The sequence below is a fragment of the Oreochromis niloticus genome, linkage group LG3 (genome assembly GCF_001858045.2).
Source record: "Oreochromis niloticus isolate F11D_XX linkage group LG3, O_niloticus_UMD_NMBU, whole genome shotgun sequence".
In the NCBI taxonomy this organism is placed as follows: domain Eukaryota; kingdom Metazoa; phylum Chordata; class Actinopteri; order Cichliformes; family Cichlidae; genus Oreochromis; species Oreochromis niloticus.
The window spans coordinates 73,618,784-73,690,872 of NC_031967.2; the positions used below are offsets into that span (position 1 = coordinate 73,618,784).

The 72,089-nt window shown below is 41.4% G+C and overlaps 3 protein-coding genes, 1 long non-coding RNA gene and 1 pseudogene across 4 annotated transcripts; 2 read left to right on the forward strand and 3 right to left on the reverse strand.

Moving 5' to 3' along the window:
• The first annotated feature begins 30,437 nt into the window (after positions 1-30,437).
• Positions 30,438-32,047, forward strand: LOC109199019 (general transcription factor II-I repeat domain-containing protein 2-like; annotated as a pseudogene).
• A 556-nt stretch (positions 32,048-32,603) lies between these two features.
• LOC109199020 (uncharacterized) lies at positions 32,604-33,521 on the reverse strand. Its single transcript, XR_002059525.2, has 2 exons — positions 33,237-33,521; positions 32,604-33,156 (listed from the first exon to the last, which is right to left on the reverse strand). It is a non-coding gene; the product is annotated as an uncharacterized LOC109199020 (long non-coding RNA).
• A 3,330-nt stretch (positions 33,522-36,851) lies between these two features.
• On the reverse strand, positions 36,852-47,309 carry LOC109199013 (CD209 antigen-like protein E). The gene is made up of 6 exons (XM_019354345.2): positions 47,191-47,309; positions 46,991-47,092; positions 46,490-46,687; positions 44,333-44,475; positions 38,602-38,708; positions 36,852-37,254 (listed from the first exon to the last, which is right to left on the reverse strand). The coding sequence occupies exons 1-6, from the start codon at positions 47,261-47,263 to the stop codon at positions 37,110-37,112; spliced, it is 768 nt and encodes a 255-aa protein (XP_019209890.1). The 5' UTR covers positions 47,264-47,309; the 3' UTR covers positions 36,852-37,109.
• An 8,939-nt stretch (positions 47,310-56,248) lies between these two features.
• LOC102082045 (CD209 antigen-like protein E) lies at positions 56,249-61,592 on the forward strand. Its single transcript, XM_013267408.3, has 6 exons — positions 56,249-56,337; positions 56,425-56,526; positions 56,689-56,844; positions 60,045-60,187; positions 60,431-60,534; positions 60,860-61,592. Exons 1-6 carry the CDS (start codon positions 56,268-56,270, stop codon positions 61,008-61,010), a joined length of 726 nt encoding a protein of 241 aa, XP_013122862.2. The 5' UTR covers positions 56,249-56,267; the 3' UTR covers positions 61,011-61,592.
• A 6,236-nt stretch (positions 61,593-67,828) lies between these two features.
• Positions 67,829-71,692, reverse strand: LOC112846542 (mucin-2-like). Its single transcript, XM_025906133.1, has 2 exons — positions 70,578-71,692; positions 67,829-68,691 (listed from the first exon to the last, which is right to left on the reverse strand). The coding sequence occupies exons 1-2, from the start codon at positions 70,863-70,865 to the stop codon at positions 68,320-68,322; spliced, it is 660 nt and encodes a 219-aa protein (XP_025761918.1). The 5' UTR covers positions 70,866-71,692; the 3' UTR covers positions 67,829-68,319.
• Positions 71,693-72,089: the final 397 nt, after the last annotated feature.

Below are 72,089 nucleotides of genomic sequence, written 5' to 3' on the forward strand. Positions count from 1 at the left end.
TTTCCCTGTTAATGCCCTATCTGGCTCCCTGGCAAAACTTTGCTAGATCCGCCCCTGCACAGTTACCAGCTGTCAGCTACATAAAAAAAGGATCCTGGTGTTATATGCTCTCAGAAACAGTTCATAACTTCCCTCCAACTCATTCATGTCATCTAAAAGGTAAACCTGTTTCTCCATCACCTGTTCAGCTCTGATGATTCAGTAAGGACATCTCCTGGTTTCATCTTCATGTTTCCCTCTCACCAGATATACAAACCAATATCATGACCAGCAGGTTTTACAGCTGTGGCTCCAGCAAACATCAGCTGATACTAGAAATTAATATTAAATAAATTCTAACAACAGCTGATCAAGCTTAAACGTGCTGCTGTTGTTTAGCGCGACATCCGGTGGTTTCCTCTGTGGGCGATAAACAAACAAGAGAGAAAAGCCGATCAGCTGATCATTGATCAGTCTCATGATTAAAGTAGCAACAGGAGAGAGAGGGGAGAGAATGAGAGAAGAAGAAACAGCTGTGCAGCGTAACGACAGAATAAATCCACCTTTGTGTCTTTTCCATCCTAGCTGAAGTCCGGGCCAAACTGCGTCCCTTCTCAGCTCAACACGAAACGCGTAATACAGGGAGTGCAGAATTATTAGGCAAGTTGTATTTTTGAGGAATAATTTTATTATTGAACAACAACCATGTTCTCAATGAACCCAAAAAACTCATTAATATCAAAGCTGAATGTTTTTGGAAGTAGTTTTTAGTTTGTTTTTAGTTTTAGCTATTTTAGGGGGATATCTGTGTGTGCAGGTGACTAATACTGTGCATAATTATTAGGCAACTTAACAAAAAAACAAATATATACCCATTTCAATTATTTATTTTTACCAGTGAAACCAATATAACATCTCCACAGTCACAAATATACATTTCTGACATTCAAAAACAAAACAAAAACAAATCAGCGCCCAATATAGCCACCTTTCTTTGCAAGGGCACTCAAAAGCCTGCCATCCATGGATTCTGTCAATGTTTTGATCTGTTCACCATCAACATTGCGTGCAGCAGCATCCACAGCCTCCCAGACACTGTTAAGAGAGGTGTACTGTTTTCCCTCCTTGTAAATCTTACATTTGATGATGGACCACAGGTTCTCAATGGGGTTCAGATCAGGTGAACAAGGAGGCCATGTCATTAGTTTTTCTTCTTTTATACCCTTTCTTGCCAGCCACGCTGTGGAGTACTTGGACGCGTGTGATGGAGCATTGTCCTGCATGAAAATCATGTTTTTCTTGAAGGATGCAGACTTCTTCCTGTACCACTGCTTGAAGAAGGTGTCTTCCAGAAACTGGCTACTGCCAGGGAGTTGGGAGACTGGGAGTTGAGCTTGACTCCATCCTCAACCCGAAAAGGCCCCACAAGCTCATCTTTGATGATACCAGCCCAAACCAGTACTCCACCTCCACCTTGCTGGCGTCTGAGTCGGACTGGAGCTCTCTGCCCTTTACCAATCCAGCCACGGGCCCATCCATCTGGCCCATCAAGACTCACTCTCATTTCATCAGTCCATAAAACCTTAGAAAAATCAGTCTTCAGATATTTCTTGGCCTAGTCTTGACGTTTCAGCTTGTGTGTCTTGTTCAGTGGTGGTCGTCTTTCAGCCTTTCTTACCTTGGTCATGTCTCTGAGTATTGCACACCTTGTGCTTTTGGGCACTCCAGTGATGTTGCAGCTCTGAAATATGGCCAAACTGGTGGCAAGTGGCATCTTGGCAGCTGCACGCTTGACTTTTCTCAGTTCATGGGCAGTTATTTTGCGCCTTGGTTTTTCCACACGCTTCTTGCGACCCTGTTGACTATTTTGAATGAAACGCTTGATTGTTCGATGATCACGCTTCAGAAGCTTTGCAATTTTAAGACTGCTGCATCCCTCTGCAAGATATCTCACTATTTTTGACTTTTCTGAGCCTGTCAAGTCCTTCTTTTGACCCATTTTGCCAAAGGAAAGGAAGTTGCCTAATAATTATGCACACCTGATATAGGGTGTTGATGTCATTAGACCACACCCCTTCTCATTACAGAGATGCACATCACCTAATATGCTTAATTGGTAGTAGGCTTTCGAGCCTATACAGCTTGGAGTAAGACAACATGCATGAAGAGGATGATGTGGACAAAATACTCATTTGCCTAATAATTCTGCACTCCCTGTATATGTTTATTTCACAAAATGATCCAGTAATTCATATCAGAGAATGACAGAAACGTGTGAACCTGCTTTATTTACAGTTAACTGGAAGGTGAAATAAGAAGGGCTTTGTTTTTATTCAAAGATCATTAGTTCATGGAAGGCAAGAACTAAATTTCTAAAGACTAAAGAAAAGACTTGTGATGCTTATCAGGCTCGAAAACGTTATATGTATTCAATCCAGTTCAGTTTAATTGAGTTATAGTTATATGACTAAATCAAAAACAACAGTTGCATCAAGGGACTTCATATTGTAAGGTACCCTTTTAACCCCCAACAATAAAACAAACTGCTATGAGCAAGGATGGGCAAGTATTTGGTGACAGTGAGAAGGAAGAACTCCCTTTTAGCAGGAGGAAACCTCTGGCAGAACCAGGCTCAGGGAGGGGCGGCCATCTGCTGACTGGTTGAAGATGAGGAGAGGAAGACAAGAAAAAGGACACACTGAAAGATATGAATAATAACTATTGATTAAATGCAAAAAGGAGTGAAGAAGAAACACTTCAGCAGCCTAGGCCAATTGTAGGGTAACTAAAGGAGGATTAAGGGTCACCCGATCCAGCTAAAATCCTTTATCGAAAAGGAAAGTTTTAAGTCTAATCTTGAAAGTAGAAAGGGTCTCCCAAATCTAATCTGGGAGCTGGTTCCAAAGAAGGCTTGGAAGCTGTAGGCTCTGCCTCCCATTCTACTTTTAAATACCCTGGACAAGTCTGCAGTCTGAGAGTGAAGTGCTGTATTGGAGTGAACCAATATGTTCTCTTTTTCTAGTCCCCTCTCTCTCTCTTGCACATACCTGAGGTAAGCTTGGCTAGTATGAGGGGTCTAGCTGTCAAGAGATGTATTCTAAAACACTTCTTCAGTTGAGAATCAGAGAGGAGAAACACAGTTTTACTTGTATACAAGGGCAGCACAGAGCAGGGCTCTGTGACACGCGCTCTGAGACTGCCCTGGTCTTTATTTATACATGAGTGGGTGTTTGTTCCTTACATTGGAATGTGGATGTTTACAGTGGCGGCCCTAGCCTGTTTGGCGCCCCGGGCGAACACGCCCTCTGGCCCCCCCCCCACACACACACACAGACACGCACATAAAACATATTAAGGATTGTACATTAACATAAAACTGTTGTCGGAACCATACTGAATTTCGCCAGAGAAACACACACACACATGAAGAGAGAGTATGCATTGTATGCAAACGGCTACCAAACAGCTATCATAATTTGTCATACAATGAGAACAGGACAAATCAACAATTGACACTGACTAATTAATATTAAAATCTGTAACATAATGTATTGTTTGGAGTTTAGTCTGTTACTGTTACTATTTTTACCATTTCTTCTTGGAGCAACTGTAACCCACATTATTTCCTTAGGGATTAATAAAGTATTCTGATTCTGATTGTTTCAGGATGACCTGCCATTATCCAATGACACATCTGCTTACCTGTATCTTTTGCTCATTTCTCCTTCTCTTCTTTTCTATTTTTTCTAAACTGAGCACCTGATGGTTTTGAACTTTTCTTGTCCATCTTCCATTGGTTTTAATTTTCCACTCCAGTATGAACACCCATCCCCCAACTCGAGGATCACCACAACATAACCTAACAGACCTACACCTTAGTTCACAGATTCACTTTGTCTAAGGTGTATTTCTGGGATTGATCCCTTTACCCCTAATCCTAAAATGTATATTTATTTTCTTACTCTTCTTATATTTATTGTTTGTTTTCTTGCTCTGCTGTAACTGGAGCCTCGTCGTCTCGTCTCTCTATATACTATACTGTATGAAGCGGAGATGACACTAAAGTTTACTTTGACTTCAGCAGCAAGCAGGCGCACCGAGGGCTCTCGCGCTCGCTTTTCGCGTATAGAATTTCGAAAAAAACATCGGTGCAAATTATAAGTCTGTATCATTATGTTTGGTGTTTTCGTGTTTGTTGTTTTGTTTTCATTTTGTTTTATTTTGCGAGTTGGTTATTAGATGCTGCGCCAGCCAGCCAGAGAATCCCCCGCCGCCCCGTCCTCTCCTCCCTGTGCCGCAAGCAGCAGGCGCACCTCGCAAATGAGGGCGCCCTTACTCCCAGCAAATAGACGATAGAAAACCGATCGGTGCCTACAACTTTCCCAATATGCGCTGGCTGATGTCGGGGCAACATGAGTACGAGCAATTTTTGTTTTGTTTTGTTTGTTTTTTTTGCCGATGCCCGTGATGCCGCCCCCCACCACGATGCCGCCCCAGGCAACCGCCCGTATCAAAAACCTCTACTGGATGTTTAGGTGTGTGTGTGTGTGTTTGTGTGTGTGACCCCATAAACGACTTCCCTAAACCTGCTGGTCTGGAAAATCCAACAGTTCATCTATATGTAAAAAAGGCACTTAGACTAAAACTGACATAGCTACGTTTATCCTACCGTAAAACAATAAAAGAAGGTACGACCTCTCCCATGCTCCAAGAATGTGGGGGGTGAATACCAGAATGCTCTGGAATCCACACAAACCTCCTAGGATGAGACATTCTTTCAATATACCATCAACTACATACTTCTAAACACAAATGATTACATGCAGCATTCTACCATAAGTAAACTTATATAATTAAAAGATTATACTGACTACCAAGTAATAATTTTATATTGACATTCCCTCCTGTTGTCAGTATAACTTTTAAGTAAGATATCAGTATGTAACATCTTGTTGTACATTTTCTGTCACATCGTCATTAATCACACAGTCTTCATGTTCCAACAGGTCAGAGTCTTCATCCTCATTCGTCACGGCTATGTATGCAGCAACAGTGGAAAATATTATGCGGTTATCCAATTTCTCATTAATCTCATTCAATGGTAAACTGCATCCTACAGATGAACAAATGAAATGTCAATGATCAAAGTAAACAAATGAACATTTTCAAGATCACTTCAGCTTGGTGGTGTTCCTCCGCAAGACATGTAAATCACAATCTCTCTGCAGAGTGGTTTAAGTTCTGCAGGGCGTCATAAATGTCTCTTCCAGTTGTTTCCATCACTGTCCATAGGACCAGAGTCCAAATGTATGTAGAATAGACATTCAAACATACCAGTTGAGTTTGTTGTTTTCTCAACACGGGTCTCAGCTATCTTGAAAGCTGCATGCCTCGTCAGCACTCGAGTTTTATGGCCTCTGCCCTGTGGGGGACATTTGACTCCTCCATTGTCCATCCTCTGCAGGAAAACCCTCTGTGGAAAGGGTGTTGGATCCAGTTATCTTACTGCTGTTATGGTCCCAGCAGTCTTCAGTGTGCCATCGTATGCACAGTACAGTGACACAGCATTAGGTGATGTTCATAGGAAACTGCTGTCATCACCACCATAGCTTCTGGTTCCTGTGCTTTTCACAGAATCATGATGCCATCCTTGGACTCCTGCGCTGTCGATGGAGCTTGGCACACTCCCCTCATCCTTCAGGTGCCCGTCTGTCGTCCACAATCTCCTCTGTTGGCCTCTGGAAAGCCCCCTTGGCACAGCTCTCATTCCAACGCAACTTCGTGGTCCTTGCTGTGGCTCCAAAGTCTGATCTCATGATGGGCCCCAAACAGCTCGACCTTTGACCTCAACCACTGCCTTGGCTGTCAGCTATGCCTGGAATGGGTTCGCTTCTCACTAGGCCTCTGAAGATTTCTCAGGAGATTCCTTTCAGCAATACTCTGACTGCTGCACCTGTATTTCCTTGCTAGGAGAAAAAACTTCTATTTGGAAAGCATGTAAACCATCATCAACCCACATTCTTTAGTTCAGTGAGCTTCATTTATGGACCATCAAAGCCTCATCTGATCATGGATGCACCACTTGCATAGGTTTAATACCTGTTGATGAACTGTTAATCACACAAATCACACAAAGATCATGAAAACATAGTTTAGAAAACATAGAAAACATAGTTTCATGTAACTCTGTAATTCTGGACCCCTCCTTTTGACGCATGGACACTCCCATGAGTCAACTCATCAAACCGAGATTCCTATCTGAAAGAAAAAGGTTAGCAAGATCATGTCCCAGGCAACATCAGGGCGTCTCCTCCTCTGTAGCAGCACCACCCCGGACCTACAACCCTGCAATAAAAGATGTTAGTGTGTTTTTCATATTAAGTTTGCTTAAAACCCGGCTCTGCAAGGAGCCTGCATACACACCATCACGGCCTGGAAAACAAGATCTAGAAGTATAATCAAACTTCACACTTGTAAACAATTGTATCATAAGAGTAATAAAGCATTCAGCATCAGCAGGACAAGTATCATGTGCAGGTTTTCTCAAATCAGTAGACTACAATTATTGCCATAATTTGCCTCAGACATGGATCATCCCATGTACTCAGTTAACATTAATGTAATGGGTGACTTCCCTTAAGCAAAGTCACTCCACTTAGCTATCAGTAGGAGCTCAGTAGTGGCCAGCTAATGAGCCCCATATTAAACTATCCCACAAACACTGCATCTCTTATTTGCTTTCTCATGTTACTTGTCCGTCTCTGCTGAATCCTGTACATGCACTCTTAGAAAAACAAACATTAGCAACACACATGGACAATCCTGGAGGTCAGGCAGAAGTTGACAGGTTCCAGAGGTGCTATAAAAAGACCATAAAGTTAGCCATCCATAGCTGCGGAAAGAAGTGACACTAGTTTCAACACAGGGAATGTCTCACATGTTATTCACATCGTCAAAGTAACCTTTAACATTTCCCCAACAACACAGTGTAACAGCATCACCGACTCATAACCTGTAAACACAGTTTTCTTCACACATGAACCCAGAAATCCTGTAGTAGAAAAACATCAACCAGCTATCCTGGTATAAATCACATGATCAAATCAAGTGAAGAACTGTAATGCTGTAGAAAAGAAAATGCAAATGTTAGCGCTGCGCAGGTGTATACACACTTTCTCACAGTGATCTCTGTGAGCAACACAAGGTAGTGAATAACACCCCTGATAGATGCACAGACACAGAAAGTGGCATTTAAAAGGTTAAATCGTCACGCAACCTCGGATGTTGCTGTCATCTTTCTGCTCCTGTAAAAAAGAAACACACATAGATTCATCTGCACCTTTGTCAGGTGGGGGTTAACTTCGCACAGTCGTGTTACATCAGTAAAGTCTTGTCAGCTTTTGTCAGCTTTTACCAGCCAGTCAGTTTTGTTTTCTTTCACTCCTTCATTCATGCATTCATTCATTCTTTCTTTGTTGATAGTGGAACCTATCGTCGCATTTAGTTTCCACACTCAGCAAAATGATATCATCCAAAAAGAAAAAGACGAATTTAAAAATCGGATTACCTCGCTGAATTTTGGGCAGGGACTCTCTTTTTAATTGTCCCAGATAAGTGACTTTCTCCTGAGCCCATTTTAATGGAGAAGCTCACTTGCAACAATTTTCTCGACGATGTGTCGTATAGCGCTTCTGTTCTAATCGTGCAGATCTGCTCAAACAGAGATTATTGAACAAAACTTTTAGTGCACTGTAAAAGTATCAAAATAAAAAGGCCTCGTTAAGTCATGACACACGCTCCTCATCTCAGGAGGGTAAATCATACCATTAGCATGATTTATCATACCATCATACTAATTGGCAGGCTCAACTTCACAACAAAAGAAAAATCATCAGCTAGATAAACTCCAAACCAACCATCAGCCGCACAACACACAACATAAGCCTAATGTCTTATTAGCTGTGAATTTAATCTGTACTTTTTACTCATTTAGGCCACAGATTGTATTTAGTTTTCCTTTTTCCCCGTCATCATAAAACGTGTGACATGTTGTCATGAATTTTGCAAGAGAAGTTTGTTCTTATATATTCAGAGTTGTGTATCTGGGTGCAGGATTCACTCGCACATCACAACAGGAAACTCATTGTTTTAGAGTCTCCACTCTAACAAACTCCAACACATCCCATTCACTCGTGCTAGAATTCAATCACCTTTCATTAATCTAAGAACGACCAACTAATTTGCATATCAGCTATTAACCCACTAAGATGACAGGACAACAGAAATGCATGTTCAAAATATTATCACAAAAATAGAATTTCCCTCATACAGTAAATTATTTGTGCTGCATCAGTCAGGCAGAAAGCACCTCCCAATTTACTATATTAACAACTAAATTTATTGTCTGATCACTGGTTGTTCAAACCAGAATCTTTTTTTTCACAAAAATTAAACGGTTGTCCTGCAACCTAGAGAGTTAACTGTCAGCATTGGATAAATTCAGCATTTGATAACAAGCATCTGCTAAATTTACACTATTTTAACACTGATGAGATATAACAAGCTGATCTTCATCGCATGTGTGTTTGTGTTATTAGGCAGGTTTAATCAATGTCTCTGGAGCTACATCTCCAGCAGGGCATGTTCTTAAAGCTGCCTTTCCTACACACTTCTCTGCTATTATTTGATCATTTTTTAACTAATGTGCTATGAGTCCACTGGTCTTTTCATCACACGAGGTGACTTGGACAAGATGATAAACAGACTCACATGCTCAAGATGCTTCCTAATCTTCATGGACTCTCTTTTGTTTGTGTTAGTAGGGTTAATGCATGTTCTGCTTGTGTGTGTGATTTTGTATATATTTCTTCTTGCAGTGTTTCAGATTCCTTCTCAATTTTCCACTTAAGCAGTCAGTTTTCTTTTCCCCAGGTTTGGTAACCCAAATTTTGATTTCCCACATTAAACAACAGCACTCTCTGTGTTCTTACCTCCTCTCACTCTGTTGTCCTCTCCCACTTCAACAGTCCAACAGCCGGCAGTTCTTCTTCAGCTTTGTCCTGTGTTCTTCACTGTCTGTTCTTGCCATTTTCTCCAAAGGTGGCAAATGTCAAACTCCAACAGTCTCCTCAAAAGTCCTTTTCACAAGCACAGTGAAGTTGCAGCTTGTTGGAAACACAGTGCCATTCATCCAATCAGTCAGGATGTTGGGTTTGCGTTTCTTCTCTGATGCTGTTTGTCCACACTGCTGCTGCTTGCTGGGACTCTTTGCTCAGGACTTTGCTGCTGTCTCTTTATCTGCCATGTTATTGCTCTTTGGAACTGCATTCCTTGTCTTCAGGGAGGAGTGAGAGCTCGCTTGTGAGGTTGAGGGACACATGGTGCTGTAAATAAGTTAGCCAGAAAGTTGGCCTGAATGTTTCCAATGATGTTAAACTATAACTTTCTTCCGACTGCTGCATGTGGAAAATTGATTCAGGCCTGCTTTTCATCTAAAAGTGACAAAACTAAGACATTTTCATTATTATCATCACTACTTAACCGTCACACAGAACTCTCTCTGTCTTTCGTGAACTCTTCTTCCTTAAAGGCAGAAAATAAGATTGTAGTTGTTTTTGGCTGATAAACACAAATCTTTTTTCCTATGATTATTTTTCATCTACAATGTAGATTTTGTCTCTTTTTTTTTTTTTGCATAGTGACCTGCAGAATCACCGTTCTCACAATTGGAGGCTTAAAAGTTACTTTTACACAGCGCACACACACACTGCGACGTCACACACATTCACACTCACTTTTTCATCTGCATAAATAAAACATATGGCTGATGATGGTGATCCATAATAAGTATGATCACAAGTTTATCTAGGTAGTTTTCAACCCAACAAAACAAATAAACAGAAACATGATGCTGATGCTATGAACACTTTACACACATGGGTCGAGATACAGGAAACTGCTCACAGAAACGATGCATACTCCAGTTATCATAGTTATCATAGTTCTGTTTCCCTCTCTTTGATGAGTTCTCAGCCAGCTCTCGATCTGATAATGTGTAGCTTGCTCATCAGCTCAGTAGAGACCGTAACGCAACCTCACACAGTGGTTGCGTGCTTTGCCCACAGTGGCAAAGACTTGCACTTTCACATTCAGCTTCTCAATCATGTAGTTTTAGCTGTTTTACACAGGGTTCAGCATATTAGTTTTCATAGGTGTGCTCTATATCTCAACAATGGCTCATATTAGGATGACAGTCTTTCAAACAGGTCAAGTGCCTCTATGCACGTCATTAGTTTAAATATTTACCTATTTTATTTCATCTCATATGTCATTGTACTGAATTTGAGCAACCCTAAACTTAATGCAGATTACTATCAACAACTGCTTAAGTTAATGGTCAGGAGCACAGGCTGTTGTTGATCAGGGCAGTTTCTCAGCTGGGTAACAGCTGAGGGATTGCATTTCCCAGTTTTTAGCTTTTCGTGGATTTCTCCACCTATTTGCACTTATTCTACCTGCTCCGGTTTGTTGTTTTTCTAACCATTCCTCATCAGGTGTTAATTTTACTTGTTTATTCCCCATTTTCAAAGATTTTGCTGGGCCTTCACCGGCACGCTTGACTTCAGAGTGGTTTACTGATACGGCCTTCAACTTCACCCTAAAGGTGAAGCGGTATCAGTTTTATGAGATTAAACTCAGCCGTTCTCCTTTGTCACCAGTACGTGAGCCTCAGCAAAGAAAAGAAAAATGGAAGTAGTTCAGCAGCGTATTGTGCTGTAAAATCAACTTACTTCCAGACACACACACATAGACATTTACACGCTAATTTGTCACGAAGTAATTTCAGCTACCTCTAAAACTGTCATGTTACGGCTGTGTGCAGACAGGAATAGGACCCAAGGTGCAGACTCCGGAGACAAAACGGTGAACTCAAAACAGATTTATTGCTGAACAAAGAAAATCTACAAAACCTAAACTGAAAAGAATCTAACAAAACACACACAGGGAGCCACAGGGAGATACACACAGCATGAGGGACGACGCGACACTGACTCAAAGAAACACAGGGTTTAAGTACACAGAGGGAGCAATCAGGGAATGGGCAACAGGAGGGAAACACAGCTGGGGCAAATCAGGACTAACGAGACAAGGAGCGCAAAACCAGATACACTAACATGAGACATGGACTTTCAAAGTAAAACAGGAAACATAACACAGACTCACAGGCAGGCATTATAACAAAGGGAACAAAGACGTGGGACCAGGGCAGACACAGACAGTGACTGGACGTGGGGATACAGCAAACAGGGGAGACAGCAACTCAGAATCACAGACAGAAAACCAGAACACTAAAACTCTAACAGAACCCACCCAGAGAACCTAAACTAAGAATAATCCAAAAACCCAAAAAGCAAAAACTAGAATATAATGAAATAACAAACTCAAAGAACCAAAACACAAACCACTGGGTCGATGACCCAGGGATCCTAACAGTACCCCCCCCTTAAGGGCAGGCGAAGCAGAAGCCAGAGCCGGACCAAGCGAAGCTGTAGCCGAAGCCGGACCAAGCGAAGCTGTAGCCGAAGCCGGACCAGGCGACGGAGAAGCAGAAGCCAGAGCTGGACCAGGCGACGGCGAAGCAGAAGCCAGAGCTGGACCAGGCGACGGCGAAGCAGAAGCCAGAGCTGGACCAAGCGAAGCTGTAGCCGAAGCCGGACCAGGCGACGGGGAAACAGAAGCCAGAGCTGGACCAGGCGACGGCGAAGCAGAAGCCAGAGCTGGACCAAGCGAAGCCGTAGCCGAAGCCAGACCAGGCGACGGCGAAGCAGAAGCCAGAGCTGGACCAAGCGAAGCCGTAGCCGAAGCTGGACCAGGCGAGGACGAAGCCGTAGCCGAAGCTGGACCAGGCAAGGACGAAGCTGCAGGCGACGGCGTGGGAGCCGCAGGTGGTGGCACTGCAGGCGACGGCGTGGGAGCCGCAGGTGGTGGCACTGCAGGCGACGGCGTGGGAGCCGCAGGTGGTGGCGACGAAGGCTGGATGGGCCCCTCGGACCCTCCAGCGGAGACGAACAAAGACTGGTGCGGTTCTCCAGAACCCCCAGCGGGAACAGAAGGCTGGACGGGCCCCTCGGACCCTCCAGCGGAGACGAACAAAGGCTGGTGCGGTTCTCCAGAACCCCCAGCGGGAACAGAAGGCTGGACGGGCCCCTCGGACCCTCCAACGGAGACAAACAAAGGCTGGTGCGGTTCTCCAGAACCCCCAGCGGGAACAGAAGGCTGGACAGGCCCCTCAGACCCTCCAGGCGAGGCAGGTGGTAAGTGAGCAGGCGACTGAGCTGAGAGGTGAGCTAATGTTCGAGCTATTGATAGAAGTTTAAGTTCTATTGACTGTTGTAACGATGGTAGTAATGGGGGGTTAGGTGGTGGATTAGCAGTAAACTGAGCAAGGTCCCCTGAGCCTCCAGAACCTGAAGAAAACCGCTGGACGGGCTCACCTGAGCCTCCAGCGAGGTCAGAAACAGGTGCAGGTACCTGCCGGATACCGGCCTCTCCCACCCGAGGAGAAGGTACGGGTGCCACGACAGGCACCGGAGCAGGGACCAGCTGGACCTCAGCCTCCCTCACCTGAAGCACTGAAACAGGTGCAGGGGAATGCTGGGCCCGAGCCACCCTGGGAGCAGGAACACAACTGGGCGAAGGAACAGGGTCAGAAAACACAGAATCCTCTAAAATGTTTTTTAGCTTCCTACCACCACCATGTCTAATAGTATTAACAGTCTCAGTTTTAGCAGTGTTCATATGATTGTCTTTTTCCAGCTCAGAGGAACGAAAGCAGTCATTATAACTCACCACTGGGAGTTGTTCCGCAGAGAAAGAGTGGTGACGGTGTGAGCGCCGCCTCCTCTGGGAAGTGGGAGGTGGCAAACTGGGCTGCAAATCCTCCAACGAACCGGGCTGCAATGAGGAATCAGAGAGTTTATGAAGCTCAGAACGCTGCAGACCCAAAAACAGAGCGAAGGACTGCAGCGGAGTGAGTCTAACGTCTGGCGTCACATAATCCTTCTTCCTTTGCCGTTTAACCCTCTTGTCGGACTGGAAATCCGGGGGTGGAGGCGGAGGTGTAGCGACCAGAGGGAATGAGCACGTGCTCAATCTGATCTTCCGAGGCATAGGTGCCGGCTCGGCCGTAGCCATGGCGGTTTGGAGGCTGCGGGCCCTCCGAAAGCCAAACGAGACCCATAGAAGGGTGACTGGAGCTCCTGGGCATGCTTAGCCTCCTGCCTCACGCTCTCCCTGAGGAAGGCAGAAACTGCGGGTCGCCGATACCATATGGAGTCTGCTGGGTCCATGTTCTGGTCGCGTCGTTCTGTCATGTTACGGCTGTGTGCAGACAGGAATAGGACCCAAGGTGCAGACTCCGGAGACAAAACGGTGAACTCAAAACAGATTTATTGCTGAACAAAGAAAATCTACAAAACCTAAACTGAAAAGAATCTAACAAAACACACACAGGGAGCCACAGGGAGATACACACAGCATGAGGGACGACGCGACACTGACTCAAAGAAACACAGGGTTTAAGTACACAGAGGGAGCAATCAGGGAATGGGCAACAGGAGGGAAACACAGCTGGGGCAAATCAGGACTAACGAGACAAGGAGCGCAAAACCAGATACACTAACATGAGACATGGACTTTCAAAGTAAAACAGGAAACATAACACAGACTCACAGGCAGGCATTATAACAAAGGGAACAAAGACGTGGGACCAGGGCAGACACAGACAGTGACTGGACGTGGGGATACAGCAAACAGGGGAGACAGCAACTCAGAATCACAGACAGAAAACCAGAACACTAAAACTCTAACAGAACCCACCCAGAGAACCTAAACTAAGAATAATCCAAAAACCCAAAAAGCAAAAACTAGAATATAATGAAATAACAAACTCAAAGAACCAAAACACAAACCACTGGGTCGATGACCCAGGGATCCTAACAAAAACGAGTCTAAACACAGTTCCTTTCGGCGAACTTAAACCTATTTTAATTTGTGACGAAGTAATTTCGGCTACCTCTAAAACCAGTCTAAACACAGTTCCTTTCGGCAAACTTAAACCTATTTTAATTTGTTACGAAGTAATTTCGGCTACCTCTAAAACCCAAGTCTAATTCAGTTCCTTTCGGCTAACCTTAACCTATTTTACGCGTTTCATTAAACCTCTGCGGCCGTTTTATATATCAAAATAGTGTTTCTCACCCTCAGACGACTCACTGGTGGTTCGGATTGTCAGACTGAATCCCACCGCAGTGGACCAGACTATAAACACCGGTCCGGACCCAAATTCTAAAAGGGCTGTGCACAGACTTTGGTGCTGGCTTCCCATGGCGTCAGGACTCAGTCTGCCAGATCCTAGAGCAGAGTCACAGATAACAGTTCTGATGTTTCTGCTCCGGCTACGAAGGACCAAAACAAATGTCAAGAGATGTATTCTAAAACACTTCTTCAGTTGAGAATCAGAGAGGAGAAACACAGTTTTACTTGTATACAAGGGCAGCACAGAGCAGGGCTCTGTGACACGCGCTCTGAGGCTGCCCTGGTCTTTATTTATACATGAGTGGGTGTTTGTTCCTTACATTGGAATGTGGATGTTTAGGTGTGTGTGTGTGTGTGTGTGTGTGTGTGTGTGTGAGACCCCATAAACGACTTCCCTAAACCTGCTGGTCTGGAAAATCCAACAGTTCATCTATATGTAAAAAAGGCACTTAGACTAAAACTGACATAGCTACGTTTATCCTACCGTAAAACAATAAAAGAAGGTACGACCTCTCCCATGCTCCAAGAATGTGGGGGGTGAATACCAGAATGCTCTGGAATCCACACAAACCTCCTAGGATGAGACATTCTTTCAATATACCATCAACTACATACTTCTAAACACAAATGATTACATGCAGCATTCTACCATAAGTAAACTTATATAATTAAAAGATTATACTGACTACCAAGTAATAATTTTATATTGACACTAGCCTAGGGACTCTTACTGGACACAGACATCCTGGTCAGGAGTCAAAGCCCCCGACCTGAAGTTCCAGGGCCTGTAGTGATTCTAATGGAGTCATTCGCCCAATAGTCAAAAATTTGGACACACTCTCTTATTTAATGGTTTTTCTTTATTTTTACTACTTTATATATTATAGGTACATACTGAAAACATCAAATATATGAAGCAAGATATATGGAATTATATAGCAAAGAACAAAAATGATAAAAAAAAACTAAATATGTCTTACATTTTAGATTCCTCAAAGTAGCCACCCTTTACTTTGTTGACAGTGCTGCAAACTCTGAATGTTCTCTCAGTGAGCTTCATATTGTAGTCGCCTGAAATGGTTTTCACTTCACAGGTGTGCCTTGTCAGGGTTCATTTGTGGAATTTCTTGCCTTCTTAATGGGGTTGGGACCATCAGTTGTTATGCAGACGTCAGGTTGGTACACAGTGTCATGGTCCCCAGGCTCATGATGGCCACAGGTTTTGTTTTGTTTGTATCCCTCTCCCTCTCTCCTGCTTGCCTGGGTGGAGCTCAGTGTAGGCTCTCACTCTTGGCCCACGCACCTGCGGTGATTGCCACCACCTGTTGCTGATCTGCTGGTGTTCTTTGTGACTATTTAATGCTGCGGAACGGAGCAGTCATCGCTGGAACGTTGAAACTCCCGTGTTCGTGCTCTCTTCTCTCCCTCAAAAAGACTCTCTGTGTATTTTTGCCTATTGGTTCTCATCGAGCTCTCTGTGTATAGATATCCCCGGAACTGGTGGTGGACCCTTTCCTGTGATCCTTGAGCATGTCGGTGTGAGTGGAAATTGGAGCTAGAGTGGATGAAGAAGAGTGAGAGTGTGTGGAAGAGGAGCAGCGGAGATTGTACTGTGGAGAAGACCGAGTGTGGATTCCATTCCCTCCATCCCCTGGAGCCCTGGACCCCTGCCCCACTCACTGACTATACATATTGCACTGTGGTTTCACTTTTTGTAAATAAAATGTCACCCTTTTGCTTGCCAGAGTGCTGTCAGCGTTTGAGTCCATCCGTTAGCCATGATACATAGCTGACAACCCTATTTTACAACTGTTAGAATTCATGTTATGGCAAGAACCAATCAGCTAAGTAAAGAGATATGACAGTCCATCATTACTTTAAGAACCAAAGGTCAGTCAGTCTAGAAAATTGCTAAAACTGTGATTGTGTCCCCAAGTGCAGTCGCAAAAACCATCAAGCACTATGATGAAACTGGCTCACATGTGGATCGCCCCAGGAAAGGAAGACCAGGAGTCACCTCTGCTGCTGAGGATAAATTCAACCGAGTCACCAGCCTCAGAAAATGCAAGTTAACAGCACCTCAGATTAGAGCCAAGATCAATGTCACACAGAGTTCCAGTAGCAGACACATCTCTACATCAACTGTTCAGAGGAGAAATCAGGCCTTTATGGTCCAAAGCTGCTAAGAAACCACTACTAAGGAAAGCAACAAGCAGAAGAGATTTTTAGGGGCCAAGAAACACAAGGAATTAATATTACACCAGTGGAAATCTGTACTTTGGTCTGATGAGTCCAAATTTCAAATCTTTGGTCCCACCCGCCATGTCTTTGTTCGACGCAGAAAAGGTAAACAGATCTCTATATGCATGATTCCCACCGTGGCGCATGGAGGACGAGGTGTGATGGTGTGAGGGTGCTTTGCTGGTGACACTGTTGGGGATTTATTCAAAATTAATTTATTCAAAAGGCACACTGAACCAGTGTGGCTACCACAGCTTCCTGCAAGACATGTCATCCCATCCTGCTTGTGTTTAGTTGGACCATCAGGCTGTGTAAGGACTACTTGACCAAGAAGATGGCCTGGCCTCCACAGTCACTTGACCTAAACCCAATCGAGATGGTTTCAAGATGAGATGGACCACAGAGTGAAGGCAAAAAGGCCAACAAGTGCTCAGCATCTCTGGGAACTCCTTCAAGACTGTTGGAAAACCATTTCAGGTGACCACCTCGTGAAGCTCTCTGAGAGAATGTCAAGTGTGTGCACAGCAGTGTTCAAAGCAAAAGGTGGCTATTAATAATAAAATATAATCTAAAATATAAAACATGCCTGGAGTTATTTCAGATTTTTTTGGTTTGCTACATAATTCTATATGTGTTCATTCATAGTTTTAATGCTTTCAGTGAGAATCTACAATGTAAATAGTCATGAAAATGAAGAAAAACCATTAAAATACAAGTTGTGTCCAAACTTGGACTGGTAGTGTATACACACAACATCACAAAGTAAAAAGCTACCCAAACTTCTATTTAAAATATCATTACCATAGTTATTTGTTAGTTATAAAAACAAACAGGTACCTCAAAAAGAGACATGCCTGTGAAAAGATGCATCCAATTGCATTTATTTTAGAAATTATTAAATAAGGTTAAACATATTTTTGTTTATAGTTTCATTTTTTTGTACCACAAATTGCCATTTCTTGGAAATGTCAATATCTGAAGTGTATAAAGTGTACTTCTGCAATGCAGCTTTATAGTGACAAACAAAGATGCAAGAATAGTGACAATTATTTGAAGTGTAAATGTGTCACTGGTTTCAGTTTATTCTTTTTATAAATTCATAGGAAGCAGCACATTTATATATATATTTTGTGCAGCCATGAGACTATACTGATACTGAAAATGGACAAGCTGTATATAAAAATTCCCCTCTCACCATATGGGCGGTCTTTAACCTTAAAGCAAGTCCTTTACCAGAGGCCTGGGAGCTCGATTATCCTGCCGAGTATCTTAGCTATTCCTAGGACTGCTCATGCAGCCCTCCAGTTCAACCACATTTAACCACTGTGGGCTCCACCATGTCTCCATGCCAAAATGAATGCATGGATATGGCATGAAAATGTAGGGCAGATAAGCTCCAGTGGCTACACAATGGGCTGTGCCACTGGAGCCATCTGTGCCCACTGGGCTCAAATGGGCTCCACATGCCTAGATGAACTGTATTGCTCCCATTTGACTATCCATCCATCCACCCACATATCCACTTCAGGAGCTGGTTTCGGGTGTAGCAGCATAAGCTAAGCTTAGATCTCCCCTTCCTCAACCATCTCAGTCAATTTATCAGGGAAATGTTGAGCTGTTCCCAGACCAGCTGAGAGATGTGTTCTCCCCAGTGTATCCTCAACCACCGGGCTTCCTCTCAGTAGGACATGCAACACCTCAACCAGGAGGCACCCAGGAGCCATGTGACTGTCTGATTAGACATGTGCATTAGAATTAGTTGAAGAAGTGTACCCTATGAGTGTATACTATGCTTGTAATTTGAATATTGCTCAAAACAATTAAGGCAAGGCAAGTTTATTTATATAGCACAATTCAACAACAAGGTGATTCAAAGTGCTTTACAGAGTCATTAAAAAACAAAAACAATTAAAAAGCATGATTTAAAATTGATAAAAAAAAAAAAAAACAGTAGATAAAATCAGAACAGTAGATAAAATCAGTAGTCAAAATGTAAGTTTTGTCACGTCCGGTGTGGCAGACGTGTGGAGTTTGTAGAAAAGGACCCAAAATGCGGCAGCTCTGGTGCAGGTGAGTATTTATTAACAGGAGTGGAAACAAACAGCGATGGCGGGGGAACATGAAACTGGAACCTAAACTGGGCAGAGCTAACAAAACAAACCTGAATGAAGATGCAGGGAGGTACGGGGAAATACACCGAGAGGCAGACGGAGAGACGCAGGAAGAACAACACAGACGAACCAGCAACGAGGACAGGTGAACACACACTATAAATACACACCAGTAATCAGGGGATGGGAAACAGGAGGGAAACATAACAGCTGACGGGGCAGGGGAAACGTAAACAGAACGCGCTGACATAAGACAGAGACCTTCAAAGTAAAACAGGAAACACATGCACGTAATGACACAGACTCAGAGACGCGGACTAAACATAGAGACCTACTACACTAAGGGGATGCACAAGCAGGGAAGACACCAAACAGAGGGAACACCACTAAACCCTAGGAAACCCAAAACAACAGTCATAATACAAACCAATAACACTGGGTCACCGACCCAGGACCATGACAAGTTTTGAAATTTAAGCTTAAAAGTGTGGATTTGGTGTTTTATTCAAATGCAGCTGAGAATAGGTGTGTCTTCAACCTGGATTTAAATAAACTGAGTGTTTCAGCTGATCTGAGGCTTTCTGGGAGTTTGTTCCAGATATATGGAGCATAAAAGCTGAATGCAGCTTCTCCGTGTCTGGTTCTGACTCTGGGAACTGATAAAAAACCGGATCCAGATGACCTGAGGGATCTGGAAGGTTCATACTAGGTCAGGAGGTCACTGATGTATTTTGGTCCTAAACCATTCAGAGCTTTATAGACCAGCATCAGAACTTTAAAGTCTATCCTCTGACGGACAGGCAGCCAGTGTAAAGACCTCAGAGCTGGACTGATGTGGTCCACTTTTTTGGTCTTAGTGAGGACTCGAGCAGCAGAGTTCTGAATGAGCTGTAGTTGTCTGACTGATTTTTTAGGTAGACCTGTAAAGATGCTGTTACAGTAATCAAGCCTAATAAAGATGAATGCATGGACTAGTTTTTCCAGGTCCTGTTGAGACATCAGATCTTTTATCCTTGATATACTCTTGAGGTGATAGTAAGCTGATTTTGTTATTGTCTTAATGTATTTTTCTAAGTTTAGGTCTGCATCCATCACTACACTCAAATTTCTCGCCTGGTTTGTGGTTTTTAGGTGTATAGATTGAAGTTCTCTGGTGACCTGTAATCGTTTTTCTTTGGCACCAAAGACTATTACTTCAGTTTTGTTTTTCTTTAGCTGGAGAAAATTGTGGCACAACCAGTCATTAATTTCCTCAATGCATTTACCAAGAGCCTGTACAGGGCCTCGGTCTCCTGGTGACATTGTGATATATATTTGTGTGTCATCTGCATAGCTATGATAGTTTATTTTTTTGTTCTTTATAATCTGTGCCAGTGGGAGCATGTAAATGTTAAACAGAAGGGGTCCCAAGATGGAACCTTGGGGAACTCCACATGTGATACTTGTCTGCTCAGATGTGAAGTTACCTATTGATACAAAGTATTTCCTGTTTTCTAAGTATGTTTTGAACCAGTTTAGTACAGTTCCTGAAAGACCTGCCCAGTTCTCCAGTCGTTTGAGTAATATGTTTTGGTCAACTGTATCAAATGCTGCACTGAGATCCAGTAAAACTAAGACTGACATTGTTCCACTGTCTGTGTTCAGGCATATGTCATTAAACACTTTGGTCAGAGCGGTTTCAGTGCTGTGGTTCTGTCTAAAACCTGACTGGAAGGCATCATAGCAGTTATTCTGTTTTAAGAAGTAATTGAGCTGTTAAGAAACTGCTTTTTCAATAATCTTACTTAAAAATGGGAGATTTGAGATCGGCCTGTAGTTATTCATTTGTGTCTTGTCAAGATTGTCCTTTTTCAGTATAGGTTTAATTACAGCAGTTTTTAGTGATTCTGGAAACACACCTGACATTAAAGAAAAGTTGACAATCTGTAACAGGTCTGACTCCAAAGTCTTTGAGACCTTTTTGAAAAAACTTGTTGGCAGGACATCTAAACAGCAAGAGGAGGAGTTCAGTTGACCTAAGATGTCCTCCAGGTCTTTGCTGTTAATAGGGTGAAACTGTTTGATGGTGTTTAAACAGTTTTTCGGTGGACACAGTACATATCCTGGATCTGCTGTTGATGTATTAATTGCTTGTCTAATCTTTTGGATTTTTTCTGTGAAGAATTTGGCAAAGTCATTGCAGGCCATGGTCGAATGAAGTTCAGCTGCCACTGACACAGGAGGGTTTGTTAGCCTGTCAACTGTAGAAAATAAGACCCGAGCGTTATGACTGTTTTTGGTGATGATGTCAGAGAAGTAGGACCTCCTTGCACTCCTCAGTTGTAAATTATAATTGTGAAGTTTCTCTTTATAGATGTCATAATGAACCTGGAGGTTTGTTTTTCTCCATCTGCGCTCAGCTTTCCTACACTCTCTTTTTTCATTTTTCACCAGTGTGGAGTTTCTCCATGGAGACTTTTTCCTTCCAGAGATAACCTTCACCTTAATGGGAGCAATAGTGTCCATTACATTTAACATTTTAGCATTGAAGCTATTGACAAGCTCATTGACTGAACCTCTGGACAGGTCAGGTGTTAATGGGAAGACCTGGTTAAAGATCTCACTACTGTGTTCAGTTATACACCGTTTTGTGATCACTGCTGTTGATATATTTGTGTGGGCTGAGATTTTACTTTCAAAGAAAACACAGTAATGATCAGACAGGCCCACATCAGACACAGTAACGTTTGAAATGCTCAGGCCCTTGGAGATCAGTAGGTCAAGAGTGTGTCCTCTATTATGTGTGGCCTCTGTTACATGCTGAGTCAGCCCAAAGTTGCCCAGAGGGTTACTCAGGTCTTTAGTCCCTTTGTCCTGAGGGTTGTCCACATGGATGTTAAAATCCCCAACAATAATTACACAGTCGAAATCAACACAGATCACAGACAGCAGTTCACTGAGGTCATTAAAAAAGTCTGTGCAGTATTTGGGAGGCCTGTAAACATTAAAAAACACAACTTTGGATGTGGCCTTCAGCTGTAAAGCCACATATTCAAAAGACTGAAAACTTCCAGGAGATAGCTGCTTACATTGAAATGATTCATTAAATAAGACAGCAACCCCTCCTCCTCTCCTGCTCACCCTGGCCTCACTGATAAAACTGTAGTTAGGAGGGGTCGACTCAATGAGAACAGCTCCACTGTTACTTTGGTCCAACCAAGTTTCGGTTAAAAACATAAAATCAAGGCTGTGCTCAGTGATTAAATCATTAATTAAAAATGTTTTCCCAGCTAAAGATCTAACGTTTAATAAAGCCAACTTAAGTGTTTTAGAGGTATTATTTGCCCCCTCATGTTTGGGAGCAGTCTGTGGCACACAAGGTATGTTTACTATATTTAAAGATCTTTTAGAGTGCAGCTCTCTGTGTTTTGACCAGGCCACATGTCTCCTTCTGTCACCTAAAAGTACAGAAATTTTAAAACCTTCTAATAAACAGGGTCCCAGCTTCTCCTGGGAAAAGTCACCACTGCCATAATCCTCGCAGCCCGGACCCTCCACACATCACACATCAGACTGCGGAGACAGGGCATGAAGATGGTAAGGAGGAACTAAGGGGGGCAAGGCTGGGCAATGTAACTTCGATTGCTCTGTTGAGGGCAGGGCCCGATGGCGAACCTTTGGCTGCTCTGGTGGGGGGTTTATGGGGACAAAAAGGGATTGGGCCGGGGGTAGATCTGAGCCCAGCATTGACCCGCTCCATCATCTCCTCAGTGAATTTCAGGTGTGGGGAGGAGGGAGAAAGGGAGGGGAGGAGGGTGATGGCCTGTCAGGGGTTTGGGGGACTGGGGAAGGTCGTGGTCCCTGGTCCTGGTCGTTGGTGTTGTTGAGAGAGTTGGAGGCGAGTAGGGACCCCTCTTCTTGCCTCAGATGTCTCTCCTTTCTGAGGCTCTTCCCGGGTGGGGGCAGATGGAGCTCCTCCTCAAGGTTTCTGCTGGGCTTTGTCTGTTCTTGCAGTACTGTTTGTTCCTCTTTATGAGATAACTCCTCGTTTATCTCAGCCTTGGCACCAAGCACAGATGGATGACGTATGGAATAAAACAAGTTGGAGGTGAACAGTTTCACCCCAGACTTGTTCAAATTAAATCCATTTGCTTTAAACAGATGCCTGCGTTCCCAAAAAATATTAAAGTTGTTGATAAAATGCACTGAGTGGTCAGTACATGCTGATATGAGCCATTTATTCAGTGCAAACAACGACAGTGGGAAGGAAAAACTCCCTTTTAACAGGAAGAAACCTCCGGCAGAACCAGGTTCAGGGAGGGGCGGCCATCTGCTGCGACCGGTTGGGGTGAGAAAAGGAAAACAGGATGAAAGACATGCTGTGGAAGAGAGACAGAGATTAATAACAGGTATGATTCGATGCAGAGAGGTCTATTAACACATATTGAGTGAGAAAGGTGACTGGAAAGGAAAAACTCAATGCATCATGGGAATCCCCGGCAGCCTATGCCTATTGCAGCATAACTAAGGGAGGATTCAGGGTCACCTGGTCCAGCCCTAACTATATGCTTTAGCAAAAAGGAAAGTTTAAAGCCTAATCTTGAAAGTAGAGATAGTGTCTGTCTCCCGAATCCAAACTGGAAGCTGGTTCCACAGAAGAGGGGCCTGAAAACTGAAATTTAACATTTAATTTTGTCTTCCCCTTGGACTAAAGTGCCACATGTATAACTGTCCACAGGTGCTAGAACAGAGTACCTTATCTGATCCTCTGCTGAATTTGTCAATTTGCTCACAGAAATAAACAGTCTCCAGTTTTTTTGTTGCACTTTAATGTAGGGAGACAAAATATTAAACAAAATTCCAGAAAAAACACATTACATAAAAGTTATGAATTGACTTGCATGTCATTGAATGAAATCAGTATTTGATCCCATACCACCCAGCCAACATTCTGGGTATTATGCCACACAGATTACAATCAATCAATAAATTATAGACAATCCTGATCTGAAATCAACACAGAATCAATTTCATTTTCCTCCATTCCATACCATAGCAGCATAGTACTGCAAAATGGCATTTGGGTCTTCTAACTAAAATAGGAAAATAGGAACATAAATAGTGATATCATTGCCAGACCTGGCCAACATCTGGTTGACATACACCCTGCCATGACACCGGTCAGTCAGAAGTGCCAGCTTGATGCCAGATCCGGGCCAGAGCTGTTTTCTATGGGCCTGGGCCACATACACCAAACTACAACTGAGCCAGATATGGCATGCCGTCACATAGACAGTGCCATCTATGCCAGGCCTGGCCCATATCTGGATGGCACACGCCTTATCATGCCAGAAGTCAGTCAGCAGTGCCGGCTTGATACCAGATCCGGGCCAGACCTGCTTGCTATGTGAGTAAGTGATCATCTGCAGGGGAATGACTTATTTGAAGAGTTTTAGTCAGGTTTCAGCACTCATCACAGCACAGAAACAGCTTTAGTGAAGGTTACAAATGATCTTCTTATGGCCTCTGACAGTGGACTCATCTTTGTGCTTGTCTTGGTAGACCTCAGTGCAGCTTTCGATACTGTCGACCATTATATTCTATTAGAGTATGCTGTAGGACACATGTGTCAAAGTCAAGGCCCGCGGGCCAAATCTGGCCCGCGAATGAATTATTATGGCCCCCGGGATGATATTTGATTAGTATTAGACTCGGCCCGCAGGTCACAGCCGCCTGCTGGGGTTTTACACGCACCAATACTCCATTCCCCACAATGCAACAGAAGCCCGCGAACTCACTGTAGCGCTGGAAGCGGGACTCGGCTTCATTATTCATCAGCATTCAGAGCAGATGTCAACTTTCAGCAACTCCCCTCCCCAATAATGGCTAAACGGAAGGTGTACGGTGAGCACAGGGAATTTCAAGCCAGGTGGGAGGCAGAGTACATGTTCACGGAGGTAAAAGGCAAACCTGTTTGTCTTCTGTGTGGAGAAAGTGTGGCTGTAATGAAAGAATATAATCTAAGAAGGCACTATGAAACCTCTAACGGTGTGTTCACACCGAACGCGATAGGCGCGAGCGAAAACGCCCCAAACGCCCCTAATTTGACGCGTGCACATTCGCACCTCGAACGCGTGTCCAAGAAAAATCCATCGCGCGTCAAAATTGCATATTTTGACGCGCGTGAACCGGAAATGTGGGAGGAAGTTGTGCCAGACAGTATCTTTGCTAGACGGCAGCTGTCGAGCTAGCGTTTCTATTTACTGTGGAGAGCAGAGCAGCAGCGTTAAGGACGTCCTCGCCGTACCTGGGTCCATCAAGTCCTCCAGACGGGTGAGCAGTTTGGTGAGTTTCACCACTTGTTCCAGGAGCTGCGCCTGGATGACAGCCGATTTCAGCGATATCGCCGTCTTTCCCTCGCCCAGTTTGAGGACCTGCTGTCCCGCGTCGGTCCCAGAATCGCCCGCCTAGACACCAAATACAGGCGCTCAATCCCACCTGCAGAGCGCCTGTCCATCTGCCTGCGGTTAGTAAAAGTGTTTAATACGGTAGTCCTTTATTGATACCTGTGCTAATATGCTAAACTATCGTTTATACACTGCTAACATGGATGTGCTATGCTATCAATGAATGCCGTCGGTGTTTACTGATAGCAAACTGTGGTATGGAGACGACTGTTTATAATATTTCTAGTGATGCTTGAAAGGTCTCATCAAGTCCCGATTTAATTCAATTTATGCTGTTATCAGTGTTTGCATTGATAGCATGGCTGTGGTGTCTATCAGTGTATGCTCTCTGTGTTTGCTGATATCAAACTGGTACAAGGGCCACTGTGGGTTAATCTTTGTAGTGATACTCACTCCTTATTTACACCTGGTTTAATTCTGGTATAGATGAATATTTGTATGTAATCCTCGCAGCTGTCAGACTCTATAACAGGGGTCACCAGCCTTTCTTTAAACTGAGAGGTAGATAAAATTGTGAACAGTTTGGTTCATCTTTAGTTATATGGTTCTATCTTGATAAGCTATGTCTTATCACAGATTAATTTTTCAAAAATATTAATGATTTAAGCAAGGAAAGGGCTACATGTCAACATACAACTCTTTATTTCTATTAATGTCTTACTTCATTCCTGCCTGATTTACATGTTTAGGAATTATGAGTGATTGGCTCACTGTAGTGGTAAAAGTTGCTACCAATCAGGGGCGATTTTAGCCCATTTTTGAGGGTGCTGAAGCAGCCCCAAAATGAATCAAAGCACCCCCAAAGATTTCTTACTCACTGACTGTAACGCAGTCAGTTCTTCTTTTACTGTTATGCTGTTTTGTGGATCACAAGGTTTAAAACTACTTATAAACACATACAGACACACACACACAAAGTAACTCCACCAGAGTGCCATTTTCGGGTTACTTTTGCCGGTCCAAGCCCGGATAAAGGAGTAGGGTTGGAATTGTGACATTAAAAAAAACAATAATTGCTAAAAGAAATTTAATTTGTAGTTCTAAATGAATTCAAAATGCAATTTTTACTCACTTTATGTCTCTTCCACGATGTTGTTTCTCTCTCCAACAACGTAGGTTACAATTACATTAGCATGACCAATTATGCAAATTAGGCGATGACGAAATTTAGCGACTTCTAGCGACTTTTAGGACAGCCAATAGCGATTTTCCTTACTGAGGAGTTGGCAACACTGAGCGGAGCGGAGGTGGACTGCCTGGCTTAAAACAGGACATGTTAGCTGCATTTAACTTTCAGTTACTCTTTATATAGTTCGGTAGGAGTCAGACCATGTTTCTTTTTAGCTGAAAAACATTACACCCAGGTAACCTGCAGTGTTGAAAACGTGTTTTCCGATGATGTTTGCTACCCTACAATCCGTCCTACTCTGTAGTAAAATCAGTGACATTTGACCGTCCTGTTGCTCGCATTGAAATGTATACAGCCTATTTAAAATATAAAACTTAAAATTATCTGTAGCCTGCTGTTGTTACCAGTGTCCTGTTTGAAAAAGAACGAGAGAAGCTGCTTATTTTGTCATATGTGCCGATATTAAACCCAAAGTACTTACTAGCTAACTGACTGGATTCTCATTAACCTTATAACGTCTGTTGTGTGTGTGTGTGTGTGTGTGTGTGTGTGTTTGTGTACAGAGAGAATGTGAGGAGAAAGTACAAGGTCAGGAAGAACCAGGTAAGAAAACAGACAGGGAACAGAAACTGTTAAACTGCTTGAGAGAGTTGACCACCAAACAGTGATAGATTTGCCAACCTCAAGGTGAGGTGACATAGGTTAAAATAAAAGAAAAAATCTGCAACGCCATATTAGTAGTATCTGCAGTAAAGATCTTTTCATACATTGTACCATAGGCACAGTTGCCTCCATTTTTATAATTTTTTTTAATTAATATTTTGTACATTTGTACATTTCAAGGACTCTTCTATTTTTGGAGTGTATTTTTATGTATCTGTATTATATTATACATACACTTTAAAAGTGAATCTCTGTCCAAAAAATGCACTCAGTTTACTTTTTACTCAGTGTGAGCATCATTCATTATTCTCCCCCAGTAATTAAGGTTAGGATATGTATTTTTTTTTTATTCCAATCCATTCTTCTTTTGCAGTAGTAGTCTTTTGCAGCATTTAAATAACCTTTATCAGATTTGATGGTTTTGTTACAAACTTTTCCAAAAAGTGTTTTGCTTTTCTTTCACAAATGTGGGGATTAGAATTTTTTTTTTTTTAGAATTGAATATTGATTTATTGATTAGCATTCAAATATCTCAGTGAAAACAGAATAAAGATTACCACAAAGCAAGAAACCACGAGACAAGGCTAATCAAAAGGTATTGGCTGAAGCATATGCTCATTAAATTGTGTTAAAATGTACAAAACAGTGATCTCATGTTTTGTGACGAGGACCCAGGCACAGAGAGACTTGATGAATTTAAGAATCTTATGATTTAATAAAGAAATTTGCAGACTTGCACAGAGATGGTAAAATTATGATGACTGATAACGGAGACGAAGACAACAGATAACGAGGACAGGGAGGAACAGGGGCTTAAATGCACCAAGGAGACAGAGAGAACTCGGGACAACTGGAGACATTTAGGGATGCAGGGACTGACAAAGACGAGGTCTCTGTGACAAGTAAAGTTTATCTTGCCTGGCTGGGCAGCTCTCCTGGTGCTCAGCACCCCCAAAGCTCTGATCCTAGAATCGCCCCTGCTACCAATCAAATTATGATATGGTAAAGTTAAAACAAAACACAACTGACTGTTTTAGATTATATCTAATATATATTATGTAATTATCCTTATAATTAGAAAATGTTTTATGTAAGATTTATGTTTTGTAATTTAAATCTGACATCACAAAAGTATTTTGGAATTTGAATAATGTATTTTGTAACTGCAGTACACATAATACTAATTTTGAACACTTTTGTCCAGGTTCCTTGCCACCGGGGACTCCTTCAGGACCATCGCGTTCAGTTTCAGAGTCGGTGTGTCCACGGTGTGCCAGATCACCCCCCAGGTAGCGACGGCCATCTGGGACTGTCTAGTGGGCGACTTCATGGCTGTGCCTTCACCTGGAGACTGGCGGTCCATCACAGAGGGATTCCAGGAGCGCTGGAACTTCCCTCTCTGCTGTGGAGCTCTGGATGGGAAGCACGTCCAGACAAAGGCCCCCCATATATCACATAGGAGACACACACATTGATATACACTAAATATTTATTTCATTTCTTTTTTTGTGGTGCCCAAATTTATGCTCCTGCTTGATTTTGTTTAAACAATTATTGCACACTTTTTGTAAATCCAGTAAACTTCTTTTCACTTCTCAAATATCACTGTGTGTGTCTCCTGTATGATATATTTAACTGACATTTTTTATTGTAACAACTAACGATTTATACAGGAAAATAATGGCTATTAACAAGGTTGCCCAAACTTTTGCATCCCACTGTATTAGTATATTTTGTCATTAGTATAATATGAAATAAATTCTACATGTGTCAAGTCGTGTGCCAACATTTGCTGTGTAGTAGAACTGAGACATTAGTCATTATAAAAATTTATTTGAAATAATATTAAAATTCTCACAGAGAAAAACATTAAACATAAATATATAAAATATAACTATTTACAGAGAGACAGGAATAAAAAAAAAAAAGACCCAGCTGCTCTCCAGAGCAGGAACAAGGCTGAGGAGGAAATGCTCCATTGCAGACTGGCGTGGCCTCTTCAGGGACACCAGGATGGCCAGCTCCACTGCCGATGGACCGTCCTGGGACCCGTCCCTCATCTGCCTCGGAGCTGTCCTCCTCTCTGGGCGTGTAAAACACAGCACAAAACACAAAGAAATGAGAAGGCTGCTACTAGATTTTAATTTCAACATTGAAAAAACAAAACAGGATATAATCAGATTAGTTGTAGATATTTAGTAAAGGTGATCACAAGGCAATCCCACACCGAGTAAAAAGCTATCAGTGCTTGCTGTACATACCTGTGGGTGCAGCAGCAGGAGCTCAGGGACTGGGGAGCCAGGAGAAGCAACAGGGGATGCTCTGCAGCAGAATCAGTTGGTTCTATCAAGACAATATTAACTGTTAACAGGTTGAATACAATAATCATAGAGAAAGTATATACAGTGGTCCCTGTTTTATTGCAGCAGGGGTTCTCAGAATAACTAGCCCCTCGCCACGCACTTTATACACTTTTTTCCCCACACACATGAACATTAGTCACAGTTCTCACAAGTTGATTCTCAAAGTGCAAACCTTTGTAGATTGCAAAACGTAAAAGTATTTTTATGCTGCGTTTTGTCTTCATCTGCCTGCCACTTTCGTGCGCCTTTTCCTTTTCCTCCCGGTGCAGGTGTCTATTTCCGAATGAGGGTCATAGTTATGGGTGTTTTTGTGCTGTTTTTTCTATTGGACGTGATGGTTATCAAAACCAAACATGATCAATTTGGCAAGCGCAGGAGACACGACACGGAGGAGATTTGTCAATCAGGCTGCAGAATGCAATGCTGTACGGTGCAATGAAAAATCAGCGAAAAAGCGAGGCAGTGACGGATGAGCGGGACCACTGTGTGCTGTTTATTAATAAACAATATATTCCTATATGACAACATGCATAAAACCAGAACGGTATTTGTACATCAGTGGGAAAATAGCGGGACAGTAGGCGGGCTTGCTAGCTTTAGCGCGGCTTCATCGGGTCAGTCTGAAAATTAAAAAGAAGAACAAATGAACTTACCAGGTTGCCCGATCTCCTCACTTCTGTGCCTCCAAGCTCGGTCCTTTTTATTCCTGTCCCGGTAGAAGTAGCAGCTAGCATCGTATAGTTCTGGACGATTAGCCACTGCGTTGATGAGTTTTTCCTCCATACTGAATGAAGAATGAAGGGCTTTGGTTTGATCTGCCCCTTTGACCTGGTTACAGCCACGTCACCAGGCTCCTGATTGGTTGACGCGGCGCGACTTGACGCTGGAGTTCAAATTTTTCCAACTCGAGCGGTAGAGGCGAAAGAGGCGTATGCACAAAATGCAACACAAAAACTCACGCGCGTGGTTTTTTCCGCGAGTCAAACGCGCCAGACGCGCTACACTGACGCGCGTTTCAGGCGTTTTGGCGTTTTCGCGACGCAAATCTGCTTCAGAATTTTCGCCGGACGCGCAATCGCGTGTCATCACCCTCTTTCCATTGACTTTACATGTAAACCTGACGCTCTGGCCGCCTCTATCGCGTTCGGTGTGAACGCACCGTAAGAAACACAAAGACAGAGACAAGAATATGGACACGGAACAAAAGCTACAGAAGGTGGAAGAATTAAAACGAGGTCTTAAGTCCCTGCAGGCTTTGTTCACAAAAGCAAAATCACAAAGCGAGGCTGCTGTTAAGGCGAGTTTTCTTGTGGCAGAAGAAGTTGCAAAATCAGTCCGACCATTTAGAGAGGGAGAGTTTATCAAAAGCTGTATGCTTAAAGTTTGTGATGCAGTGTGCCCAGACAAAAGGCAGCTATTTTCAAACGTGAGCCTGAGCAGAAACACCGTTGCTGAACGTGTAAACCAGCTGTCCACCAATCTAAAAGAACAGCTTGTGGAAAAGGGAAAAGATTTCATTGCATATTCCCTTGCTGTGGATGAGAGCACTGACACAACTGACATTGCCCAGTTGTCAATTTTCATTCGTGGAGTAGACTCCAGCCTGACCGTAACAGAAGAGTTTTTGGCGTTACGTCCGATGCATGGCACGACTACAGGACAAGATCTGTATGAAGAGGTATCCAGATGTGTAAATGAGATGGGACTGCCTTGGGAAAAACTCGTGGGATTGACAACAGATGGAGCACCCGCGATGTGTGGACACAGGAGTGGATTGGTGGCAAGGATACGTGAGAGGATGCGGGACGAAAATGTTACAGACGAGCTGACAGCTTATCACTGCATAATACACCAGGAGTCGTTATGTGGCAAAGCCTTGAAAATGGAACATGTAATGACCATCATAACGCGTGCAGTTAACTTCATCAGAGCCAAAGGTTTAAATCACCGCCAGTTCAAGGCATTTCTGGGCGAGTTAGATACAGAGTATGGTGACTTGCCCTATCACACAGATGTGCGATGGCTAAGCCAGGGAAAGGTGCTGCAAAGATGTTTCGAGCTTCGTGAGGAGATCTGTCTGTTCATGGAAAGCAAGGGGAAAGACACAACAGAGCTTCGAGATGAAACATTTATGTGTGAAATGGCCTTTCTGTGCGACATCACAAGCCATCTGAATGTGATGAACCTGCAACTGCAGGGACGGGGGCGTGTCATCTCTGATATGTACAGTACGGTGAAGGCGTTTAAAACCAAGCTGAGTCTGTGGGAGACGCAGATGCAGAAAGAAAACCTGAGCCACTTTCCCAGCTGCCAGACCATGAAAGACAAGCTCTCTACCGCTGTGTTCCCAAGTGCACAGTTTGCCGATAAACTCAACATACTTGCCGCTGAGTTCCGACGCCGATTTGCTGACTTTGAAGCTCAAAAAAGCAGGTTCGAACTACTTGCCAATCCTTTTGGAGTTGATGTGGAAAGCGCACCACCAAACCTCCAAATGGAGGGACACTGAGGGAAAAATATGAGAGAGTGGGTGCCACTGAGTTTGCACGTTTCATCCCCGACGCAATGCCTCAGCTGCGCATCCAAGCTGCTCAGACGCTCTCCATGTTTGGCAGCACATACCTGTGTGAACAATTGTTCTCTTTGATGAAGCTAAACAAAACATCACACCGGAGCCGTCTTACTGATAAACACCTTGACTCAATTCTGAGGATTTCCTCAGCTCAGAGCCTGACCCCGAACATTGATGAACTCGTACAAAAGATGAGACACCACCAAGTCTCTGGCTCAGACAAGTGAGCATCGCAGAACATTTATGTATTTTTAGTTTTTAATTCAGTTACATTTTTTTACATTTGTTTCTACAAGATGTGATTTTTCTTTGAAGGAAGTATTGTTTTGTCTGTGTGCCATAGATTTTTGTATTTTATCTTATTGTATTTTATTTATTTATATTTATTTTTCAGTTAATAGACTCAGGGAAAATTGCAGATAAGAGCCATGAGAAAGAATACAACTGATTTGATTGTTTGTTTTTTTTTCAATTTTCTCTTTTTACTATTGGAAAGCAGTGATTGGTAGGATATTGCACTTTCAGTTTATAATGCATGTAATTTCATTTATGCATTCATCTTAATATTAAGGAGCATATTTTGTTTATGAATGACATTTACTTTTTTGCTGTTTGCCTGTTGAAAATGTTTTCTTTCAAAATAACTGAGAGCCATGAGAAAATATTGCTTTATTCATTTAATGTACAGGACATGCAATTTTTCTTTGAAGTAAGTTTGTTTTTGTCTGTGAGGCTGTTGAAAAATGTTTTCACTTAAAATTACTGACAGAGCCATAGAAAATATTGGATTATTCATTTAATCGTTAAATAATATACAGTACACTGTGTTAGGTCTTGGTTCAATAGGTTATGTGCAATCATTTTAATATGTTTTAATAAACATTGAACCAGTTCGGCCCTCAGCTTGTAGCAAATTTCTTTTTTTGGCCCTCCGATGTATTTCACTTTGACATCCCTGGTATACAGGTTAAAGTTAAAATCTTTAGAAATGTGTTTTGTTTATAGTGTGTCTTTTTTCAATAATTCAATATTTTATTTTACTTTTCTTCAGGACACTGACATTTTGGAACCAGTGTTGAACGGTGCATCAGTTGCCATCCTCACCATTGTCACGGGACCGAGTGGTCTGTACTGAACTGAACTCAGGAGCAGAAGCCCAGAGCAGAGACAGCAGATGGTTTAAGAATATTTTGTTTCCCTTAAGCAGTAGAAACGTAGCAAGGACAAAAAGAAACAATAAGATGTAGAGTTTGACGTGGCGTGGCCTGGGAAACGTGGCTAGGGCGAGGGAACGGGGCCTGAGATGCAGATTGGAACTGAGCAGGGAACAGTCACACTGAAGAGAGAAGACAGTGGCGTTAGGGATGTAGTGGAGGTAGCTCCGAAGTGGTAAGTAGTAAGTATAGCAATTCTTACTTGCAGTAGGGGACACAGAATGTTGAGAGGGGAGTGACGAGAATCCAGGGGAGCTGAGTGGCGTGGCAAGGCTGACCTGAGATCCAGGGTCTTCAGATGGAGTGTGATGGCAGGAGGGCAGGCAGGTGAGGCACAGAGTGATTTTCAAAATGATTGCTTGGTATCCTGAGTTTGGAGGTAGAGCGTGAGCAAAGATGAATCCAGCAACTGCAGTACAAGAAAGTCATGTTAACAAGACAAATCACAGATAGAACTTGAAGCATAAGGGCCTGTTACCAACATGGGTTGATGACGAACTGGCAGTGGATGAACATCAACGTGTACCCTAAATCCCTCTAGCTTGATTGCCTGCAATTGGCTCCAGGTGTGCAGGAGATGGAGGAGGTGGCCCTGCCAGGTATAAGGTTAATGTCTGGGTACGTAGGCAATCGTTTGTGGCACTACTCAATTTAATGTGCAATAGTTAAGTTCAGCTTTTAGAAGACGGTGAAGGTGTGTGCGTTAATTGTTAAGTTGCTGGACACTCTTCTTTTTTGGTTCTGGACTCTGGAATTTTAACGTCTCTCCTGGGGTGCTCAAAGCACCCAAAAGAAACTGGCAACACGTTTTTTGTTTGTTTGTTATTTCTTTTTTTCTTTTCTTTGTTTTCTCCTTCTTCTTCTTCTTCTTTTTTATTTTAATTTTTTTTACAGAAATTCACCCTACTACCCATGAGGTTCTGAAATGTACTGAAAGCACTGTTGAACAAAATACATAAGCTTTTAGATAACATTGAATTGTGCTTTGTTTTATTCTGTATCTATTTTATTGAGTGTTTTTTCAAGTATAATAACAGCATACATTTTCCTTTGTTTTTATAGGTAAATTTTCAACTCACTGGAGTAAGAATTGTATGATTATTCAACAAGAATATCTTTGTTTGGTGAAGGCAGAAATACATGGCATTGAAACCAGAATTTCTTCGTTAGACTTCCAGGATTATCCTAATTAGGTGAACAAGAAGATCCAAGTTGGCAGAACTTGTAAATCTTAGTTAAGTCAACAACAGTTGGCAAAAGTTGAAAAAACTCAAAAATCTTTTGCATCATGTTGCCTTGAAATTTTATGTTTTTTCACCTTTTTCTTTTTTACAGTGTATATGATATATTTAACTGACATTTTTTATTGTAACAACCAATGATTTATACAGGGAAATAATGACTATTAACAAGGTTGCCCAAACTTTTGCATCCCACTGTAATTCTGATGGCAAAAGAGACAAACAGGACAGGCTGGGGGGGGGGAAAGAACTCCACCGATGTGGATAAAAATCCTCAGGTGACACAAACAGAGGCCGGCAGCAGAGACCCTGGAGCAGCTGGGACAGAGGCCTCCGGTGCTGGCAGAGACAGAAAACTTCAGAGGGTCAGCGACAAAGGAGGCTTTCTATGGCCAGTGTCAGGAGCAGAATATTAAACACTCCCACTCAGGAACACAAAAAAGTCTTTCTGTTCTGCTGGTTGTCAGAAAATAACCTGAAGCCGAACATCTTAAAACAAAAAAAACTCATAATGGACTTCAGGAGGCACAGACATCACAGGCCAATCAGGTCCCACACCTCCAGAGTCACTAACAGCTTCTTTCCCATTCGGACAGTTAACAAACACTACCCCACACATCCCAGTGCTGCCAACCCACCTCATGAGCCATGGTCTGAGTTAGGGATGCAACGATACCAATTTTTTCAAACCGATCCGATACCGATACTTGGATCTGAGTACTTGCCGATACCGAGTACAAAAACCGATACTTCTACCACACACAAGTTAAACTTAACCAGTAGTAAAGAAACGACCCCAGACAACTCTTTAACACAAACGAAACGTTTACTGAACGTAAGGGCAGAGACAAATACTGCACAACACATCCCTTTTTTAAACTCAAATGATATTCCAATTCCTTAACCAAATGAAATACACTGTATAAATGAAATAATTCCCTTTCAAATTATATTAAACAACCCAACTTATGTTATCACCTTTTGGTAAGTGACTCACTAATATACACTCCAAAACACGTTATATAAATCCACTAAACATACAATATTCACACATGGGCCCCACACACACTCACATTCACACTTGTTGCAGGCCTGTTTGCTGCTCACGCCGGACGATGGAGAAAAATCCTCTTCTCCCCAGTAAGAGCACAAAAGTCTGACTTACAGTTCCGTTGCTCAGTAGGTCGCCATTCACCAGTCCCACACTAAATCCACTCCCTGCGGACCCGATGCTGTCTCTGCTACAGCGCGTTGGCCAGTCACTGTCCAGCTCTCCGACAGTCCTGCCTCCGTGGCGCAACCAAGCAGTCCGGGCTAGCCTTTAGCCTCGGCGGTCATGGCTGGAAACACAGTTTTCCACGGTGGTGCGACCGTTGAAACAAAAAGTCACTTCACCCACACTCTGTTGCGAAGCTCTCACACGGTTAGCTTTCTAGTCACACACTCTTTTGTGCTAGTTAACCTCAGTAAAACTAGCCGAGTCTCTCACTTTGGTTCAGCTAACCTCGTGCATCTCTCCATGCCGTTCTCTTCTGTGAACTGTGAACACCTTATGTGGCGTTCAAGTCCATGGGAATTATGAGTATCTACTCCCAAATTCCCATCCGGGCTACATTAGTATCGGTTCATGGTATCGGTTGACTTTTACGAGTACGAGTACGCACAAATTTTACAGTATCGGCCCCGATACCCGATACCAGTATCGGGATCGGTGCATCCCTAGTCTGAGTAACTGTCATCACTCCAGCCACTTTACATTTTTCTTGTAAACAAAGGGGGGGGGAGGCAGCAAGGAAAGTTTAGGAACCACTGCCTTTACCATTAAAGAAGGGGGGGCAACATATCCAGAGACACTTAAAGCGCTCTGAGAGAGATTACTCTAGATTCCTCTCTAGCATCATGGTTTGGCACCTTCAGTCAGTGCTCAGAGGGCCATATAAAGCTCTACTCATCAGTCTGTTAGCTGAAAGGCTCCTGGCCTGAGTTATCATAGAGACATGTGCACTCACAGAAGGACGTGGATGCTAACATCATGATTGCTTTTAAGAATTTGATTTGATTGATAGATTTTATTTTGCTTCAGTTGCACTGAAAAATTATTTCTCTGAAGCTTGAACTTCAGTTAAAATTTAAAAACCGGGATATGACCTTGTGTATTTGTGTAATTTAAATAATTAGCTAACAAATAACTTGCAGAGGCCCGTCACTGCCCATTTATTACTACATGGGGCCAATCATCAGGTGATTTGACCAGTTCTTGTACTCCAGTGGTGAAGCACTCAGTTAAACTTCAGGGATGTGATTTTGTTAAGTCATTGTAAATCTAATTCACCTGACAACAAAACACCTATCAACACATGAATTTATCCACTACAGTGAACAATATCACACACAGCAGTTCTTCCTGACATCAGTGTAAATAATAACGTTTTAACAATCTCCTATTATCAATAAATAATCCTATTATCACATAAGTAATGTGGTGATCAATGAGCCTCCTGTAGTCAGATTTTTTTCACCTGTTCTTTAATAATGAATAATCATCAGATACAACAGAGAAGGCAGTAAGCAGTGGTACCTCAGGTTACATTTTTTCTCCCACCAGAAGGTCTGTCTATCTTAAAAATGTATTATAATAAAATGTATTATAAAAAATATGTATTATATAAAACAGTATATAGCTATAAGTACATTTTAGGATTGCATCCTTTTAACTAAACCTTATTATCTACTCAGAAAGGAATAAATCAGAACACGTGGATAAAATATTAATAATAGCTAAAGTTAAGCGATATGTGAACATATCTAATCTTCCAAAAAGCCAAGAAGTGGTGTTATGGTAATTTTTCACAGACCCATGGCAGAGAATTTCCACATGAAAGATCATTCCACGAAGAATCTGTCCTGATATGAACACAGTCCTCTTCACCCCACTGTGGATCTCCATCACCATTATCAGGTTGGCCAGTTCTCCAGTACCTGACAGATCAGTGAATAGCATTATAATCATTGACAAAGGAATTACACTGGAAACACAGTGGGAGGTTTATGAGCAGAACTTTGTGCCGTCAGAATCTGAAGTTGAATAAGTTAAATTCGAATTTGAATTACTCAGACTGACTTTGAATTGTAACTTGAATAAATACTTTTTAAAACTGAATTTGAATTAGCCTAATTTGAAATTCAATATATTGGTTTGAAAATGTTCGACACTAAATTGAAATTGAATTTTATATTCTGCAAATGAATTCATTTGCTTTGAAACTGTATTTTATCCTTTAAAAATGTTGCTCTCGAATAATTTCAGTTTCACTTCTCACCATTCAATTTCAGTTCCAAAATTCAGTTTTTTGGGACCTACATCCGGTTCCAGAGTAATCGAGCGCAGATTAATAAAAGATAATTAAAACTCGGACAGCAAGTGTTACTGACGGGAATCTACAGCATCTTGAGCTGGAGATGGATTAAGACCTCAGAAGTCATTCGCCATATCGAATGAAATTAGAAATTTAGAGTCTAACAGATCGATACACTTCAAACTACTGGTGTGTTTTAATCTTCAGTGTGTTTCTCAAAGTAGAATGACAGGCAGAGCCTTCAGCTTTCAGGCCTCCTCCTGTGGAACCAGCTCCCAGTCTGGATTCAGGACACAAGCACCCTCTATTTTAAAGACTAAACTTAAAACTTTCCTTTGTGAACAAGCTTATAGTTAGAGATGAATCAGGTGATCCTGAACATTCCTTTAGTTAAGGTCTTGATGCATTCTCCATCATCCAGGAAAGTTAAGCTTACTTTAGTTAAGCTGCAATTAAACTAACCTGCCTGACTTCCCATGATGCAGTCTGTAAGGAGCCAGAGAGAATTTTTTCTTCATTGACCTCTTGAAATGGTGGCGTTTATACACAACCATTTCATTAAATCATTAGTCATTCATTTTAAATGGGCTCTTTCTTATTTGTGCCTTTCCCTCTGCTATCTTCTTCATACTTTCCCCAACCAGTGACCTGAATCCTCCTTTAGTTAAGTAGGTCTGAAGTAGGTCTGAAGTAGGTCTCCCGTGATTCACTTAGTGTTTCTTCTTCACTCACCTTTCTCTCTCTCTATAGTATCTCCTTACACATCTCTCTGCATTTAATTATTATTAACGCTTTCACGCATAGTGGTCACTACAGTCGACAGCTATTCAAAGGCTGTTTTCTTGTATTTGTGTGAGTGTTGATGGTATACTTGCACATAAACCACTACATTGGACACTGATGTGTTACTCCATATACATCCGTTGTCCACCTAAGTGGACATATTATAAATATAATTAATAGTGCTTACGTCAAAAAACTCAGAGGAGTTCCATCTACCCATTTCCATCTTCCTTCTTCTTCTTTGTCATTTAAACCAATCCAAGTTGGTTTCTGGATGAAGCTAACAAGGAAGTCCTGCTCAACAAGAACAAAAACATTGTATTTTAGTTTTTGCACCACAGTATGGTACATGCATGTGTTTTTTTTAATCTGAACATAAAAATCCCAGAAAACTTCACTTACTACTTAAGAAAAAGTAAGAACATAATTGTAACATTTCGCATCTTGAGGTGACTTCTGTTTTTGATGTTTGGGTTTTTTTATATATACATTTCTTAGTCGTCTTGGTCCTTCCACATGTAGGCTGCTGTCATTGTAAATTATTTATTTGTGGATGCTCCTCTATGTTCTTACAGTGTAACATTGTTGAAATCTACCTTAATTGACATATTTTATCAAAGTCCTTCAATTATGTTCTCATGGAAAGGGCATTTTGAAGCATTATTCAAATGCTTTTTCAAAAAATGCTGGGACATGAAACTCTTTATGGAAAGTTTGTTTACTTCACTGTAAAATCAGGTTTTGCAATTTCTCTCTCACTTTGACTCAGTGCTCCAGTTTTCAGCTTTGAAGATGTATTTCATAAGGGTCAAAAAAATCGGATTTGATGCGCTTTCGCCTGCAGTGTGAATGTAGCCTTACTGTTTGGGTTTAAAAGCTTTTATTTTGATGGGATGGTTTCCTGTAAAACAGTTGTTGGAGCAGTGTTTAGTGGCAGTCGCGGGAGTTTGAAGTGTGATGGTTTAACGGAGCCCATGGAGATTTCCTTTGTCATTAGCAGCCCCATTGATAGAGGCACAAGGTATGTTTATGACATAAATAAGGACATGTTTAGATGTTTTGTGTGACAGAGGCTACATTTGTTAAATTTTATGTTGAAGATTACTTTATGTTGTAAGGTTTATGATTGTAAGAGTGTAGATTTTTTGCTTACACGCTGTTTCTATGTATACATCCCCAGCTCTTACGGTGAGATTGATGGTTTACTGCCATTAAACCTTCAAAACTTCATCAGTAAAGTGACATCCTTGATTGGGGGGGGGGGGGGGGTTTCGCTACAATAATAGTAATACATTTTATTTGCGAGTGTCTTTCTAAAATCCACGGTCACCATACAAAGCATAAAGAACAACTATTAATGCAATAAAAACAGCATTAGAATAAAATTTTAAAACAATTGGAGTCAATTTTTAAAGCAAGCAAGCAAGCAAGCAATTTATTTATATAGCACTTTCAGATCAGCCCCCAGCTGAACACAAAGTGCTGTACACTCGACATGCCAAAATGATATATTAAACATGTTAAAAAATAAGAAAAATAATAATATAAAATAAATAATACATATATATAAAAATGATTATTAAAATGACATTAAAATAAATAAAATTAGCACAAATAGCAAAGACAATAATAAAATAGTATAAAAAATGATGATGAGAATTACATTTAAAACAATAAAATCAGCACATTAGATCAAAACAATAAAATCAATAAAATCAGGGTCAGACTGTGTCATAAGCCAAGGAGTAAAAATGGGTTTTAAGACGTGTTTTAAAAGTGGACAGTGAGGGGGCCTTTCTAATGTGCTGGGGCAGATTGTTCCACAGATTAGGAGCAGCAATAGAGAAAGCCCTGTCCCCTCTGAGCTTCCTCTTGGACCTGGGCACCTCCAGGAGCAGCTTGTCAGCTGACCTGAGAGACCTGGGGGGTGAGTAAGGATGCAGAAGCTCAGAGAGGTAAGTTGGGGCAAGACCATTTAAACATTTAAACACAAATATGAGAATTTTAAAATGAACTCTAAGATATACAGGCAGCCAATGGAGTGAAGCCAGGATGGGAGTTATGTGCTCTCTTTTACGAGTTTTGGTTAAAAGTCGTGCAGCAGAATTCTGGACCAGCTGCAGACGAGAGAGAAGATGCTGACTAACTCCACAATACAGTGCATTACAGTAATCTAGACGACATGAAATAAAAGCATGGATTACCGTTTCAAGACGCGGCCTGGATAAAATAGGTCTTATCTTTGCCAAGCGCCTTAAATGAGAAAAACTGGACTTGACAGTAGCCCTAATTTGACTGTCTAATTTAAAATCACTGTCCATCTTAAAACCCAGGTTTGTAACAACAGATTTAAAATACTCTGCCAGGGGTCCCAAATCAATAGCAGAGGGTTCACAAGGTCCACTAGGACCAAACAGAATCACCTCAGTTTTGCTTGAATTACACCTTAGAAAGTTTAGGGACATCCAAGATTTAATGTCTTCTAGACATGCTAGAAGTGGCTTAATAGAGAAGGCCTCTTTCTGCTTCAGAGGCAGATAAATCTGACAGTCGTCAGCATAGCAGTGGAAGGATATTCCATGCCTTCTGAGGATGGTTCCCAGGGGCTGTAAATATAATGAAAAAAGCAGAGGCCCTAAAATTGAGCCCTGCGGGACCCCAGACTGAAAAGTGGCAGAGGAAGACTCATACCCTAAAAAGTTAACACTAAAAGTTCTGTCACAAAGATAAGACCTAAACCATTTCAAAGCAGTACCACGAATGCCTGCAAGATGGTGCAAGCGAGACAGTAAAATGTTGTGGTCTACAGTGTCAAAGGCAGCTGTTAGGTAAAGGAGGACAAGAACAACATGATTACCAGAGTCACAGGTAAGGAGGATATCATTAAAAACCTTTAAGAGTGCTGACTCCGTGCTATGAAAGTTTTTAAAACCTGATTGAAAGACCTCCAGGATACCATTCTCATTTAAAAAATCCATCAATTGGCAATGTACAATTTTCTTTAAGATTTTAGACATAAAGGACAACTTGGAGATAGGTCTGTAGTTAGCCAATACAGTGTGGTCCAGGGCAGGTTTCTTAAGCAAGGGTTGTACTACCGCATGCTTAAAATTAGCAGGGACTACACCAGATATTAAACTGCTGTTTATAACAGTAAGAACAGCCTGGCCTACGCTAGGAAAAATCTCCTTAAAAAACTGTGGTGGGACAGGATCATTTGGGGAACCAGAGGGCCTCAGGTGGCCGACCACATCCTCTAAATAAGAAAGGGACACAGGCTCAAACTGGTTAAAAACAGCAGAGCAAGGGATCAAGACAGAGGGGTCAGACTCAGGGGAAGAAATGAGAGCCCGCGTGGTTGCAACCTTCTTAATGAAAAAACACATAAAATCATTAGACAGTTTATGAGAGGCCTCCAAACAGCAACTTTGTGGAGCATTTAAGACTGAGTCAATAGATTTAAATAACACACGTGGATTGTGACTGCTGGAGGAAATGATCTTAGAGAAATATTTTCTCTAAGATCTAAGATAAAGAGAGTAAGCCATTTAGAAACGATGGATTTTGACTTTTGACTTGAATAAGGGAAGAGAGCCAGTATTCCTGATTCAGGAATAAGTGAATTCCAGAGTGGCTGAAAGCTCTGATCCCCACAGTGGTGAGACAAGCAACGGGAACAATAGGTGAGTGGTGAGCGAAGACCTAAGGGAGCAGGAATGACTAGCAATGTGGAATAAATCACAAAAGTAGGGAGGGGCCAGGTTATGGATACATTTGAAAGTAAGAAGCAATAATTTGAAATAAATCTACAATCTATGGGCAGCTGTTGAAGCACAAGAACAAGATCAACCATTAATACTGCATAGGTTGAAGTAAGGGGACCACTTGATGTGACTAATATGACTCCTATGAGACGGAAATTACAATGTACTTTCGAGGATGACACCCAGACTAAGGCTACGTTCACACTGCAGGGGTTAATGCTCAGTTGCGATTTTTTGATCAAATCTGATTTTTTTTGTCTGCTTGTTCACACTACAAATAAAATGCGACAGCAAACGCGCTCTAGTGTGAACCCTCAAAGCGGCCCGCATGCGCAAAAGAAGACGTCACACACAACGCGCTCTGTTTAGACCCAGAGCAAACAGTATTGTTTGACTGATGGCCCTTAATATAAAGACTTCGAACTTTACGTTTCCCAGTTTTTGTTTTAAGTTATTTTGTTATTTACATAATAATGTGAATAACCTAATAATTATCCTTGTTGCTGTTTTAGAGAGGAGCGGTGCTTCAAAGGAATTTATGCAGATTTCTGTCAGAATCTGCAGATTATACAGTACAAATAAAATGTTCACGTTTCTCCAACGTTGTCTTCCCAACAGTTTCACTAACATCTACACTGGATGGCCAGGAAGCGTTCGCGTTGTCTTCTGTGGGCGCTTCTCTGGAGCTGATAATTGCCGTCTGTCTTGTGTCAGTGACGTAAAAGACGGATTTAATGCAACATGACCGTTCAAACAGCAGTCGCTTTCTAAAACATGTATCGGATTCAGTACCACATACGAAAGTGACCCAGATCGGATTTGAAAATATCGGATTTGTGCCGTTCACACTGTCATACCATGATCGGATATGGGTCGCATAGGGTCAAAAAAATCGGATTTGATGCGCTTTCGCCTGCAGTGTGAACATAGCCTAAGAAGGAACAACTCCAATACTGAGGGAAGAGTGAATAATGGTAGTGGTAAGAGGGGCCCATGAGGTAAGACAGGCTTTAACTATGACAATGGGAAGAATGTTGAGCTCACAGGTGGATGATTTAGACTTTTGAATCATTATTGATATATAACATACTGAGAGGAGAGTGAAACTTGAAAATGACTGAATGGTAAACAGAAAGATATGTCTGTGAAGGTTCTCAGTAATCCAGGTCATCGTAGTCTCCTTTGGTTTACTCCTTTGGTAAACAGAAAGGGTGGCAGGGAATCAGCTCCAAAGTCCACAGCTCCTGCAGAGTTAAGTTGCTGGTGGACATCTAAGATTTTGAATGTGAAGAAAGTGCAAGGACAAGAAATGCATTATTGCCAAACAAGACACCCCCCATAATCTTCATTTACAATCTTCATTTACAATATTGTATTGTAAATGAAGCTATCAATCTGTCAATCCTTTCCGTGTCCGGGCCGGGTGAGGTTTCCCGTGTTGAGTCAAATTAAGCCGCAGGCTCCACTACTGGTGGTGCCCTTCCGTCAATTCCTTTAAGTTTCAGCTTTGCAACCATACTCCCCCGGAACCCAATCTTCATTTACAATATTGTATTTTTAAAAAAATGTTCTGGTGTTTCAAATATGTTATTTTTGTTAGTTTGCTAGTTTTAGTTTTTAAAATAATGTGTGCTTCAGTCTCCAATGAGGCATAGTACTGGAAGAGTAGTTATTCCTCCATTACACCACAAGAGGGAGTATCTCCCAAAAGAGCAGCTCTAGTGGGAGTAAACAGGCCACTCACTGTAATGCAGTGCACATAGCAAAAGTTTTGTGAGACTGTTTACAAACGTGTAACAATGTACTATGTCTATATGTTTTTAGGTACGCAGATAGAGAATAGTAAATAAATTGACCTTTGTCTAAGGATAAGTCCACAGAGAAAACAAAACATCGGATTACCATATGCAATAGTATAGTAAAGTAATAGAACTAGTAAGTAATAGAACTGTGCAGGGTTTCTATCACTTCCGGCCTCTTGTCTGCAGACTCTCATCAACTTCATACCTAATTCTCTTTCTCAAGTTGTAATAATAGAGGAACCTAATGTATGCTGCACCATCTGTATTTTTCTGTAAAATGTCCAAAATGAAATGAGAGATATGAAATATTCATTCATAAACACAGTAAAACCCATACACATGAACACTGTACCTGTTCTTCAGAGCTGTCTATGACCACCAGATCAGCTCCTCTGTCTCTGCAGTCACTTCTGCCTTCATCCCAGGAACCAGTCTTCTCAGACAGGAAATAACAACTACAACTGAACATTCTCCATCCTGAAGCACAAGTTTTCTCTGGTAGAAACAGACAAGAAATATTAATCCTTTACTCCTGGGTGTGGAACCATTTTTGTTAACTTGATTTGCAATGTAAAGATGATTTTTGTCACAAAAGTAAAGACGTTTTGTATTGTGCTCTAGTAACAGTCTAGTGTTGAAATTGTTTAGGACTTCCAGTTATTTCAGTGAGTAGGAACTGAGAGGAAACAGTGCTAACATTACAGAAGGGTTCAGGAGGTAAATAATCACACATTTTCTTTCTGTTTCTTTGTTTTTGTGAATGATCATATTAAATAAGCAACCAAGATTTTTTGGGGGAAAAGCATCTGTTGCTCACAACTATGTCAACACGTAATGTCTCCCTTAGAGTCTAACAGTGTTTGTGTTTTGATACTGTTGCCCTATTAGACACCAGTGACATAAAATGACTGAAGTAATGGTACACTGAGCAAAGACTAAAGTGATGCATGCCCTTTTATATGTAGCACTCAAGAAACCACACTTTTTATCTGCTTCCTAAATACGGCTTGTGATTCATTTTCTAATTTAAAAACTGTTGATCAAATACTGCAATGCATGCATTGCTGTGATACTGCAGACAGTTCCAGAACTACCTGTACTCTTCATGACTGCATAAATATAACTTTGCAGATCATAAAGGGTTTTAATTTTTATACCCATTCAGAAAAGAACACAACAATCTTCTAAACATCGTGTCTAACCAGATATTTACTCTAGATGCCATCTCAAAACCCAGCTAAAAAGTCATACAGTCATGTCATAAGAAATATGTAGGAAAGTTTTCTTGTGTTTGCACAGTATCTCTAAAAAAAGCAACATCTTATATTAGGCCTTGAATAATCAGGCCCGATCTTATCTTAAAAACCTTATACTATGTCACACCATTAGAGCATTTTACTCTCGGACTGCAAGCTTTCTTGTCATTCCAAGAGCCTTCAGCTCTTTAGGCCTTCTTTTGTGGAACCAGCTTCTGGATTCAGGAGATAAACAGCCTCTATACTTTCAAGATTAGGCTTCAAAGTTTCATTTTAGGTGACCCTGAATCTTCCCTCAGTTGTGCTGCAACAGGCCCAGGCTGTTCAGGGTTTCCTGTGATGCATCGTGGGACCATTGCTTCTTCAATCAGCTTCTTTTTTCAGTCTTATACACCACTATGCGTTTACTCAATATTGATTAATAATCTCTGGCTCTCTTTCATAGGTTGTCTTTTGTCCTGCTTCCCTCCCTTCTACAAGACATCTACACATAATAATCCTTTGTGACCTTCAACTAAACAATAAGATTGTATTAAAAAAAACAAACAACAAAAACAAGTCATAAATGTTCCACGTGGTGCAGTATTAGCACTGTCGCCTTGCAGCAAAAAGGTGCAGTCCAAAGACATGCGTGAAAGTTTAAATGTAAATATGAACATGCCCAGGGTGTAGCTTGTCCCTTTCCCTGATGACAGTATTATAAACAGAAAGCTGAATGTATCAAAATTCTGAAGTTAAATTTTACATTTAGGTCTACATGCTGAGGATTTATGAATTTTAGTAACTCCTAATAAAGTTTTACATATCTATAAAGTAATACATTTTGGCATATTTGTATCAGACATTATCAAACATTTGTAGAATGAAATTTTGTTTCTTTCACTTAGTAAGTGATCATATTAGAACAGTGGGTGAATCACTTAGCTGTTGTAGATTTGAAAAACAATAATAAAAAAAGTAATGTAATGTTGTGAGCAACCAACAGCAGAAAGATAATAAGGAGTTATTCAGAGCCAAACTGAATTTGTGAAGAACATAAGATACTGCTGCAATGCAGCTCTGTATGCAAAAATACACATTTTGGGGTTCCTGATTATAAACAAATGTTTTTATCTTTAATTGATTTATCACTGAGGTATAAGGAGTCAAAGATCTTATCACAATGTTGGAAAACTGAATAACTGCATTTCACAGTGAAAACTTTTACAAAGACACAAAACAAATCAATCTCAACAGGAAATACAAGGACTCACTCTGTTTGGACAAACTCTGAAGTCTTTCCAGCTCTCTGGTCTTTTCAGTGAGACGGGTATGCAGAAGGTCTCTCTCCTCAGTCATGGAGGAAAGTTTGTTTATGACAGTGGAAAGATTTGCCTTCAGATGGTTTTCGTCTTCAGTCATGGAGGAAATGTTGCTGCTAGTAGCAGAGACACTTGTAGCTGCACCGTGCACTGAAATACATTAAGATCCATTCGTCGGAAACACTAAACTTTATGCATTTATAAAATCCATTTTAACACTTTGCCCATTTGTAACATAGGTAATGAAAGATGGAGCTATTTTTGCTGAATTCTTATCAGCTTTGTATGGATTTTACATTTTTTCATTTGTTGGTCTTTGTACATTTAAATGTTGCTTAGTTTTATTCGATTTGACATGGGCAGATCATAACCAAAATCTACAGTGGAAGAATTTTCAGTCTGTTCATATGTGGGCTGATGAATGTTACATATATTTATCAGAACCAGACTCACAGTAGACACTGAGGGTGATGAGTCCAACCAGCAGGAAAATGTTCAGAAGGCCCAGAGAGAGAATAACCGCTGAAGAGAAACTCCTCTTAGAGCTCCTTGGACCTGAAATGAAAAATAAACAGTGAAAATAACAGTGCATACAACAATCCTAACAGATGTTACAAATATATCTGGTCACTTTTTTGTCACTTAATTCTCACCCATGTAATTATTAGTTAAAGCTACTGGGTTGTGAGATTGGGAAAATTCCCCATTGACATAAACTTCCTCCATTGCTTGTTTTCAGTGACAGTCACCTCTGCAGCACAGGACCTGTGAAGTGTCAGAGTGTCACTGGTTCAAAGCTGTTCTTTAAAACTAAAGAGGAAGTCACTTTGCACAATAATAGATATGGGAGATAAAACAAAAAAAGTCATATGTCTAAAGCTCTCTACTAAAAGAAAAAAAAGAATCTCACTGACTAAGTGACCTTTTATAAATCATAAGGTATGCTAAAACTAGAATTATTTGGAATACTGGGGAACATTTGTTGGATATGTGACAAAAATGTACCAAAAAGACCCAAATCCATTGTTTTGGCTTCAAAATACTGAAGTGTTGCTGTGTTGTGACCTGGATCTAAAAAAATAAAATAAAATCAATGATTAACTAATAATTTAAACAAAATATTTAATTTAAAATGGCAACATATATTTTTGGTGGTGCTAGTTTCAGTCATTATTGAAATGTAGTGTTTATAAGATTGGAGAAAGCTGAGACTGAGGAAGTCACTTGGATGAGTGACGAAACGTTTCTCCCACTGAAAAAGTCCAGATGAATAGAATCAACTTTTGGGGGCAACATATATTGTATTTTATTTTTTAGGGTTGGGCATGGTGGTTAGCACTGTTGCCTCACAGCAAGAAGGTTCAGAGTTCAATTCCACAATCAGGCCGAGGTCTTTCTGTGTGGAGTTTGCATGTTCTCCCCGTGTTTGTGTGGGTTCTCTCCGGGAACTCAGGCTTCCTCTCACAGTCCAAAGACATGCAGTTAGTGGGGATAGGTTAACTGGAAACTCTAAATTGCCCATAGGTGTAAATGCAGGAGTGAATGTGAACGCGAATGGTTGTCTTTGTCTATGTGGGGCGTGGGGCGATCGTGGCTCAAGAGTTGGGAGTTCGCCTTGTAATCGGAAGGTTGCCGGTTCGAGCCCCGGCTCGGAGAGTCTCAGTCGTTGTGTCCTTGGGCAAGACACTTCACCCGTTGCCTACTGGTGGTGGTCAGAGGGCCCGGTGGCGCCAGTGTCCGGCAGCCTCGCCTCTGTCAGTGCGCCCCAGGGTGGCTGTGGCTACAACGTAGCTTGCCATCACCAGTGTGTGAATGTGTGCGTGAATGGGTGAATGACTGGATATGTAAAGCGCTTTGGGGTCCTTAGGGACCATAAAAGCGCTATATAAATACAAGCCATTTACCATTTATGTGTTAGACTGGCGACCTGTCCAGGGTGTACCTCTCGCCCTAAGACAGCTGGGATAGGCTCCAGCCCCCCTGCGACCCTGAAAAAGGGTAAGCGGAAGCGAATGGATCGTCTAAAAGCCTCCAGCACAATATACATATGACTTTGAGTCTAATTTGAAGATCATGTGAAAGAAAGGTAATGCAGTACAGTAACAACAAGAGACTTTTAAAAAATACTGACAGTTCTCAGGTTTGGCTTCTAGTATTTTGTCTTTCTAACAATTAAATCAATTAATCGGTTTAAATTCCATCTTTCCATTCTAATTTTGTTTACCTCATCATAAGGTTTTTGAAAAGGGGCATTGTACAATTTCAGGGAAAAAAATAATAATTTAAATGTACACAAACATAATGGCAGATTAAGCTGCTCCAGCTGCTGGCACCATAATAGAAATGCATTGTGACAGTGACCTGAAGGGTTTAAGAGAGTTGTTTTAAAAGCCTGGCAGTTATTGTTGAGCCATATTAGATTAGATTAGATTAGATTAGATTAGATTCTACTTTATTCAATGTTATTATAACTGACAAAGGTGTGTGTGTGTGTCCTTCCATGGCTATGCCTCTTCAGACTAACAACGACCCACCATCAAACCATGCTGAATGATGTCACAGGCAGCATAATGTTCTCCACAGCTTCTCAAAACCTTTTTACGTCTGTCACATGTATTCAGGGGGAACCTTTCCAGTTCTGTTACTCTATGGCAATTTCAATTCACTTGAATCATATACAATTAAATTTCTTAATGTAATGCAAAATGGCAAAGCAGTTGTCTCAACATGCTTTATATTGTAAGGTAAAGACTCTCCAATACAGAGAAAACCCAAAGCAAAAAACTCCCTTTTAACAGGAAGAGCCTCAAGCAGAACCAGGCTCAGGGAAGCGATGACCTCTGGCTCACTCAATTGGAGGTGAAGAGAGGAAGATGGGGCAAACAGTAAACGTGAATCAGGTTCCACGGTGCTGGGCAGTGAGGACAGGCCCTATTAGATGACATTGGTGCTGGGATACCTTCATAAAATCTGCTTGTGATTGTTTGGCCTGCTGGAGATCATTTTGTAGCTCTGGCACTGTTCATCATGTTCCTTCTTCCATCAAGGAGCATATACTGGTCCTGTTGATGGGTTCAGGACCTTCTAAGGCCCTGTCCAGCTCTCCTTCTGTCTGCTGGAATCTCGTCCATGCTCTTGAGACTGTGCTGCAGACACAGCAAACCTTCTGACAATGCTATCCTGAAGGAGTTGGACTATCAGTGCAACCCCTGTAGGGTCCAGGTATCTAGTGATGCTGCCAGTAGTGACACTGACCTTAGCCAAATGTGAAACAAGTACAAAATAGTCAGAAAAGATGAGGAAGGAAAAAATATCAGTGCGGTCCACCTGTAAAATCATTCCTGTTTTGGGGTTTGTTATTGTTGCACCTACCTGTTGTTAATTTCAGTAACAGCAAAGCATCTGAAGCTGGTTAACAAGACCTCCTTTACCAGAAGAGTATCCCACAAGTTTCACTGGCTTGAAGGTATTTAATTAAAGAGTTTTTCTTTAACACTCTGGGCAACTTTGGGCTGACTCAGCATGTAACAGAGGCCACACATAATAGAGGACACACTCTTGACCTACTGATCTCCAAGGGCCTGAGCATTTCAAACGTTACTGTGTCTGATGTGGGCCTGTCTGATCATTACTGTGTTTTCTTTGAAAGTAAAATCTCAGCCCACACAAATATATCAACAGCAGTGATCACAAAACGGTGTATAACTGAACACAGTAGTGAGATCTTTAACCAGGTCTTCCCATTAACACCTGACCTGTCCAGAGGTTCAGTCAATGAGCTTGTCAATAGCTTCAATGCTAAAATGTTAAATGTAATGGACACTATTGCTCCCATTAAGGTGAAGGTTATCTCTGGAAGGAAAAAGTCTCCATGGAGAAACTCCACACTGGTGAAAAATGAAAAAAGAGAGTGTAGGAAAGCTGAGCGCAGATGGAGAAAAACAAACCTCCAGGTTCATTATGACATCTATAAAGAGAAACTTCACAATTATAATTTACAACTGAGGAGTGCAAGGAGGTCCTACTTCTCTGACATCATCACCAAAAACAGTCATAACGCTCGGGTCTTATTTTCTACAGTTGACAGGCTAACAAACCCTCCTGTGTCAGTGGCAGCTGAACTTCATTCGACCATGGCCTGCAATGACTTTGCCAAATTCTTCACAGAAAAAATCCAAAAGATTAGACAAGCAATTAATACATCAACAGCAGATCCAGGATATGTACTGTGTCCACCGAAAAACTGTTTAAACACCATCAAACAGTTTCACCCTATTAACAGCAAAGACCTGGAGGACATCTTAGGTCAACTGAACTCCTCCTCTTGCTGTTTAGATGTCCTGCCAACAAGTTTTTTCAAAAAGGTCTCAAAGACTTTGGAGTCAGACCTGTTACAGATTGTCAACTTTTCTTTAATGTCAGGTGTGTTTCCAGAATCACTAAAAACTGCTGTAATTAAACCTATACTGAAAAAGGACAATCTTGACAAGACACAAATGAATAACTACAGGCCGATCTCAAATCTCCCATTTTTAAGTAAGATTATTGAAAAAGCAGTTTCTTAACAGCTCAATTACTTCTTAAAACAGAATAACTGCTATGATGCCTTCCAGTCAGGTTTTAGACAGAACCACAGCACTGAAACCACTCTGACCAAAGTGTTTAATGACATATGCCTGAACACAGACAGTGGAACAATGTCAGTCTTAGTTTTACTGGATCTCAGTGCAGCATTTGATACAGTTGACCAAAACATATTACTCAAACGACTGGAGAACTGGGCAGGTCTTTCAGGAACTGTACTAAACTGGTTCAAAACATACTTAGAAAACAGGAAATACTTTGTATCAATAGGTAACTTCACATCTGAGCAGACAAGTATCACATGTGGAGTTCCCCAAGGTTCCATCTTGGGACCCCTTCTGTTTAACATTTACATGCTCCCACTGGCACAGATTATAAAGAACAAAAAAATAAACTATCATAGCTATGCAGATGACACACAAATATATATCACAATGTCACCAGGAGACCGAGGCCCTGTACAGGCTCTTGGTAAATGCATTGAGGAAATTAATGACTGGTTGTGCCACAATTTTCTCCAGCTACACAAAAATAAAACTGAGGTAATAGTCTTTGGTGCCAAAGAAAAACGATTACAGGTCACCAGAGAACTTCAATCTATACACCTAAAAACCACAAACCAGGCGAGAAATTTGGGTGTAGTGATGGATGCAGACCTAAACTTAGAAAAACACATTAAGACAATAACAAAATCAGCTTACTATCACCTCAAGAATATATCAAGGATAAAAGATCTAATGTCTCAAGAGGACCTGGAAAAACTAGTCCATGCAGTCATCTTTAGTAGGCTTGATTACTGTAACAGCATCTTTACAGGTCAACCTAAAAAATCAGTCAGACAACTACAGCTCATTCAGAACTCTGCTGCTCGAGTCCTCACTAAGACCAAAAAAGTGGACCACATCAGTCCAGCTCTGAGGTCTTTACACTGGCTGCCTGTCTGTCAGAGGATAGACTTTAAAGTTCTGATGCTGGTCTATAAAGCTCTGAATGGTTTAGGACCAAAATACATCAGTGATCTCCTGACCCAGTATGAACCTTCCAGATCCCTCAGGTCATCTGGATCCGGTCTGTTATCAGTCCCCAGAGTCAGAACCAGACACGGAGAAGCTGCATTCAGCTTTTATGCTCCTTATATCTGGAACAAACTCCCAGAAAGCCTCAGATCAGCTGAAACACTCAGTTTATTTAAATCCAGGTTGAAGACTCACCTAGTCTCAGCTGCATTTGAATAAAACACCAAATCCACACTTAAGTTTAAATTTCAAAACCTACTTTTTAACTACTGATTTTATCTACTGTTCTGATTTTATCTACTGTTTTGATATTTGATTTTATATACTGTTTTGTTTGTCTGTTTGTTTGTTTGTTTGCTTGTTTTAATCAAATTTAAATCATGCTTTTTATTTGTTTTTGTTTTTAATGTCTCTGTAAAGCACTTTGAATCACCTTGTTGTTGAATTGTGCTATATAAATAAACTTGCCTTGCCTTGCCTTGCCTTGCCAAAGTGCTTGCTCATAGGGGGTCATATGATTGTTGGGTTTTTCTCTGTATTTATTATTGTACGATCTACTGTACAATATAAAGCGCCTTGTGGCGACTTTTGTTGTGATTTGGCGCTATATAAATAAAATTGAATTGAATTGAAATGTTCCAAACAAATGGTGTAATCAGCACCATATCTACATACGCCTAAAATTTCAGTAAATGTTTTGTGGCAGAAAACAACTGACTAAAACAATGCACAACACAAATGTGGAGCTAGCCAATAAGAGTGCAGAATGTTGGTGATGTGTGATTCACAATAGCATCCAGTGACATACTCCTAAAGTTGTAAAGAAACACTTATGAAAAGCCCAATCACATCCAGTATTGTAGTCTTTTCTCAGAAAAAGGAATGTATTCTATATTACTTGTTATTCTGTTCACATGTGTCAACCAGGCATGCAGCCTGTTACAGTTGCTCCTGCTTTTTCTCTTTGGTTTAACCTTTTTCTTACTTAATTCACTGCTCTTTACTTGTACTTTTGTCTGTTTCAATAGTTTTCCTTTAAATCATGTGGGTTGAGAGAGTTTTCGTTCTTACATAATTTCCTTAGGGATTAATAAAGTATTCTTATTCTGATTCTACTTCTAATTAATAGTGTTACTTAATTACTCAACAGAAAAATAATTTGTTACACTTCTCATTACATTACTTTCTCATTACTCTGTAAAATGACCTGGAATGCATAGTCTTTCGATTACCATTTAACAATATAAAACTTAGGACTGCTGCCAGGCCAGCTTCCACTTCTTAAGCACAATCAAGCCAGCCGTCACTTGTATACTTTGTATTACGATAAGCGAAACTGAGAACCAAATTCAGAATAAAAGTCCTCCTGAATCGGCTATTTCTTCATCTCACACCTTGCTATTAAAAGGAAACTTCCCATTTCCACAGACTGGTATTCAGTCACTATCAAGCCAGTCTGATTTGAGATTTCAAAATAATTTCCTTTTGAAATTGCTTATGAGTCATTTTCGTATGAATTCAGAATGCTATTAAAAGAAAACTTCCTGTTTTCACAGAATAATTTGATGTTAGATAAACAGCATACACCCACACAGTCCTACTCAGTCAATATCAAGTCAGTCAGGCTTTGGATTTCAAAATCATAGCACTGCAAAATTGCCCGTATATATGCTATATTTTTGTCTCAACTCTTAAAGCTATTAAAATAAATCTTCCAGTTTCCATGGACTCATTTAACTCAAGCCACTCAATATGAAGTCAGTGACATTTTGGAGTTCAAAATAATAGCCCGTTGAAATCTCTTACAGGTACACTGACTGTCAGAGTAAATTGTTAAATGTTGTCATTGTTGTACTTAAATTTGTAAACCTTACCTTAAAGTGCATGGTTAGATATTCTTCTGTTCCTCATCTACACATCTATGATGCTGGAGGAGGTAATTAGCTGTAAGTGTTTAACTGCGGGCACATTCCATGTGAGATTCTGGTGGCACGGTGGTTAGCACTGTTGCCGCACAGCAAGAAGGTCCTGAGTTCAATTCCACCATCAGGCCGGGGGCTTTCTGTGTGGAGTTTGCATGTTCTCCCCGTGTTTGCGTGGGTTCCCTCCGGGTACTCCGGCTTCCTCCCACCGTCCAAAGACATGCAGTTTGAGGGGATAGGTTAATTGGATAATCCAAATTGTCACTAGGTGTGAATGTGTGAGTGAATGTGAGCATGAATGGTTGTCTGTCCCTGTGTGTTGGCCCTGCGACAGACTGGCGACCTGTCCAGGGTGTACCCCGCCTTTCGCCCTATGACAGCTGGGATAGGCTCCAGCGACCCCGGAAAAGATAAGCGGAAGCGAATGGATGGATGGATGGATTCTGGTTTCCTTATGTTGTGAAGGATGTCCCCTCCCGGCCATTTAGGGGCTCGCCTATGCTTGCATATGGTGAACCATTAAAGTTAAGCCAAATATGGATGTGGGGAGATGACCTTTGGATAACTAGGAAATGTGCTCAAACAGTTGTAAGCATATATTGTGTGGCAGGAAGTCACGTGTACACACACACACACACATGCTCGTACATGCATACACACACACACACATGCTCGTACATGCATACACACACACACACACACACTCAGTGCCTTAGTTTTATGACGCACCATGGGGGGGTTTACAATGGGTGTTTGTGTAAACTGTGAGTCACAGAATAAAAGGCTGCAGGGGGGTGCTGGTTCTTTGGAGTGGTCTGACACCGAGGGGAGAGGTGTTGCCGAGCGGGCTCCCCTTGCTAGCAAGTAAAAAGGTTATACTGTTGTCCTGCTTTCTTCATGGGTGATGAGTCTCTGAACTAGTGGGCCTACTGAAGCGCAGACCCAAGTCTGACATGTCGTCAGTTTATTTCTTTTTTTGTTGTTGTTGTTTTTTAAATTTAGCATGACATTATATGGAAACATCCTTATTCCACAGATTGGAAACATGCAGGTACTATCAACTTTGGGTTGATGGTACCCTACAGTGTGACTCAGAACTGAAATCAGCAGAATCTACTGTAAAAAAAACACATGTCTGCCTCACATGCAGAAGTTGAGGAACCTTTATAACACAAGTAACAACGTAATTGTAACTGCAATGTAGTTAATGAATTTGATGCAGTACTGTGCCACATTACTATGTTACTGAAAAATTTAATATGATTACAGTAAAACATTACTTTGTAACGCACTAACACTGTTAACAACACCAAAACAATGATGTGTTTTTTCAGTTAATAAACACAGTATTCCTCCTATACAATTTGACTTAACTCTGCACTGAGATAAGTCATCCTCTCATGGTCATTAGAAATACATTAAAAGCACTTTTTGATACACTTTGGTTTCAGCCCCAGTGATGTAAATCATTTTTATACAGTCTATATAATACCATACATGGAAACTGTATGAAATGCACACTGGGTGTGATGGTTTTCTTACATTAAAGTGTCCAAAATATGTTAAATGCTTTCATAAAAATATGAAATTTCTTAATGAATCTCAGAAGGTCAAAACAAAATAAACACTGCACACAGATAGGAAGGATGAGCACAGGCTTACAGGAAACAACAAGATGTTGGTTATAAAACATAGTTTCCTATCAAAAACCAGTTATAATTTGATAACAAGCATACCCACAGTATACACACATTATGCAACAGCAGCTCTGTACTCATTGAGGTACAATATATAATCATGTAAAAAAAATAAACATCCACTATTGCTATGAAGCCTGGTGAAAAACCAAGTTTACACCATAACCCAGAACAAGTGAACAACAATCACAAACACTGAATATGTGTTCAGTGAAAATGACTGAGTTTCTGGTCATTTTCTTTATATAAAAATCTGAAACTTTAAAGTTCTTCAGAAAAACTGCATCAGAATTTTTAGCTTTTGTTACTTTCAATATGATTATAATATACACAAATATCTTTAGAAAAGATTATATCCACTTTTACTGGTAGATTTGTGCTTTGAACATCATATCAACAGCAACTGAAATGTGAGACATCCTCGGAAGTTAAAAAAAAGTGATGAGTTTCCGTTACAAGCGCTGAGCTACAGAGCTCACCATTTCAGAAATAATTTGCTTGCTTGTGAGTGATGGAGGAAATTTATGCCAGTGTTGAATCTGCCAAACAAGACAACCCAAAACCATCAACAAATCACACAGGTACAAAGTGACAGAAAACGGAATAGATTTATTTTAATAGCAATTAATACTGTTGTGTAATTTGCTGGGGGGGTTCTCTCTCTTCAGGTTCAAAGACCTCTAAGAGGAATGCGTCTTTAAGTATTATTGTGTTTTGGAGTCTGCTGGGTGTTTTACTTCTAACTAGACTTGTCACTCTTGGTGTCCACTGTGAGTCTGATTCTTCATGAATAATTGTTCAAACTGCCACTGAGTGCTGAATAAAATTTGACAAACTAAGTTAAAATGTTAAAAATAAACCAGAAGCAGTCTAAGCATGAATGCACAAAATGTTTTGTGTCTCAACAACTTGTACTGATTTATTTATTTCAGATTTCATTGTGATTAAGGACAGCGACAGCCTGAAGGCAAATCTCTCCAATGTGAGAAAAAAACTTGCCATCATGACTGAGGAAAGAGACCTGCTGCGTGCCAACCTCACTGAAAATCTCAAAGAGCTTGAAAGGCTTCAGAGTTTGTGCAAACAGAGTGAGTCCTTTTATTTACGGTTGTGTTACTTTATAACAGTCTTTACTCAGTAAGTCAGTGAAAGTCAATTCTCTAGCAAATACTGCTCTTTTTGCCTGACGGAGAAGATATTTAATGATCTTAAATTACTCAAACTTTAATGCTGCATTTAATTTATTCCCATCCAGCAGTTCTCTGCCGCTTATCCAATTCAGGGTCACTTGAGCCTTTCCCAGCTACCATAAGGCAGGAGGCAGGGTACACCGTGGACAGGTGGCCAGGCTGTTGACCAGCACATAGAGACAGGCAATCATTTGCACTCACATTCACACCTATGAACAATTTAGATTCACCAGTTACTTAATCCGAGAAATCACTTAACCCTTTAAGACCTACCATAGAGCAAGCCCACCAGACCTTATTTTTACATTTTTCATACTGTGGTGCCATTTTTTGGAGTATTTCAACTTACTATGCATCAATACAACCCTTATATCCCAAATTTTAATAATATGTGTGTTACAAATCCTAGCAACTATAGAAATTGCTAAAAAAAAAAAGAAAAAAAGAAAAGAAAAAAAAAGAAAAAAAGTGCAATTAACCACAAAAAAATTGAAAAACGTTTTTTGTTTTTCACATATTTTTATTGATGCAAAAATATCAAGCTACATAGCTCAAAATTGTAAATGAAAAAAAGTTGCACAAAGTCCTTTCAAACTACATAAAATGTATTTGGAGTATTTTCATGAATTCATTTTTGAGATATAATCATTTTTATAAACAGTAGTAAAAACTAAAATCAATAAAATGCATATTGTACACAATTTAACAACATGACAACAAAAAGACAACATCAAAATGAACAATGCAGAGTTGAGCACACACACCTCCCTTGTGTCCATCCACTTGATAAAAATGAGAGGGCCCTCTCTGATCCACCTGATTGTCCCTCGTGGAGATTTTTTTTGTCAGGGCGTTAAGTTTAGTTTTTGGGACTCCAGCTCTTGTGTCCCGATATGTCCCACATGCTCTAAACCCCAGATCATGAAGGTGGTATGTATATTGCTTGAAATAATTTTTTTTTTATGTTAGAGAAACGTAAGAAAAATTATGTTTGTGGTGCGAAAGAGCAATTTTGTACTGCAAAACAATTTTACCTGAATTACTCTTGCACTGGACAAATCGAACAGATGGAGTATTTTTTTTGTGTGTATAGTGTTGATAATGTTAAAGAGGAGGGAACTGAAGTCTCCTGGTCAACTGAAGCAGCCTCTACTCTGGAGGGAAGCAGAGGGAGAGGAAGGAGTCGGATGAGTTGTCCTCCGGCAAAAAGAGGCAAGCGCTCCAGGTCACTCTCTGGTGATGCAGCTGTCTGGATGAGTGGAAGGACCCTGACAGCTTGCCTCATCCTGTACCGAATTTCTTTCCATAAAGAAAGCCAGTTGTGCAGCTGCCATTTTCAGAATGTGTGGACAGTCCATCTCCATCTGAACTGTTCAAGATATACTTTGACCGAGCTGCTATCAAAACACTGTGTGTCAACACAAACAAAAATGCAGCTAAAAATATTGCTGCAGGCAAAAAATTAACATGGACTGAGCTCACAGAGGCTGAACTGTACAATTACATTGGCATAACACTCTACATGGGGGTTCTAAAGCTGCCTAAAATGAGAGATTTTTGGTGTGTGAATTCCACTTTTCATGTGCAATATCCCTCTGAGGTCATGACCAGAGACTGGTTCCTCACCATCACTTGGAATATTCATCTGAGTGATCCTGCGGAAGATGCTCTCAATGATAGAAAAAAAGGCACTGGTGATTATGACTGCCTGCACAGACTACGTCCCCTGTATGACAGTTTACGTGTAGCCTTCAAAGCTGTATACCACCTACAGCAAAACCGTTCTGTGGATTAGCGCATGGTCTCCACTAAAGCCAGAGTTGCCCTGAAGCAATACATAAAAAGTAAGCCAACAAAGTGGGGGATAGAACTTTTTGTGCTATCTGACAACACAGGGTACACAGTGGACTTTAACATTTATACAGGGAGGTCAACTCTGGTAACTGGGAAGGGGCTGTCATTTGATGCTGTGATGGCGCTTATAAACAAAAACTACCTGGGAACGGGATATCAGATTTATTGTGAGAATTTTTCTACAAGCCCAGCAGATAACAATAACAAAGATAGATTGGAAAAGAAGTCAATCTGAACTAGGTCCTGGAGAAAATTCAGACCCAGATGAAGGCCCTAGCATGAGATGAGTAGTGGTCAGAAGAAAGCACAAAAGGTATACAGGCAACAAACAGAGCCAATTCCGCTGTGTCTGGTGCTCGGGGAAAAATGGGGAAAGGCTGCCGAGACAGGCTCCCACAAGCGGACACAACTGCCACATACACATGGCATACACACAGTACCAAACATATGTACCATACCATCTGTCACACATGCTCGTACCAATGGAGATCAAACGAGGACTGGTTTCACAGCTGCACAGCTGTTTTATACATAAGCTGTAGGGCATGGCCAGGCTAGCAGGAGTGTCTTAAAGAAGTATCCACATGCCGCGTCCAAGGGGGGTCATATCCCATACATATGGAACATTTAAAGGAATAGAGAGATATGATATGATAGAGAGCTACCTCATCCAGGGGATAAAATACTGTCAGAATCTCTTTTTATTTGGCCTCCTATTAATGTTTAAAGCCTTGCAATGATTAGTTAAGGCTGTATTACTTCATTGGGCATTACCACACTTGAGATCATATACTTATTTTTACATTTAAATTTTTTTTTTATAATATGGCCTGTAAATACAAGGAAAGGGTTCCAATTGCAATTTCTAAAATATAATCTGATGAGGAGAAGACCTGCAAGTTTTCTCTTTTGAGCATTTATTATCGCCCAGAAGTATTTTTTATCTGATTACTCAACTAATCGATGGAACGATGGAATAACTGATTACTTAATAATAGTTAGCTGCAGACCTAAAATATATTAGGCATGAAAACTGTCACTGTAGTAAATATACACAGGCAAACAAATATAACACTCAGCAAGTGAATAAACTATAAATAAATCTGTGTGATCAAGCTATGGGGCTGCTTCATTAATTAAAAAAATTAATTAATTAAAACAGATCAAATGAGCATTGTTAAATGGTGAGTAAAATAATTTCCATTAGCCTTCATGAAATATTACTTGTTTGTAATTTCTTCCAGAAAAAACATGTCCTGAGGGATGGAGTAATTTCAACCATAGCTGCTATCTCCTCTCTGAAAGCTCTGGCTCCTGGGATGCAGCCAGAAAGGATTGCAGAGACAGACAAGCAGATTTGGTGGTTATTAACAGCCCTGAAGAACAGGTACAGTTCATATGTATGCGTGAGTTATTGTGTTTATAAATGAATAATGAAGTTCATACTGTATGAGTTGTTCAGACATATGTCTTCAGTGAAAAATGCCACAAGAAATGCATCAAAGCAATTGAGAAAACACAAAGTTTTAGTTAACGCTGGTTTGGGATTATAGAAGTGATGTTTAGATATAACTGGAATAAACTGCCCCAAATAAAATTCTGGTTCAAAACTAAAATGTTTTTTAAACAGACTGCCATCCTTAAAATCGCCACAGAAGAAGCTTGGATTGGTTTGAATGACAAAGAACAGGAAGGAACATGGAAATGGGTAGATGGAACTCCACTGACTCTGATGTAAGTCTTTACTTTGGTTCAGTTAATTTGGTAACCAACAGATTCATGAGAAATACCCACATTGGTGAGCTTAAATTTCAGTGGGCTGAAACAAGCTGGGAGGCCAAAAGCTTAAGATGTACACTTAAAACTTGTTTTGGCCACATGGGGCAGAAGTAGTTAATATATCAATCATGATATCTTTGCAAGATAGCTGTGATTGTCTGTGTGGCTGTAAAAGCTCCACAAAATGAATCAAAGCTGCTGGTGGAAAATTTGGCTGAAATCCACCACACACACAGCAAATATCGTTTTTCCTAACAATAAGATGATGTTACCCTTCTAGGTACTGGAAACAAAATCAACCTGATAATGGTGGTGGAGTTCCAAAGTGGGGTGAAGAGGACTGTGTTCATTTCAGTGGTAATAAAAAACAGTCCTGGAATGATCGTTCATGTTCAGACAATTATAAATGGATCTGCGAAAAACAATTTTAGTTTGTTTGTTCATTTCAGTCCATTACTCTGTAGTGTGTTACTGATGGTGTGCTTGCTGGCTGTGGTCCCAACTGCCTTCAGATGATTAACATTGTCATTTTGGGAAGATCCATCACCTTTCTTCCACAGAAATTGTTTCTGTGTTGAGTTGAGATCATGATTGTTTTTTTTTTTTCTTTTTTCTATTGATTGATTGTAATCTATGAGTCACAATACCCAGAATTTTGGCTGGGTGGCATGGGATCAAATACTGATTTCATTCAATAACATGCAAATCAATTTATAACTTTTATGTAATGCTCTTTTTCTGGAATTTTGGTTAATATTTTGTCTCTCTACATTAAAGTGAAACAAAAAATTGGAGACTGACTGTTGATCCCTGTGAGCAAATTTACACATTCACAGAAGATTAGATAAGTGCTTAATACAGGTACTGCCTTTTAGCACCTGTGGACAGTTAAACATGCGTCCTGTAAATAGGAAAGGAGTGATTAAGCAGGGAGACATGGCTTGTTGTTGCTAAATGCTAGAAATGGCATGATGCCACTTTTTTATGTCCGATACCGATATAGTAAATTTGGATATCTGCCGATACCAATATGAATCTGATATAGTGTATTTTATAATCAATAAAACTGTTTTTTCATATCTTGCAGCATTTTGTTTAATTCATACTCAAGTTTTAAAAAACAAAACATTAAAGCTATTCTGTTATACCTGTGTGCAAAAAATACACTGCACCCAAAATATTTCATAGTTCAGCAATACTGATCAATTTAATAAACTTAAACCTACACCATCCTCCCTATTCTGGCATTTTAAACAGTACTTAGGGGAAATATTAAACAACCTAATTAAGAGGGTTGCCAACTCCCAGCAAAAAACATAGGGAACCACCCCCCACCCTCTGCCTCATAATGCTTAATAGTGATGTGACAGTCGCGAACAAAATGAAACTTCTTTGAAGTGAACGATGCGAGCCGGGGTTTTTTTCTTTCTCTCACCCTCTCACTTTTTTCCGCTTCACTCCGCACGACAGCCTTGTGCTTTGCGCTGGGAAGAGGGGGGAGGGGCGGTAGTTACACCCGCAGTAGCACAGGAACAGAGCAGGAGGGAAAGAGAGAGAGGAAGAGAGCCAGGGACAACAATGTCACATTACAGGGAGTGCAGAATTATTAGGCAAATGAGTATTTTGTCCACATCATCCTCTTCATGCATGTTGTCTTACTCCAAGCTGTATAGGCTCGAAAGCCTACTACCAATTAAGCATATTAGGTGATGTGCATCTCTGTAATGAGAAGGGGTGTGGTCTAATGACATCAACACCCTATATCAGGTGTGCATAATTATTAGGCAACTTCCTTTCCTTTGGCAAAATGGGTCAAAAGAAGGACTTGACAGGCTCAGAAAAGTCAAAAATAGTGAGATATCTTGCAGAGGGATGCAGCAGTCTTAAAATTGCAAAGCTTCTGAAGCGTGATCATCGAACAATCAAGCGTTTCATTCAAAATAGTCAACAGGGTCGCAAGAAGCGTGTGGAAAAACCAAGGCGCAAAATAACTGCCCGTGAACTGAGAAAAGTCAAGCGTGCAGCTGCCAAGATGCCACTTGCCACCAGTTTGGCCATATTTCAGAGCTGCAACATCACTGGAGTGCCCAAAAGCACAAGGTGTGCAATACTCAGAGACATGGCCAAGGTAAGAAAGGCTGAAAGACGACCACCACTGAACAAGACACACAAGCTGAAACGTCAAGACCGGGCCAAGAAATATCTCAAGACTGATTTTTTAAGGTTTTATGGACTGATGAAATGAGAGTGAGTCTTGATGGGCCAGATGGATGGGCCCGTGGCTGGATTGGTAAAGGGCAGAGAGCTCCAGTCCGACTCAGACGCCAGCAAGGTGGAGGTGGAGTACTGGTTTGGGCTGGTATCATCAAAGATGAGCTTGTGGGGCCTTTTCGGGTTGAGGATGGAGTCAAGCTCAACTCCCAGTCCTACTGCCAGTTTCTGGAAGACACCTTCTTCAAGCAGTGGTACAGGAAGAAGTCTGCATCCTTCAAGAAAAACATGATTTTCACGCAGGACAATGCTCCATCACACGCGTCCAAGTACTCCACAGCGTGGCTGGCAAGAAAGGGTATAAAAGAAGAAAAACTAATGACATGGCCTCCTTGTTCACCTGATCTGAACCCCATTGAGAACCTGTGGTCCATCATCAAATGTGAGATTTACAAGGAGGGAAAACAGTACACCTCTCTGAACAGTGTCTGGGAGGCTGTGGATGCTGCTGCACGCAATGTTGATGGTGAACAGATCAAAACACTGACAGAATCCATGGATGGCAGGCTTTTGAGTGTCCTTGCAAAGAAAGGTGGCTATATTGGTCGCTGATTTGTTTTTGTTTTGTTTTTGAATGTCAGAAATGTATATTTGTGAATGTGGAGATGTTATATTGGTTTCACTGGTAAAAATAAATAATTGAAATGGGTATATATTTGTTTTTTGTTAAGTTGCCTAATAATTATGCACAGTAATAGTCACCTGCACACACAGATATCCCCCTAAAATAGCTAAAACTAAAAACAAACTAAAAACTACTTCCAAAAACATTCAGCTTTGATATTAATGAGTTTTTTGGGTTCATTGAGAACATGGTTGTTGTTCAATAATAAAATTATTCCTCAAAAATACAACTTGCCTAATAATTCTGCACTCCCTGTAGAAAGGTATAGTAATCATCCACAACTATTTTCAGTTGCAGATGATAAAGGATTCAGAAAGTTTATTCATGCAGGCCCATGTGACAGAGAATGTGCATCTTCTTTTTCATATTTATATTTAATTGTGTTGTGGTTTGCAGTGTTTTGTGTTATATCACTTAAAATTTCTTTAAAAGGAAAAAGCTGAAAATTTAAATAGTTAAAAGTTGAAATGTAAATAGTTGGTTTTTGCATTATATGATTTATTTATTACATTTTATGTGGAGTGAATAAATAAAAGTATATTTATGGTGGCCGCTAGAGACAAAGCACGTACAAACTCTATAGCACGTACAAACTCCAAAGCACGTACAAACTCCGAAGCACATACAAACTCCAAAACACGTAAAAACTCCAAAGCACGTACAAACTGCGAAGCACGTACAAACCCCGAAGCACGTAAAAACTCCAAAACACGTAAAAACTCTATAGCACGTACAAACTCCGAAGCACGTACAAAACACAACAGAAGTGCTCCAGGATGCTAGGCGCAGTGTTGAGCTTTTGTTACCTAGTGGCTACACAAGCCAAGAAGTACCAACAACCGGATTTGTACAGTACAGAATGCGTTTAGCTTGTCGAATTTACTTAAATCTTCGATCGCTAGCTGTGTGACTCTGAAGTGCTGTACTGTTTTCTCCCCAACAAACACAACAATGCAGACGAAATGTTTTGGTTTCATTCTATAATACTGGACTTATTTTTCTACGAAGGTTTGAACTTTAAGAGTGTTTAAACAAAAGAGATAAGTGTGAAAATGTTCATGCCTGTCTGAGAAAAGTGTATAAAGCATGTAGTGAGGGCTTTTACAGTCTTGAAACATCTATAATAATTGTAAAAAATTCTCAGAAAATGCTGTAAAGTAATTGTTGTAACTTTACAGCATAAGTTGTAACTAATTTTTTACAAAGAATTAGTTGGCTATTAAAAGTTGGCTAAAGTGTTGTTTTTAGAACGTAACTCCCACGATAAACGAGGTACCACTGTATTATTAAGTAGTAGAGTCTGGGACATCTAATTGATTAACATCAACATTGATTATTATGCAGTTATTTTTGTTCAAGGAGAGCAAAAAATATAAAACTCTCTCTCAGCTTGTTTGTTGCCAAAAATGGCCACCTTTTGTGTACGTTCACAAAATGCTATAAAATTTATATTTTTAAAACATTTTTCTACTTTTATCGACTTGACTCTTTAAATTAGCACCAGTCCGTTTCATCAAAACCAAAACTTTAACTAAAATCTTTTTTTCTTTTTTTTTTACTTTTTAAATGCCAGTTAGGTTATATATTACCATTAACTTTTCAGATAAAAAGGTGATAAAGTCCTAATGTTTTCATGAAACTTCCTATTTATTTATTTTTTTCATCTGAACATCGGAGACTACCCTTATTTGAAAATCAGAATATTACATGAAATTGCTTGTTTGTCCAAAAATGGGTAAATGATGTAATTTAAAAAAAAACAAAACAAAACATTAAAAACTACAATTTACATGCGTTGAGTTTAGAATGAAAGCAGTTTTACCTAAATGTCATTAATAGGGAATTAAAAAAGATTGTTATAATGGGTTTCAATTGGCCTAAAATGGCCACGATAGAGCCAAGAGGAACAATAGGATGTTTAGTGTATATATTTTTGATGAATTTAAGAAGCTGAAGTTGAAAACTATAAAAGCTGAAAAAAAATCTAGACCCTTGGGAAGTTTCATTCCATTTGCAGTAACACAGCAAAAATGGTCGAAGAATAAGTAGTGAAGTGGCCACATATGGCCAGCACAGAGCCCAAAGGCCCAAATGTATAAAAATTTTATTGATTACAAGGTAATACATTGCTGTTAATATCAACGGTAATCTTTTTATTTTGAAGTTAAAAGTATAAGCAATGCTGTTACATTTACACAGTAATTTCTTACTATAAGTATTGACATGGAAAGAAGTGAACAATATTTTGAAATAAGTTTAACTGGAATTCTGTACACTGAAAAAAAACCCCAACAACACATAAAAAAACAAAGAGCCAGTGCCTTCATCTGTCCATTAAATGTCAAACATCACATTGACCCGTAGTCCCTGCTCGTCAGCACATGCTTTTAAAAAGAGCTCCATGTCCTCTGCAAAGTGTAAAATAAAGAGGAAGAAGTCCCTCTGCACAAACACACTGCAGATAACAGGCCAGGCAAATATCTATTGATCTGTTTGAATGCCTCCTCATCATGTGAGCGCTGAAGTTTTTTTTAAGAAGACTAAGACCACAGTGAGGGCATTTCATTTTCATGGACTTTTCATAAGTCGCAGTTTCATTTAGCACAGAGGGTAGAACACATGAATGTTCTACTGAAGATTCAGAAAATGGTTTAGATGCTGGAGACAAGACATCGAGAGGAAGACGGGGCTCCTCGGAGAGTCCAGCGGGAGGAAGACAAGGCTCCTCGGAGAGTAGTCCTGATAGTGGTGGCTGATTTGGCATGGAAGAATGCTGACATGACAGTAAATGCCTTGCCATATACCCACACCATATGATTGTGTCCTGTTGTCCTACATGGCAGCCTGCACCGGCATATCATTTTGTCTGAAAGAGAGAGAGAAAAAAAACGCACATGTAATTTAAATGTAGTTGTATAGAATGCAAACAGTTTATCTAACAATCAGATTGTACATGTTAACAAAAACATCCAAGCAATCCTCAATAATGAAAGCAAAATGATATGGATCACAAGAGCTGTCAAGAAATGTGGTGAACAGGAGTGTAATCTGGGCCTTCTTTATATGTGCACAGAATTTCAGTAAATGCTTCATGGCTGAAAAGAAATAAAATAATGCACAACTTAAATGTGGGGCCAGCCATTAAGAGTCGAGAGCATTGGACATGCGTAACTCAAGCTAGCATTCAGTGACATACTCCTAAAGTTGTGAAGAAACATTTATGAAAAACTCAATCACTGCCAGTGTTGTAGTCCTTACACAGAAACAGCAATGTGTTATTTATTATTTGTTACTTTTCTTAAAAGTAATACAGTTACTTAATTACTCAACAGAAAAATAATTTGTTACACTTCTCATTACATTAATTTCTCGTTAATCTGTAAAATGACCTGAAATGCATAGTCTTTCGATTACCAGTTAACAATATAAAACTTAGGACTGCTGTCAATCTTCAATCAATCAATCTTTATTTATAAAGCACTTTTCATACAGAAATGTAGCACATAGTGCTTTACATGGCTAAAAGCAGCCCACCCTACCCCACCCCACCCCGCCCTCCAACTCACTCCCTACACTCTCATTAACATAAACGATCATGGATACATACACACACATCCCCCCCCCCCACACACACACACACACACACACTTAAAGAGTAAAATTGGGCTGGGCACACATGAGCCAGGTGAGGAAACACTATCACAGGGAGCCGTCTGCACCGGGAGCCGGTCACAGACCGCAGCCTCCAGGCTGGGCACACAGCAGGAGGGAGGCAAAGAAGCCCTCCAGCCAGGCTGAGAAGACCAACAGAGCCCCAGCAGGCAGGGTCGATCACAGCCCTGGTGCAGAGAGCCCCCTCTGAGGAAACACTGGAGATATGACCCAATAAGAATATATACAGGATAAAAAGATAAAATAAATAAGAATGGGATACAATATAAATATAAATAAAGTAAGAAGATAAAAAATGAATAAGAATAAAATCAATAAATATTAGGTAAAACCTAAATTAATAATATAAATAGAATAACAGGATAGAATAAATAAGCATAAAATAAATAAATGTTAGGTAAAAGCTAAATTAAAAAGGTGGGTCTTGAGCCTGTTCTTAAAACCATGTATGTTCTCTGCGGCCCTGAGCTCCTCCGGCAGGCTGTTCCACGGACGAGGACCATACCACTGAAAAGCTGCCTCTCCATGAGTATGTATAAGCACAATCGAGCCAGCCGTCACTTGTATACTTTGTATTACAATAAGCGAAACTGAGAACCAAATTCAGAATAAAAGTCCTCCTGAATTGGCAATTTCTTCATTTCAGTTCAAAATGCTATTAAAAGGAAACTTTAGATCAACTCTGTCACGATCTGAGGAGACAGACCGTGCGGTGGGGTGTGTGGTGGACCCAGGTGCGAACACAAGAGAGTAGACCGGAGTAAACTTAAACTGAAAGCGAGCCTTTATTATGGCTGTTGACAGGTCTCAAACAAAGCAGAAATACCATGACTAAACTGAACTTAAACTAAACTGGGAAGCAGATACTGATAAACTAAGAAGACTCTGAAGACCATGACGATGACTGTAAAGACTGGCCGTGAGGACATGGAGGGTGGGAACACAGACGACGCGACCCAGACTCAATGAAACACAGAGACTAAATACACATAAGGGGTGATCAAGGGAGGTGGAAACACATGAGGGGGAACAGCTGATACACATGAACCTAATGACAGGACAGGGAAAGTGAAACTACATACACTGACATCAGAAACCAAACAAAAAGCAAGGAGCAAGAGTCCAGGAAAACTGACAAAACTAAACTAAATCTATCACGAGCCCCAAAAAGTTCAGGGGGCCGACCATGCGGACGGCAACGGCGGCGACGGCCAAGCAGTTCTGGGGGCCGACCGTGCGGGCGGCAACGGCGGCGACGGGCAAGCAGTTCTGGGGGCCGCCCTCGACGGCAATGGCGTCCAGCTGGTGGCCTGGAAAATGGCCGGTGATGGTACAGTTGTGGGCGTGGCTTGACGGGCCCCAACGAGGCTGGAGGCCGGACGGGCTGCTCGGGCCCCCCAGCTGACGAGGCGTGGGGCTGGACGGGCTCCTCGGGCCCTCCAGCAGATGAGGCGTGGGGCTGGACGAGCTCGAGTGAGCTCTCCACTGCTGGACTTAGGGGGCCTGAGTCTGCTGAGGTCTGAAGTTCGGCATCTGAGGAGGCCCTGGAGAGAGTCTTAATCTTAGAAGTGACTGGTGAGGCAGCACATAGAACACCGTTAGCATGACAATCTTAATTTCTCAGTTCATGATCACTTTCGGTAACTCGAGTGGTTGATGCCAACTCCCTGTCGGCATTGTCAACACAATAGTTCATGGTAGGATTACACATAAGTCCATAGCTGAATTCAGGGTCACATAAAGAGGCAGACATGCTCATGGCTGGCCTAACAGTCTGCAAATGAGAAGCAGTGTCATCAGAGCTCACGTTCCTGTACATTTGGTCTTGATCACTGTCTGCAATTCCAACATCAGGGAATACAGTATTAGACTCCACTACAATCTGCACACGGGAGCAACACTCTGTCTCGGCTGAACAAGCTGGCTGCGGTAGAAAACAGTCTTAGGTGGAGAGAAAGCTCACGCAGCCCTCGGCCATCTTTGAGGTTTCACAACCATTTCCAGCAGGCTCAGAAACAGACTGTACAGTTGACGTATGAACCTCCTTCACTGTCTCATGAACCTTGGCTTTAAGTGGTGCGGCTATGGGAGCAACACTAGAAAAAGTCCTTAATTCTACAGAGTTAAGAACATGGTCAGTGGTTTCTTTACGTGCTTCTTCAAAACAGTTACACACAGTCTTTTCATTACCACAACACAATTCTGATTGGCCCTCAGTCTTAACCAGAGTTAGGTCAGCCACAGCATGGATGTCTATGAAATCATGATCAATAACAGAGCAGTCTTTAGCACCAGTTTCTTCGTAGCTGGGCCCACAAAAGGGCAACCCAGTACACTCCACTACATCAGGTTCATGAGATGAAAAAGCACAGTCACTCACCTCCATTACAAGAGGAGTCTGGGACAAAACTAGCATGGGAGCTGACTGGACAGCTGCTGCCTCCACCCGGGTATCAGATGCGGGTATAAGGTCGAGCAGCGCCACAGCCGCCTTGGAAGTGCACCCAGAGTCCTGAACATGCATTTCAAGGGGTGCTAGCAGAGGGGCAACAACAAAATTAGACCTTAACTCTTCAGAGACTTCAGCACAGTTCAAATAGTCTTTAGTTGCTCCTTGAGGAAAGCTAGACAGTCCCTCTTCAGACTTAGAAAATAGTTTAAACGAAGTTTCAAACCTGGCATGAGGAGGCTTGGTAATTGTTAAATTGTCTGAGGTAACAGGATTTAATTCTTGATCACACACAGAACTAGGATTGCTCGCTGATGATTTCAACACATTAACTCGACAGTCATCTGATACAGAATACTTTGAGTCTGAACCTTTACTCCCAGCATCTTTCATTATTTCAGAAAAGCCCACTGACTGCAGGTTCACTGTGTGAGTCTTAATGCCCTCATCACAGGTTAACTCAGAAAAAGCCTTTGATTTGGTAGGACGACACAGTACAGAATTACAACAGTTGGTGGCTGCAAATAATGGTGGGTTAGTTATCACAGCGTTGCACTTTACAGAAAATCCGTCCTGTACTGCGCTTAAAACCCCTGTAGAGCAGAACGCTAGGCTAGTGTCGGTGGATACAGACACCTGTTCATCAACGGCAACATTAGAACTATTGGTCGTAATACCAGATTCAGACGTCGTCTGCTCAAAGCTTGCTGTACCAGGATTAAACAACTCTGGAACAATACAGTTATTGATTGCATCAGTACAACATTCAGGTTCAGAAGTCATGACGCTGAGGGCACGGTCATCTTTATTGCTGTTATGATTGTTAACTGCTTCATGGATGTGGTTACCTGCCGAATCAGCCAGGTCACAGCCAGACAAGAACGTCTTAATCACAGCCCCCCCTGAAACACTCTCCTTTGACTTGAGGTCTTTGGCTATGGTGCTAGATACAGCGTCAGAAACTGAGTCAGTGGTACTCATGACTGGATGGTTGATGGAAGTTAATGCCTCAGATGGCATTAACTGAGGGACCTCCCTAGGCTGAGGCTCGGAGCGCCGACAGCACCGCTTCTTTCTATCCGTGGAAGCGGGCGGAGTGAGGGGTGGAAGTCCCTGGCAGCTCCGGGGACCCCCGAGAGCCAGTCGAGTTCCCGGGAAAGAGCGCTCGTCATAATTAGGAGCGAGCCATGGCTCCCACCCGAACTCTTCCTCTAGCGGTGCGCATGTGGTCTCATGTAAATGCGTCTGGTTTTGCTTCCTTTGTCTCATTAGGCCTGATTTGCCCCAGCTGTGTTTCCCTCCTGTTACCCATTCCCTGATTGCTCCCTCTGTGTATTTAAGCCCTGTGTTTCTCTGTGTCCGTGTCGCGATCTACCGTTTACTATGCTGTGTGTTCTGTCTGCTTGCCTGAGTTTATTTGGAGTCTCAGTTTTGTTACCTTTTTTGAGTTCAGCATTAAAGCTGTTTTGAGTTCACCTTTTGCCTCCGAGCATCTGCACTTTGGGTCCACCATTCCTGCCTGCACACAGCCCTCACATAACAGAAGATCGCGACCAGAACATGGACCCAGCAGACTCCGTGTGGTATCGGCGACCCGCAGTTTCTGCCTTCCTCAAGGAGAGCAGGAGACTAAGCATGCCCGGGAGCTCCAGTCACCCTTCTATGGGTCACGTTTGGCTTGGGGAGGGCCCCGCAGCCTCCAAACTGCCATGGCTACGGCCGAGCCGGCGCCTATGCCTCGGGCGATCAGATTGAGCACGTGCTCATTCTCTCCGGTCGCTACACCTCCGCCTCCACCCCCGGATTACCAGTCCAACAAGAGGCTGAAGCAGCGGAGGAAGAAGGATTATGCAACGGCAGACATTGGACTTACTCCGCTACAGTCTTTTGCTCTCTTTATGGGACTACAGCGTTCTGAGCTTCATAACCTCTCTGATTCCTCATCGCAGCCCGGTCCATTGGAGGATTTGCAGCCCAGTTTGCCACCTCCAACTTCCTGGAGGAGGCGGCGCTCACACTGTCACCACTCTTTCTCTGCGGAGCAACTCACAGTGGTGAGTTTTAATGACTGCTTTTGTTCCTCTGAGCTAGAAAAAGACAATCATATGAACACTGCTAAAACTGAGACTGTTAAGACTGTTAAGACTATTAGACGTGGTGGTGGTAGGAAGCTAAAAAACATTTTAGGGGAGTCTGTGTTTGCTGACCCTGCTCCTTCGCCCCGTTGTGTTGCTGCTCCCAGGGCAGCTCAGGCCCAGCATTCCCCTGCACCTGTTTCAGTGCTTCAGGTGAGGGAGGCTGAGGTCCAGCTGGTCCCTGCACCGGTGTCCAGGCCGGCTGAGCCTCTGCCTGTCACTGCACCCGTACCAGCTCCTCGGGTGGGGACAGCAGCTGCCCAGCCATTGACGGTGCCTGTCCCGGCTCCCAGGGTGAGGATGACCGGGAACCAGTTAGCTCCGGCACCCGTACCTTCTCCTCGGGTGGGAGTGGCTG

Bases quoted from the DNA above. Each gene is read 5' to 3' on its own strand.
- LOC109199013 (XM_019354345.2), bottom strand. From the start codon at position 47,263: ATGGAGGAAGTTTATGTCAATGGGGAATTTTCCCAATCTCACAACCCA. The intron at 47,093-47,190 runs GTGAGAATTAAG...TTTTCATTTCAG, and splicing joins TTTAACTAATAATTACATGG to GTCCAAGGAGCTCTAAGAGG. The intron at 44,476-46,489 runs GTGAGTCCTTGT...TGTTTCTACCAG, and splicing joins TCAGAGTTTGTCCAAACAGA to AGAAAACTTGTGCTTCAGGA.
- LOC102082045 (XM_013267408.3), top strand. From the start codon at position 56,268: ATGGAGGAAATTTATGCCAGTGTTGAATCTGCCAAACAAGACAACCCA. The intron at 56,527-56,688 runs GTGAGTCTGATT...TATTTATTTCAG, and splicing joins TGTCACTCTTGGTGTCCACT to ATTTCATTGTGATTAAGGAC. The intron at 56,845-60,044 runs GTGAGTCCTTTT...AATTTCTTCCAG, and splicing joins TCAGAGTTTGTGCAAACAGA to AAAAAACATGTCCTGAGGGA.
- LOC112846542 (XM_025906133.1), bottom strand. From the start codon at position 70,865: ATGAGACAAAGGAAGCAAAACCAGACGCATTTACATGAGACCACATGC. The intron at 68,692-70,577 runs ATGAGTACCACT...GACTCTCTCCAG, and splicing joins CTTCCATCAACCATCCAGTC to GGCCTCCTCAGATGCCGAAC.